The sequence below is a fragment of the Rosa chinensis genome, chromosome 1 (assembly GCF_002994745.2).
Source record: "Rosa chinensis cultivar Old Blush chromosome 1, RchiOBHm-V2, whole genome shotgun sequence".
Lineage (NCBI taxonomy): Eukaryota > Viridiplantae > Streptophyta > Magnoliopsida > Rosales > Rosaceae > Rosa > Rosa chinensis.
The window spans coordinates 31,383,221-31,444,168 of NC_037088.1; the positions used below are offsets into that span (position 1 = coordinate 31,383,221).

At 37.3% G+C, this 60,948-nt stretch overlaps 2 protein-coding genes, 1 long non-coding RNA gene and 3 pseudogenes across 4 annotated transcripts; 1 reads left to right on the plus strand and 5 right to left on the minus strand.

Moving 5' to 3' along the window:
* Positions 1–19,997: 19,997 nt before the first annotated feature.
* On the minus strand, positions 19,998–20,710 carry LOC112177599 (cold and drought-regulated protein CORA-like). The gene is made up of 2 exons (XM_024315883.2): positions 20,527–20,710; positions 19,998–20,416 (listed from the first exon to the last, which is right to left on the minus strand). The coding sequence occupies exons 1-2, from the start codon at positions 20,633–20,635 to the stop codon at positions 20,229–20,231; spliced, it is 297 nt and encodes a 98-aa protein (XP_024171651.1). The 5' UTR covers positions 20,636–20,710; the 3' UTR covers positions 19,998–20,228.
* Positions 20,711–31,839: 11,129 nt separating this feature from the next.
* On the minus strand, positions 31,840–33,523 carry LOC112193482 (annotated as a pseudogene).
* Positions 33,524–40,756: 7,233 nt separating this feature from the next.
* LOC112165068 lies at positions 40,757–42,805 on the minus strand (annotated as a pseudogene).
* On the minus strand, positions 42,620–44,388 carry LOC112193447 (putative UDP-glucose flavonoid 3-O-glucosyltransferase 3). Its single transcript, XM_024333596.2, has one exon. The coding sequence runs from the start codon at positions 44,314–44,316 to the stop codon at positions 42,880–42,882; it is 1,437 nt and encodes a 478-aa protein (XP_024189364.1). The 5' UTR covers positions 44,317–44,388; the 3' UTR covers positions 42,620–42,879.
* A 10,225-nt stretch (positions 44,389–54,613) lies between these two features.
* Positions 54,614–55,684, minus strand: LOC112165071 (annotated as a pseudogene).
* A 798-nt stretch (positions 55,685–56,482) lies between these two features.
* Positions 56,483–59,981, plus strand: LOC112185171. Of its 2 annotated transcripts, XR_005806621.1 has the most exons (3): positions 56,491–56,661; positions 57,687–59,368; positions 59,482–59,981. It is a non-coding gene; the product is annotated as an uncharacterized LOC112185171 (long non-coding RNA). The 2 variants fall into 2 exon arrangements; XR_005806622.1 differs by lacking the exon at positions 59,482–59,981 and having other exon boundaries at positions 56,483–56,672; positions 57,687–58,695.
* Positions 59,982–60,948: the final 967 nt, after the last annotated feature.

Consider the following 60,948-nt stretch of genomic DNA (forward strand, 5'->3'; position numbering starts at 1 on the left):
AGTGCACATATACGGTTTTGTGTAAGGCATATGTGGACTAATTTCACAAAGCTATTTCCTAGAAAAGTAATGAAGGATCAAATGTAGAAGTGTGCCAAGTCTACTACTTTGCCTTACTATCAGAATGACATGGAGGAAATGAAATCCCTTGATACGGATGCTTATGATTGGATGACAAGTACTCCTACTTTAGTTTGCACTTTTCAATTAGGATATGTTTCAATGGTTTTAATTTCTATTTTGTTTTGCAGATGAGGAGAGGCCTCCAAAACACTGGTCTAGAGCTTTCTTTAACACAAGTGTTGTTAGGTCCATAATTACCTAGTAATTATTCCCCTAATCTTGCACTTTCGCTTAACCTTTGTGTTTATTTATATATATTTATTATGTTTTCCTTATCATGCTAGGAAATAATGGAAAAGCTTGGAGATGCCATAAAAACTCAACTTTAGCACATTTTCCTATTCCGGCTAGGAGAAACCGAGCTAGGCAAGGAAGGAGGAGCGGAAGACTAACCAAATGAACTCCAAATGAGTTGAAACTTACCAGTTCCATCATAAACATCCTAAGGATAATTTTTTATGAAGAGTATAAGAGTTAGTTCAGAGTGGAAGGCCTTCAAAAGATCAGTCCAATTTTCTGCACTAGAAGACGAAAACTGTAAAATCAGACCTGTACCGATTCCGGCAGCATTTCCGGCCAAAACACGGTGAATTCAGCTCTAAAATTTTACCATGATGATCTACACTCATGGAATAACATTTGGTATGAAGAAGTCGAGGGCCAATTCCTAACTGTCGGTGGAAATTCAATTGAAGGAAAAATGGAGAAGAAAGTGTGCAAACGGACAAAAAATTGGTCAACGGTGGTCAACGCCGGATTCCGGATATTTCCGGGCCGACCGAGAACATTTGTGGAGGACAGGAAAGAGCTGATTAGGGTTAGAGACTTTAGGTGGGAAGACTTTAGGTCTAGGTTATTTTGAAATTCAAAATTTGAAAGATGACAAGTGGTCTAATTCTTACACCTTACACATTTGTCTCCCATTTATTACCTTGTTCTCCTACACATTGACCCTTCTACCCTTACTTTTTCTTCTTCACCAAAATATCTATGGGCTTTCTAGGTCATTTCTATGTGGAGTCAAAAACTAGATCCACATTTTGTGCTTACAAATTTGTCAATCACATCTAGCCCTTCATTCCTTTTGATCTCCGCCCTTGATTTGGATTGCCTTGGCCTTTAAATAGCCCTTCCTCTCTCCCAAAACCGTGCATCCCCTTGGCTCCCTCATTTTGGAGCATCAAAATCTCTCTTTTCTTTAGTTTTAGGTTAGTTTTTCATACCTTGTACATAGTTCTTTGAGTTTGTGTGAGAAATAGGTGTGTAGGCACTTGGGTTTCACCAAAACCGAAGTTACTACACACTCTAAATCAATCACAACACTTGCTTTCACACATCCAAGCCTTTGTTCTTCTTTGTTCTTGAGTTTTGTGGATGTGTATGGTGTTTTGGTTGTAAAACCGAAAATCCCATACCTTGAAGCAATTCTCTCATCATTTGACATCTTTGAGAGCTAGGTAGAAGGTTGGGTAGTTCTTCTCTTTTTCTTTCCTTCTCTCTTTAATTTGATGTTCATGGCTTGTATTTGTAATAACATGTGTTGTGAGTAGTTGGATTTGAGGTAGGGCCAAACTTATGTGCAAATAATGTAGATTTCCATGTTTTTTGATGTTTATGCATGTGTTGAATCTATGGGCTTCTAAACTTTAATGCTTACTAAATGTGTTCACTATTAGTCACCTAGAAAGCATGTTTAGGAAACTAATGAATCGGAAACTTGAACTTGACCACTTCTTGAATCCGTGAGCATGTGTAGCCTTTAGGTGGTGGCTTAATGATTCTTACGGGAATTGTTAAGTTGCTTGAACTTCTTACTGTAAACTTAATGCATGTGTCGTGAGTTTAATTACCCTAAGGGGGTGTTAGGCTTGCGGTTCATAGCCCAGTTGTGTTTCAATGAAATATAAATGGGACTAAGGTTGTGTAATTTAACTTAGCTTCACCAAAGTTTGTTAAATTGCATGATTAGTTGGTTTCTTGGTAGCTTCACCAAAGCACTAAGGGGGAGTTTGTCAAAGCATGTTATTACATCAAATATGAGTTAGATTTTGTGCATGAGTAAGGTTAGGAGTGATGCCTAAGTCTCTATTCTTCTCATTGATTTAGTCTCTACATTTTTATTTGTTTATTTTATTTTATGCAACTTAATTTACTTCATAAAAATTAAAATCAACCAAACTGTTCACTACAACAATTGTAAATAGCATCCTCATGATTTTTAGCTTCCAAAGGGCTAAGGTTGTGAATTTGTAAAAAGGTAGACTTTGCATGTGTTTTCTAGGTTTATTTTCGCGGTGATCTACTTAGGGTAGAGTTACTCAATCTCTTGGGTACGATACTCTTACTTTTCCCCTTTACTAAAACTTGACCTCCTAATCTTGGGAGTAGGACACATCATTCATAAATTGCATACATTTTCATACTCAATGATGTCGCCAACAAGTTTTTCACAAGTGTCAACTGTGACATTATGGACAATAACTTATGTGAGAGTTTCAATGGTTGGATTGTGGAAGCTAGGAAGAAGCCACTTGTGACCATGTTTGAAGAGATAAGGGTCAAGCTTATGAAGAGGATTCAAATGAGAAAGGAGAAAATGGAAGCTTTCCAAGGAAACATCTGCCCCAAGCCAAGGAAAGTGTTGGAGAAGAATAAGATCAAGGCTACAACAGATTGTATTCCCACTTTCAATGGTGGTGATGAAGCTGAGGTTGAAAATATAGAAGGAAGCAAGAATGTTGTGAACATGAGGCATAGGACATGCAGCTGCAGAACATGGGACTTGACTGGAATCCCATGCAAACATGCAGTTTCTACCATACACTTGAAGAGGCATGACCCAGATGATTATGTGGCAGATTGCTACTTGAAGAAGACCTATTTGGCTATCTACAACAATCTTATAAGGTTTGTTAATAGCATGGATCTGTGGCAAAGAAGCGATGATCCACCAATCCTACCTCTACAATATTCAAGGCAGCCAGGTAGGCCAAAAACAAAGAGAATTAAGGATGCTTCAGAAAAGGCTCCAAGTGGTGATGGTAAGCTTAGAAGGCAGCAAAAATCTCTTAGGTGTGGCAATTGTGGCCAAGTAGGGTACAATATGAAAACATGTCAGAGGCATTTTCCACCAAAGGAAAAGAAGACTGCTGCTGTTTCTAGGAAGAGGAAGGCCAGCAGTGAAGACGGCCAAGGTTCTGAAAATCAGGTAATTTTGAACAAGTTGATTGTTATTTTGAAGTTTGGTACATATCTCTTAATTTGTGTCATTTGATACTGTTTTTGCTTGCTGCAGTCCAAGAAAGGGAAAAAGTGTCATTTGACTACAAATCAGTTGAGGATGAAAGCCAAAGAAAGAACTGAGTATCAAAGGGTAAGAATTCAATCCAAAATAAGGGGGGGAAATGTCATTTTTGAGTTCAGTTTTCACTTTGTTTGATCTTCTTTGGTTGACAATGGCTTATAACTGAAATGTGACTAGAAAAAGCTTGTTGCTGCCAAGGCTGCAAAGTTGGCAGGAAATAGGTCTGCCCACTCAACATCAACATCAAGGCCTTAACAAGCTGCAAGCAGACCTACAACCTCAAGGACGCAACCAACTACAACTGCCCCAAAAAGTTCCAGGCCTCCACAAGCTTCTACATCATCAACCAACAAGGCAGCAACTTCAACAAGGTCATCCCAAAGGATCAGAGAGAGATTAGGTACAGGAGATGGAAACTAGTGGTTCAATAGACCTGCTTTGATTAGATTAATGCAGCAATTGATTGTGGACATCCCTTTTTTTGCAACTATGTGTTTTCTCACTTAGTTCTAGCTCTAATCTTTTGCTAAAATGATTAGAGCTAAATTAATGTCAACCTTGAACTACTGATGAGGGATGTAATTAATGCTCTAATTTTGTTTTTGGTTAATTGGATCTTTTTCATAGCTTGCTGCACAATGCATTATTTTCAATGAAAGTGAATGCTTTTTAGTTAATGGAACGTGTTTTGGTTAGATTACTGCTTGAATGAGGTTGAATGCTTTTCAGTTTATTCTATTTGATGAACTGTGATTCTTATTGCTAGAGTTTCAATATATATGTTGTGTTTGTTGCTGCTGTAGTTGGGATTTAGAATGAAAAATTCACTGACTTTGGAGTTATTTTTGGTGAAGAATGAGGGAAAATGCAGGGGGGGTATATTGGACAATTTACAGCTTACGTGGCATGCAAACTACTGAGTTGGCGTGGCTTCGAGTGCCACATCAGCAAGTTAATGGTCCAAATTAACGGAATGTTAACGGAGCGTACCAAGCATATGGAAATTTTGACGTTAGGGACTTTTCAGATTTATGGAGAAAGTCAGGAACTGAAACGAAAAAATGGTCATAGTACAGGGACTAAACATAATTTAATCCTTACTTATTTATTTACTTTCTTATAGATTTAAATTTCTTTGGACTTTTTTGTCATCCAATGCATGTTATTTGGTTCAAATTAATTGTAGATATTGCCAATGAGGATAAGAAATAATTGAAAATAATTATAGTCAATTTGTTAAAGTCAGTGTGATTGAGATTAATCAAAACAGAAAAAACTAAAGAGGTGTGATTTCAACTTTTTTTTTAAAAAAAAAGAAGTGAAAATTATCAGTTCGATTAGTGGTTTATACTCAAAAATTGAACCGACTCCGTACCTAACTAGATCTCAATTAGGCTAGAGTTTCCTTTCATGTTCTAGGCTATATGGTTGACTCATTTTTATTTCTCTAATTTTGTTACTCAAACCTCATAATCTTCCCCTGGTAGCTTTGTTCATAAAACTAATCGGCTGTCTATTGCCTTGAAAGACTAGAACAGAAAGTGTTTGGTCATTTGTTTTAGAGGGAAAAGAAAAGGAAAAAAAAAAATCCTTGCTAGAATTAGTGGTATCCAAAATTTGAAGATCACTACAGAACTAACACTACAAGACCTACAATGTGTGGTGTGTTAGCATCAATTAATTGAGTTAAAGAGAAAATTTTACAAACAGTACCCGACTATGCAAAACTATCACTTTAGTACCCCAAAGTTTAAAGCCCGACCCAAGAATGGTACATGCCGTTATTAACGGTGTTAAGTCTTGTGACACCTAGCACATTTTGAGGGATATTTTGGTCACTCTGTGTTTTAACCCAGATTTTTTTTTAATTTTTTTTTAATACATTGCAACTTTGTTTCTCTCTCTCAGACTGATAAGAAAGAAATCGAAATTGGGAATCCATTTCAATTTCAATTTCTAAGGTTTGAATTTTCGGTTTCATGGACTGAAGAGAAACGATGTCGTCGATGACCACTAACAAAGCCAGACCGGCGTATGCCCAACAAGCCTTGTAGAGCAATGCAAAGCCGGTGTTCATCAAAGTCAACAATCTCAGGCCCGGATCGGTATCTCAACACCTCCCCCAAACCTAAATCTCCGAGTCCCTCACTGTTCATCTCTCTCTCTCTCTCTTCTTCTCGAGTGCAGAGTCCTTGCACTCGTCAATCTCCTCCGTTATCTGAGAAGAGTTTTCATCAATTTCCCTAAAAACAACAAATTGTGACTTCAAAATTCGCAGCAGAATCAAAATCAAATAGTTTCTTCAGCACCTAATTCAAACTGACCTGATCGACTTGAGCTTGTCCTCCATTTCTGCTTGAACTTGTTGCGAAATCTCTACAGGAATCGTGAGTGAATCAAGTTCGGATCTGATTGTTTAGAATCAAAAAGGATAGTAGAGGTAAGAGAGAAGTGGAACTTACCGTAAAGGAGGGATAAGATCTGAGAGTCAGATTCCGGTGGAGGAGGAGGGAGGAGAGTCAGCTGAGCATTGAACTGAGGCAGTGAGGTAGCCATTTGGTCACTAATATGTGTTTGTGTGATACGAAGCTTTACCAGAATAAAAAAGGACTCTCTCTCTCTCTCACTCTCTGTGCAACAAGGTTTACGAATTTCACAGAGAAATTGATAAAGCCATGAAGGATTTGGTTGTGTATTGTGTTTGTGAAATGTGATTCCATGGATGTTGGGATTTCTTGGGTTATGGTTTGAGTTAGTGGTGGTGGAGGAGGCGGAGGAAGTGGAGGAGTTGGTACCGATGTTGTGATTTGGGTGGAATTCTTGAATTTGGGTTTGACTGAGAGAGAGAGAGAGAGAGAGAGAGAGAGAGAGAGAGAGAGAGAGAGAGAGAGAGAGAGAATTTGGGTTGAAATGACCCAATTACCCTTCATGTATTGCCACGTGTCTAGGCTCTTAACACCGTTATGGACGGCATGTACGGTTCTTGGGTCGGGCTTCAAACTTGGGGTACCAAAGTGATAGTTTTGCATAGTCGGGTACTGATGTTAGGAGTCGGCCTTAGTTCGGGTATTGTTTGTAAAATTTTCTCTTGAGTTAAAAGTATAGGCCAAAAGTCATTACATACATGTATGTACATGGTTGTAGATTTTGAATAGGGAAGATGTTCACACTGTCGGCATGCATCTCTGATCTCTGTAGTCGACTAGTAATTAGAGGGGTTTATGGTATCTGTCTTTTTCATCCGATCTTCTTTGGCTTTTTCGACCAAAGTGAAACAAAGAAGAAGATTTGGACATCGAAGAAGATTACAGTACTGGATAGATAGCCAACCAAAGCATAGTGGCAAACTGGCAGACGTCCTTCACTGCGTCACTTGACGCTCAAGTATGGAAGCGGGGCCTGGATTTTGTTGTACAGATTGGACTGCAGTTGGTATTGGTAATTTGCCTAGCTATATCGTCATCAATGCTCAAATTTGAAGTAATTTTGTTTTATTTAGTGAATTTGAAGTAATTTTCTTCAATACGCGTATAATTGAAAAAAACTTCAGTACGGCTTATTGAAATTGTAGACTCGGTTTTTTCGCGTATTACTGAGTTTGACCTGTTAAAACAAATTTTATACACGTATCCATTTTATACGGAGTAAAAATACTTGAAATTTGAAAAAAATTTAAAGCGCTAGTTAATTAAAACACATATAAAACTTCAGTATGCGTATAATTGAAGAAAAACTTCTTTATAGCGTATTGTAATTCAAGCGCATGATTATATTTTACTTGGGTGCCATATCCTTGTTTTCATGTTTTATCACATATCATAAATGATATAAAATAAAAGCAAGAGTTTAGAGTAGATTATTAGCTATTTTCTTACAAAAATAGTGTTTTATATATCTGTATTTTTGAACCCGTTTTTTCTAGTACTTGCCGAATTATACACGTATAATTCAAACTTATAAATTTGCCGTATCGCATTTTTTTGACCGAATATTTGACCGTATCGTTAGACTAGGTAAACCGAATAATACACGTACGTTTCTTTGCCGAATTATACGCGTCCCGTTTTTTACTAACTAGGAATCCGACTCATTTTATGATGGGTCCTTAACCCAAGACACCAAAATTAGTTAAAATTGTTCCACTTACCCCAACAACAAATTTTTATTCCTACTAACCCAATTTAAAGTAAAATGAAAATTTTAGCCTTAGCCTAATTAATAAATTACATTTATGACACTCTCACCTCTCACCAGCACAATTCTCTCTCTCTCTCTCTCTCTCTCTCTCTCTCTCTCTCTCTCTCTCTCTCTCTCTCTCCCCTGCCCGAACCCTCTCTGATCTCTTTCTGGCAAGGAACATTTCACCGTTGAGCACGTCACCCTCACCGTTCCGGTCACCAACAACCGGTGATCGCAGAAGCTCTGGGCAGGCGATTGCGGGAACTGTGAGCAGGAACCGATAAAGTTTTCGGCGTCGGAGTCACGGGAAAAGGCGCCGGCAACCATAAATGATGGAAGATCGTGGAGAGATCTATAACAAGACTGTGAGAACTTTGGTTTATTCAAATATCAAATAACTCTGTCTCTGTTTCTTCCGATTCTGGTCGGAGCCACGACGCTCGTCGACAGAGATTGTAGAGAAAATGAGAAAGATAGATTTGAGGAAGATAGGTTTGGTCGGTGAAGCTTCTCGGAAGTCGAGATTGGCGTTTGGATTGAAGTCGCCGTACCAGAGGATTAGAGGGTCCGAGTTCGCCTGCAAATCAGTTTTTGGGTGCCCATATCAGTTTCTGAGTGCCCAAATCAGTTTCTTTTTTTTTTTCTTTTTGGTAAAATAAAAGAAAGAAAAAGAAAAAAAAAGGATTTTATTGGGGGCCAATAGACATTTTAAATTGATGTAATCTCTCGTTTTTTTTTCTTTAATCAAAGTTTCATTTGTGTAATTTTAGGAAGATTAGTTCCCATTTCAATAATCGAAACGTCTATTGGGGGGCAATAAACGTCTATTAAGGGGCAATAGATTGGGGATAATAGACCTCTATTGCACCTCTATTGGGGGGCAATAGGCCTCATCATATGGCCCTTGGGCCCTAAGCCCGCCCGGCCCGGCCCAACCCTTTTTTATTTAGGGTAGGGTATGGGTCACCCAAATAAAGCCCGGCCCTACCCTACGCCCCGGCCCGATTGAGCCCGTAAGGGCTAGGCCCGGCCCGGCCCTAACCCGGCCCTAAAATTTATATTTTATTTTTGTTATTTTCTATTACATGTGTTATATGTATAAAAACTATGAAAGTGTAGAAAATTATTTCAATATGCCATATTAGGAAATGAGTCTTTTAAATTGAGCCATATTTTGAGAAGAAAAAAATAATTTTTTTTAAAGAATTAACCGTTAATTCGGCAAAAACGCCGCCGTTTTAATATAATCTTATGGGTATTTTAATATTTACCAATAATTACTGTTAACTAATTAACTGTAATAATTACAAATCTATTATTTCAAATTGGACAATATATTCATGTAATACCAATTTTGAAATAAATCAAGTAATCAACATAACTAAAAATAATCAATTGGTCGAGTTGAAACCTTTTTACCAATGTAATGTTAACTTCTTAATGAGCAAAATGGGGGACGAAATGGAATTTTTTAAAATGAACCGCTGGATGTTGTTTGCATATGAATATATGTTAGTGGTAGAAATTTCAACAATTTCCGCATTCGGTTGGATCTCGATCTACCCGGTCAACTCAATACCCTAAATAGACATAAAACAAATATGCTCTTAACCGGTCCTTGGCAATTCACTGTTTTTGATCTTTCAACTCCCACACTCTCATGGGTAGGGGGTCTACTTATGGATGTCAAAATTCTGCAACGTTTGTCCGCGCATGGTGCCGCTCCCCTTAGGGAAGTTTGCTTGTGCAAAGCGTTGACCGCTCCGTTAGGTGCCTTATTCACGGCGGATCGGCCTAATTTCTTTACACAATACCTATCACTATTGTATAAACATATAAGAATTTTCCGATTGATCGATTTTCATTTCAAAATTTTTGGATCGCACATAATCCTTATATGTCTTGTAATGTAGTTTATTAGGCTTGTTACCCTCCATGAGCAAAATGAGGGACGAAATGGAATTTTTTAAAATGAACCGTTGGATTTTGTTTGCATATGAATATATGTTAGTGGTAGAAATTTCAACAATTTCCGCATTCGGTTGGACCTCGATCTGCCCGGTCAACTCAATACCCTAAATAGAACATAAAACAAATATGCTCTTAACCGGTCCTTGGCAATTCACTTTTTTAGATCTTTCAGCTCCCACACTCTCATGGGTAGGGGGTCTACTTATGGATGTCAAAATTCCGCAACGTTTGTCCGCGCATGGTGCCGCTCCCCTTAGGGAAGTTTGCTTGTGCAAAGCGTTGACCGCTCCGTTAGGTGCCTTATTCACGGCGGATCGGCCTAATTTCTTTAAAAAATACCTATCACTATTGTATAAACATACAAGAATTTTCCGATTGATCGATTTTGATTTCAAAATTTTTGGATCGCACATAATCCTTATATGCCTATTAATGTAGTATAACTAGTTTATTAGGCTTGTTACCCTCCATGAGCAAAATGGGGGACGAAATGGAATTTTTTAAAATGAACCGCTGGATGTTGTTTGCATATGAATATATGTTAGTGGTAGAAATTTCAACAATTTCCACATTCGGTTGGACCTCGATCTACCCGGTCAACTCAATACCCTAAATAGAACATAAAACAAATATGCTCTTAACCGGTCCTTGGCAATTCACTTTTTTCGATCTTTCAGCTCCCACACTCTCATGGGTAGGGGGTCTACTTACGGATGTCAAAATTCCGCAATGTTTGTCCGCGCATGGTGCCGCTCCCCTTAGGGAAGTTTGCTTGTGCAAAGCGTTGACCACTCCGTTAGGTGCCTTATTTATGGCGGATCGGCCTAATTTCTCTACACAATACCTATCACTATTGTATAAACATATAAGAATTTTCCGATTGATCGATTTTCATTTCAAAATTTTTGGATCGCACATAATCCTTATATGTCTTGTAATGTAGTATAACTAGTTTATTAGGCTTGTTACCCTCCATGAGCAAAATGGGGGATGAAATGGAATTTTTTAAAATGAACCTCTGGATGTTGTTTTCATATGAATATATGTTAGTGGTAGAAATTTCAACAATTTCCGCATTCGGTTGGACCTCGATCTACCCGGTCAACTCAATACCCTAAATAGAACATAAAACAAATATGCTCTTAACCGGTCCTTGGCAATTCACTTTTTTCGATCTTTCAGCTCCCACACTCTCATGGGTAGGGGGTCTACTTACGGATGTCAAAATTCCGCAACGTTTGTCCACGCATGGTGCCGCTCCCCTTAGGGAAGTTTGCTTGTGCAAAGCGTTGACCGCTACGTTGGGCGCCTTATTCATGGCAGATCGGCCTAATTTTTTTATACAATACCTAATTACCTATCAATGTTGTATAAACATATGAGAATTTCAGATTGGTTGATTTCCATTTCAGAATTTTTGGATCACATATAATCCTTATATGCCTATTAATGTAATATAACTCGTTTATTAGGCTTGTTATCCTCCATGAGCAAAATGGGGGACGAAATGGAATTTTTTAAAATGCACCGTTGGATGTCGTCCGTATATGGTAGTGGTAAAAATTTCAGTGACTTCCACCTTCGGTTGGGTCTCTATCGACCCGGTCAACTCCATACCCTAAATAAAACCTAACACAAATATGCTCATAACCGAGAATTTGCAATTTTTTTTTTTGATCTATCAGCTCCCACACTCTCATGGGGAGGGGGTCTATCACCTGCTGTCAAAATACGGGGATGTTTGTCCGCAAAAGGTGCCGCTCCCCTTACGGAAGTTTGCTTATACAAAGTGTTGACCGCTCCGTTTGGTGTCTTATTTAATGCAGATCGGCATAATTTTTTTTATACAATACCTACTATTGTTGTATATGCATATGAGCATTGTCATGTTATAAGTTACAAGTGTGTGTGTGTGTGTATTAAATATGTTCAATAAAAAACAATGAGTCTTTTATTACCAATATATACAATTAATTAAGCCATATTTGGAGAAGAAAAAAATAATGTTTTTTTTTTGTTAAACAAAATAAGGCCCTTTTTTGGCCCATTTCGGCCCTATTTGACCCTATTTGAGGGCCGGCCCGACCCGGCCCTAACGGATCGGGTTTTTCGGGCGGGTAAGGGTTAGCATATTTAAGCCCTGGCCCTACCCTACCCGGCCCTAAATTTTGTTGACTTTGACTAGGCCCGGCCCGGCCCATGATGACCCCTAGGGGGCAATAGAGGTTTTCAAAAAAATCTGGTGGGCGGCGACCGGTGACTGGATTCCGGTAGCCAGAATCCTGTGAAGTTAGCTGGAATCCGGCGACCGGTGACAAGAATCAGGCGACCGGTGATGGGCTCCTGCGAAGTCTCCTATGGTTTCTCTCTCTTCCATTTTTTTCATCTCTCTCTCTCTCTAAGTAATAAAGGGGTGAGGGTAAAATGGTATTAAAAAAAAAAAAACCTTAATGGGGTATTAGGGAAGACTTCCTTAGAGTGTTTTGGGTAAGAGGGAATTAAAAAAACTTAATGGGGTAAGTGGGAAAAAAATCTCTAGAAATGGAGTAAACGGAGAAAAACACTTTTATGTTTGGTTATAAATGTACAATAATTTAGGGAAAATGGAGGTCCAGTTAGGGATGGAATCGGTTTGATTTTCAATTTTTGAGTATAAACCATTAATCAAATTGATAAATTTTTTTTTTTAAACAAAATTGAAACCGCACCTCTTCGGTTTCAGTTAATTTCAATCACGCTGACTTTAACAATTGATTACAATTTACAACAATTATTTCTTATCCTAATTAACAATATCTACAATTAATTTCAACCAAATAACAACAAAAAGTCCAGCGAAATTTAAATCTATGAGAAAATAAATAAATAAGTAAAGTAAACTTCATTTACAATAGAGATTGATTAACCTAAAATCATAGAATTTTAAAGTTCTTATAAGCAATAGAAAATTAAAGAAGCATAGGACTCAACATATAGTTAAGACTAGAACATGCTAAAGAATTTCTTTAATTATATTAATTCATCAATATATTTGATATTTGGTAGATTAACAATCACGATTCTCTGCATGAAATTTGTTCATTATTGACGTGACAACATTAGTGTAGAATAGTAATATTTAACTAAATCTTGCACTTTGTTTCATTGTTTAGTCAATTTGAGGCCCCATACTAGCATGCAAGTTCCACGTTCTAATTCTTAACTAAATTGGCAACCGTTCATAAAAAAAAAAAATAAAAAAAAAAAAATTGCAACCAATCAAAGTGTCATAGCCTACTGTTAGCTTTTCACAGACTGCTATAGTTTTTTACACAGTTAGTTAATACGCGTTTAAATATAAAACTTCAATACGTGTATAATTGAAAAAAAACTTCAGTACGGCGTATTGAAATTGTAGACTCAGTTTTTTTCGCGTATTATTGAGTTTGACCTTTTAAAACACGTTTTATACACGTATCCATTTTATACGGAGTAAAAATACTTGAAATTTGAAAAAAACTTAGAGCGCTAGTTAATTAAAACGCATATAAAACTTCAGTATGCGTATAAATGAAGAAAAACTTCTGTATAGCGTATTGTAATTCAAGCGCCTGATTATATTTTACTTGGGTGCCATATCCTTGTTTTCATGTTTTATCACATATCATAAATGATATAAAATAAAAGCAAGAGTTTAGAGTAGATTATTAGCTATTTTCTTACAAAAATAGTGTTTTATATATCCGTATTTTTGAACCCGTTTTTTCTACTACTTGCTGAATTATACACGTATAATTCAAACTTATAAATTTACCGTATCGCGTTTTTTTTTACCGAATATTTGACCGTATCGTTAGACTAGGTAAACCGAATAATACACGTACGTTTCTTTGCCGAATTATACGCATCCCGTTTTTTACTAACTATGGTTTTTTATAGTGAGTGAACGTCTGATCGATGCTCATAATTTTGAATTTCTTTGCTCTATTCACTTAAAAAAAAAAAAAAAATCCTCGAGCACACAATTAATAAGAATTTTTCAATACCAACATATGATTGATGATAGTCAAGTTTTGGTTAAAAATAATATCATCATGGTGGATCCTAGGCAGAAAATCGAAAAAGAAGAAGAAGAAGATAATTGAACTGGAGGAAGTGTGATAAAAATTCAAAACTTTAACTGTACAATCTGCATAGACCAAAAGCTAAAAGAAGTTCTACAAGAACTTTAATTTTTTTATATCTTTATGAATTATGATGCTAAGGACTAATAGAAGAAAGAGCTCGGGATACAATTTTTGCTAAAAGAAATGCAAAAGAAAGAGTGAGTGAGATAAAGAAAGGAGAATACAAAGTGGTCGAGCAAAAGGAAAAAAAAAAATCATACAGGAAAGTGGAAAAGCAAAATTATGAGGAATCGCAAGGTAGTATGGTATGGACTATAGACTACACTAGGAGAGAAAATGCAGCTATGTTACGTTGACGAACATATAAAAGATAAAGTTTGTCACTTGCAGACTTTTCTGCCTAAGCTTAAAAACTTTCTGATCCAGCAAAGTATTCATATCTAATTATATTACCAATATGGATTCATTCACTTTCAAGTTGACTTGAATCAAAAAGAGATCAGTGCCTAATTAATCGATCATATACCTTACAGATAAACTGAGAAAGTTACCTCCTTTGTAGCTCAAGTATATATGTTTCCTTAATCTAACAAAAAATTCCCGCACTTTCACCTACATTACTCTGGTTTTTCTAAACTTTGCAGAGGTGCATGATTGTACAGCTATTTTAAGTAACTAATCATCAGCAAGTCTCATATGTTTCTCAGCGCTTTCCGTTGGTTGTTAATGACTTTATCCCTCATTGCCATTTCGAATTGAAGCTCAGCATTAGCCATTAACCCTATAAGTAATAAAGCATAATTGTTAGGCCAAAAGAAAATCCATAGCATATATTTGAATCCTAGACATTGCTTTTAAAAATGTAGGTTTAGTAAACCAATGCCACTCATAGGAAAACCATTATTTTTCCTTGCATTTGTAACCAAATATATGTATAAACATGTTCACCTATCACCTTGCTTGAGACTTGCAACCTTTTCTATTCAATTGAAAACAATTGCTTCAACTATACCTTGCCAGGTCAAATATAAGCTATTCAGCATTGCTTTAGTATGGACTCACCAATAGCCTGTGTTGGCTAAGAATGCGCATGTTTTGTTGCCATTGTTACTAATGGCCTCCTGAAGTTGGAGTTGATATCTATGCTTCTCATTTGCTTCAATTTCCTGCAAAAGATGATGTTGGTAATGAGATCAAAAGCCAACAAATGTTGTAATGTTGTTGTTGTAATGTTTATGAGTCTTGGTACGAACAGAGATACAACTCAGTGGGGGAATAAGTATAGTACTTACACATCGGAGCCCTTGCTGTGTCTATTCATAGCAGGAGCCCTTTAATCTTCTACCTTGCTCCCAGTTTTACAGGTTAAGAACCTCTGTACATGAGAGTAAAATGATAAAGATGATGCTCCATGTTGCTGATGAGATGACAACACATGAGATTAAGTGGCAATATAATGATCTGGAACTGACAAAGGTTGTATTATGCATTTGCATTGCGAATCTTTCTATCCATGCTTTAGTTGCATTTCTTACAAATCGGGAGCTGTACCCGCAATAGCACCAGGTTTTTTTATTTTTTTATTTTATTTTATTTTTATTTATTATTTTATCTGTTGGCTTTGCCTATCCAAAGCATAGATGTTGGGATGTAGAAGTAATTTCATATCATAAGAAGTGGTTACAATCTAAAATCTGAAACTTATTTTGTAACTGTTCGGAACAACTTTTATCCTTTATATCCACCAGCAGAAAGCATTCCAGAATCACTAAACATCTCATTGATCCAGACATTCTCATCCTACCCTCTCAGTATGGTTTTGTATATTATTTACGGGAAATTGAATGCAAGTGTATGCCGGTGCAATGTCTTCCAAGATTGATATCCCTGTCGGCTTTTGTATATTATTTACAGGAAATTGAATGCAAGTTTTTAGATTTTCAGTCTCTAAGAAAATTGTAGTGAATTTTATACTGATGCTTTCAATTGTGATTTTGCAGGTCAGTCTGTCTGTTCTTAAAGGAAACAGCTTCTTTGTTGTTTGAACGAATTAGGATTTTGGGGAGTTGCTATGCATCATCATAGGAAGTTGTTAAATACCTATCTATAAATATTTTTTTTTTGAATGAAGGGCTGGTGCGGCTGCCCTCACGCCTTAATTAATGAAACTGTCGAATACACGGGGGGACATTAAGCCTAAACCCCTGATTACAATAAGCATCTAGAGTATGTCCCGAAATGATATCAGGAATCTCTACATAATACATGTATTCAAAGAAGCACCAACTAGCAAAGAGTGCTCTACTGGCTACTCGATTTGCTTTGACATAGCGGTGACATAACGGAAAGATAACTCGATATGTAACACGATTACAACGTAGCATAATTGCCAGCTTTAGCACAGCTTTCCTACTATGTTGCCGCCGGAGAGACCCGGCGACACTTAGTCTCACCCTACCACTAGGCGGTAGCGACCATTTGACGAAGCAAGGAACTCGCCGCCTACCTAGAGCAGACAAGGCACTTAGAGTGCACACACAGACACAAAGCCCGACTAGCCCTACACAATAATTGTAGGGACTTATTGCTCGCAAATAGCGCAAACAAACTAAATAGTATAAATAAAAAACAACAGTAAATGAAATAAAACCTAATGGACCTAGGGTGAAGCCCCAGGCCCAAGGACAGCCAGGCCAAGAACAGGCCCACAAGACCAAGGCCCGAAGTGCCCAAGCCCTGACCCCAGCCCAAGATAGCCCTTGCACAGGGAGGCCGGCCACCACCATCAGACCACCATGCCCGCCACTCCGTTGCCTATCTCGGACCCCGACATCATCGCCGACAAGGAACTGGCAGAGATCCTTCCTCACCACCACACTCACCACCAACATCCCACACCTCGTGAGCACCCTTCCAGAAAGGAGATCGACACCACTCCCTCCGTCGCCGTCCCCAATCACACCGCCGCCCGCCCGAGGAAAAATCCTAGCCAACGCCGCCGTCGAGCCACCTAGGACAAGGTTCGGAATCACACAGCAACCAACCACCAGTGGATCTGCAACAAGATCCGAACGGATCCAATCACACATCCAGAACCCGGATCGGATTCGCATCACAGCCACAAATCCGGCCACCACCGTCAGCTGCCAAGCCCCGATCTGTGCAGAAACCACCTGTAACTGAAAGTTAGGACAATGGGAGTCTCTCAAGCCCCCTCTCCAATCACCGGAAACACCAAACTCCCGTCCGGCCGCACTCGACGCACGCCGGCGAGGCCAGAAGCCAACGCCAACGACGACAGGCAGCCGGACAGGCACAGTCAACCTCGGCTTTTTTCTCTCAATTAAAAACCCTACCCAACTCTTTCTATCTATAAATATTTAGTTGTGGAGACCTATGTTTTAATCATTCAATACATATCTATAAACCCCCCACCGCTTTCCTTACAGGTTTTTAGTTAAGAAGATACATGGAAAAAGGTTTCTTACTACAATTTGAGAAATGGTGGAAACGTTTTATAAAATTATGCAATTCAAGCTTATAAAATTATATTGATAAACTGAAACCGCAGCGTGCGATTGAAGAGATACAACAATCTATTATACAAAAGAAAATCTCAATCTCAATCTCAATCAAAATCAAAATCAATTGTGCTCAAAATTTTGATGCTTTATTGATAAGTTTGACAAACCCAATTCAATAGAGAAAGGAGGGTTAAGTGGTAGATTTCACAGTATTGTTGTGCTTCTAGACCAGGTAGATTTCAAATATACCACTGAACCATCTCAACAACATGAATGATATCATTCTATCTCAATAATTCAAAAGACAAAAATTCATCTTCTTTACCTCTCTGTACCTCGACATTCCTTACTCAAAACCAAGGTATCAAAGCCACAATTTCAGATCTCTGACCACAAAAACCCAGAAACCTATGTCAGGTAAGCCCCAATAAACAAATTCAAGGGATCTCGACAAAAAAAATAACATATATAGCCAACAAAGCTTGACTACCTACATGGGTTTTCTCTTTGTGGGTCGAATGTGCCTCTGAAATCTGAATCTAAGCAGAGATTGAAAGCAAATTCCATATCAAATGTGCTTCTTGGAGACAAACAGAGTTCGGATAACAAAGACCAAAATTCAAATCAAATAGAGTTTGCAAAAAGAATTTACCTCGAAGATTTGATTTGCAAGCGTTGACCTGAAGACATGAACAGGAAATACAAACTAAAACATAAAACACACAAAACAACCGAGCATCAAACCACAAAACCCAGAAGAAACTATGAATTACAAACCCAAAAAAGCCAGGTACTCAACCAATTACCCAGATTCCTTTCTTCTTCCCATCCCCCTCTTGTCCTTCTCTCTCAGACAGAGAAATTGAGAAGAGGAATAAAGAGTGGAAGGTCATATATACCTGGGAAGGCGAGGACTCTTGCATGAGGTGGAGGAGGTTGGAAGTGGATAGTACGGCCTGAGAAATCTGATCGGAGACCATGCCTTTTGCCGTATTATCTCTGCTGCTGCTGCTGCTTCTTCCGCCGGAGGTTGAGCTCCAAAATCAATAACAATCTCAGCAACGCCTGCACCACCCAAACCCAAAATAAGTGGCATGCAAAGCTTCAGAATGAGTTTGAAGAAATTCTCTGAAAAACAAAAAGATGTACTGTACCTGGGCAAAACCAATGTCTATTGAGGGAACAACCTCTCTGTCTCTCTTTCACTCCCTACCAATTTCTACTCATTTCTGCTTCTATCCGCTTCTGTCTGTTTGTGTGGAGCCACAAAACCCAAAAGCGAAAGATGAAAAAAGAAAAAAAAAAAAAACAAAGAAACAAAATACCCAGATTCGTGTTCTTCTTCAAATCAAAACCCAAGAACCGATATTCACCCTGTTCGCGCTCTTCCCGTCCATATCGAAGAGAGACTGTCTGTTTTCCGGGAGTAAACACGTAGACAAGACAAAACCACTCGGTGCCACAGCTAGTAAACACCTGTCGGGTAATCAGGTGAAATTCCAGAGACGCAGGGTCATAATGGTCATCCCACTGTTCATCATCTCGGCTCGAGCGGCACTGTTCATAAGCCGATGAACAGTTCCTTGAGAAATAGTATATAGTAAATTATGGACAATTATATAGTGTTTGAGCACCCATGATCCCCTGGTCAGCTACTGATCATGAATCATTTGGTCAGTCACTGTCCGATTGAAATCGGATGGCTGACAGATTTCATCACTTATCTGTCAGCCGTCCGATTAAAATCGGACAATGATTGACCAAATGATCCATGGTCAGTAGCTGACCGGGGGAACAAGACTCAGTGTTTGAGAGCTTATAATAGAAACTAAAGCTTATAATAATCAACCCTATCTAATATTTATATAACTTTTATATGCTTTTGGTTAAGTTTTTTTTTTTAATTTTTAAATTTTTTTTTTTTAATTTTTCTTAAGTACTAACCAAAAAAGTTTTACAAGCATCGGTTTGGGTTTGTTTTGATTAACCTTTGTAAATCAATTCAATTTGGTTCGCTTCAGTGCGGTTTCTCATTCCAATTATTAAATTTGAATGTCTCACTAAAAATACTCATGTACTATAAAGAAAAACCTTTACAACAACATATAATAGAAATTAAAAATAAAAAGTAGGGAGTGCATTTAAGAGAAAACCTCTCTGTCTCTCTCTCTCTCTACACTATATATGTCTCGTAAATCATGACCATTCTTTGTGAGATCATCCACAGTAATGTTAGTTTTAGATATAAGTGATAATGTTTTATAAGCTCTAATGAATTTCAACTTCTAGGCATACTTATTTCCGTTGTTGGTCGAGGGGAGGGAGTAGGCTTTGGGAGTTAATTTGTGGAAAAAAAAAAAAAAAAAAACTTTCTTGTCAGATTGCATGCAATAGCTATACGAGGAAGAACGGTCAAATTTCAACGGTTAAATTTAGAGATCCTGTCATCGACCAGAAAAGTTTGTTTTGATGTAACGATTGTTATTATGTCTTGAGCTTATCTGGATCGATCTAAAATACTCTGCAAATTATGCACACTAAACCCTAAGCTACTCTTCAACTATAGACTTTCGTCATTCAAATATTGCACTGTAAAGTACAGTTTTCTGTATACAAATTGGTGCTTTCATCAAGAACTTTATAAAACTACATTAACCTTTGAGCTGGCAGGCATTATATATTCTCTTTAAATTGTTATTAGGTGCACTCTCAATTTATTTATTTATTTATTTTTCCCACACTCTCTGATTTGGAGTTTGTAATATATATTTATTGAGGTAGTCAAGCATGAATTCAGCTAATTTAAGTGGAACATATATAGATTGTTCATAACATGAAGATACGAGGATCATATTACAAAGATATGATCGATTGAGAGTTTGATGAACTGCTCAACCAATACATATTATTTATTCGAAACAAGCTACTACTGCTTCCATATTAATAGACTTGCATCAGGTACGTACGCCTGCAATAGTGCAATATACACACAACTGCATGCATACAAAGGGTCATCATCATCTAGTTCTCAGTTTCAGTCTCAACAGCATGAGGTCCATGTCCTCCATGTCCTCCGCCTCCACCATGTCCATATCCTCCTCCTCCATGTCCTCCATGTCCGTATCCTCCGCCTCCATGTCCTCCATGTCCATATCCTCCGCCTCCATGTCCATATCCTCCGCCGTGGTAACCGTCAGTGTTGGCTTTTTCTACACTCGAAAAAATCTATACGTTAGAAAGGGATGGAAAAGAAATATAATACAAGTTCAATTATAACATGTAATTCGAAACTGGTTGATTAAGAAAGTGAGAAACTCACGAGTAGTAGTGGTAGCCTCAGCTAGGTCACGATGAGCCGAGACCTCAGCAGAGATAAGGAGAACAGCAAAGGCAAGGGCGACAAGAAGAAAAGTCTTTGAGAATGCCATCTCGATCTCTCTTGATTGCTCAGAGTTTGAAGGAAGGTATGCAAGAGGTGATTGATTTCTGAGTGAAGTTCTTGAAGCTTGGCCCTCCCTATTTATAGACTTCTTGGCCTGGAAGAGTGATCGAGTACGTGGGAGAAGAGTGATCAATTTGTGAGACCCACAGTCTCCTTCTTTTTCTTTTTCTTTTTCTGTTTTGAGAAGAAAGTATAAACTAGTTTTTTTGAAAGAAAATGTATAAACTTACTATTTGAGTAGGTTTTGTTGATAAGGTTAATAGGAGTAGGTTTCAATTAAGTAAGAATTTGAGTCCACATAGTCAATATACGTGTTAGTTACTCCATCTGAAGTCCTAATCGAATAAGATTTCAAGGGATGTGGAAAACTGAGTGAAGTTTCAGGTATTCTCTTTCTTAGTATCAGTGTCCAGAGTGAATATGAAAGATCTTTTACTATAAAGTATAAACCATCCATTTTTCATATTAGGCCATCAAATTATACATAAATATATATATATATATATGAAATTATATTCCTTAATATGTGAATTGACGATTGAAAAGTGGTCAAAATTTAAAAATTCGTTTCTTAAGTTAAGTTAAAGACCTCCTTAGCATAGAACTATAGAAGGCATGTATGTGTGTGTGTACTATTATTAAGAGAAGAAATTTTGTTAGCCAAAATTGAAAATTTTAACAGATTTAACCCTGAAATATTAAAAAACTTTAAGAATAAATTAAATTACAAGAATAAATAGGACAATTATAAAATATATTTTTATTAGAAAATTGAAAAGAAATGATTCTACAACCTCACTTTTCTCTCATACTATTTTCTTTCTGCAATAACTACCACTGAATCTATTTTTAACAATGAAAATTTTTTCGGACACATGCAGAGCATGTGATCGCATATATTAACTGATAAAATAGATAAAATATAATAAGTTGAGGGATTAAAATAACATCGAATTTACAAAAAAAATGGCATCACATGTTACTTCTCAACCCTATAATTGTGGCTACGTACATAACAAAATATCATTTTTACCGTCCATACTTAATGGTTGGAAAGAAGAGGTAGTATATAAGAGGACAATATAGCCGCATTTAGTCGTTTGAAGTGGCGAGCACTTCACATTGTTATGTTGACAAACTTTGTGCGCATGTCACGCAAGGCCAGATACAAAAACATGTGGAATGTTCAAAATTCGAAAATAAAATCTATCGTATGAAACTATGGATCATGTGCAATACACGTCCCTCCTTACGTCACTAAGTCATTAAATATGGGAAGGTATACCCCGTTGATGATAATATAGAGCACACGGGATTCTTTTAATTGGACATAATTGGATTTGCATTAGTTGAAACTATGACCACGTGCATCTACGTAATCACTCCCACTGTAGGGTACGTAGGTACTATATATTTAGAATTTGTAATTTTTCACTCACGTCATTTTCATACTATGGGACATTTGTAAATTCACTCAACTCCATATGTCAAAAGAAAATTAAAAAGAAAAGAAAAGACCTTATTCATGATTATATATGGCTATGTACTGCCCGTGTTTATAGACAACATGTTTGAAGATCATAGAAAGATTGTAGAAGCTGTTGCTTAGGCTCTTTCTGAAGCTTTTGAAAAGGTTTTTTGTTTTTTATTTTATTTTTAATTATCACAATCATGAAAGAAGCAAACTTCAGTTGCTGATTGTTTAGCTAAAATAAACCTTTATAGTAAGAAATGACATAAAATTAATACTAGACTGATTTGACTAAGTGGACTCTAGACTCCTACTCATCAAGGTCCAAAACTTGCCCTAAGGACTCCCCCAACACCACCACCACCACCCCCCCCCCCCCCCCCCCCCCCAATCGCATCGGTCCTCACCCTTGATAAGAGAAACTCGGTCATAATCATTCAAAACCACCATTGCCTGAATTCGCCACTTTCAACTAAGTAATAGCCACTTCAATGTTGGAAGTACAGAAAAAGCAGTCACCCTGCTCTTGAATCTGGATCCAAGCTTATTTGAGTCGCTACGTTTTAGAGAAAATTGTTCATCACCACGGAATTCTCTCTAAAGCATATATAAATTAACATTAATTCACTTGCACATTCTTTAAACAAATTTTGTTAAATTTGGCCCAAAAGCGTGCATCGGCTCTTTCGTGAGGATCTTCGGACAGCAAGGGGTTCTCTTTCCATGTATCTTCAATGTATTCAAGGATCACTAATGATTCAGCAACTGATTTTCCATTGTGCACAAGCACTGAAACCTAGTGATGAGAGAAAAAATGATGAAATTTAATTGAAAGTGAGGATTTCATAATTCCTAAAAGCCAATTCCCTCGTTTGGTATTATCAGATTGGAAATTTTAAATTTCTCTATGAAAAAAAAATGAAGGAATTCATTATTTAAATTTCCTACTTCAATTTCCACCAAAGTAGGTGTCATTTACGAATTCTTTGGCAGTATTCAATTTTTATTTCCAAAACAAGGTTTTTTTTTCTATTTTATTTTTTATTTATTTTAAACTTTTTAAATTTATTACACATTTCAAATCCTAAATAAATACAACCAAACAATAGAAATTGCAATTAATAGAATTTTAGATTGACCGAGTTAAAGATTCCATCATTTATAAATTCCTATAGATTTTATAATTTTCTCATCCAAATGCACCCGAAGATTAGGCTATTAGCATAACTCAGATATCTAGAGTAAATGATATATGTAGACATCTAATATGAACTAGCCCCTTAACATGTGCTCCGCACATGTCAATTGGTTTTTATTTTTATTTTTTTAAATTAAAAAAAGTTACGGCAGTTTCTCTTGATTTTGAGGAAGTTTCTCCTTTTTTAATGGGAGGTATTGCAATATTTTGAAATATGATATAGACAATTGACTATCTTATTCTCATATAGAAATAATTTATTTATTAATATCTATATTATGTAAGGGCATATATGGTAGTTTAAAAATTTAACCATCTCTAAAGAATTGGCTTAATATACTGTAGTCGACTTTATGATCACAAAGAACTGACAATCACAAAGAGTTTCATATCCATGATGGTTTGATCATTTGATTGTCCAAGCTCCAAACTCCAAACTCCAAAGCAGTGGATTTGTGGCATGTGGTTTATAACTTCATGCTTGCTCTATCTTTTATCTGGTCTTATCTTTTAATAGACTGAATTAAAGGAATCCCACATCGAGAGCCCTGAGAGTTTGCAGGCTCTTTAAGTCTTTATTGTGTCGATTGGCACATGTGCTTGTCCCATCTAAACCGGAAGATGATCTGCACAAATCGAGAAATGGTCATTTTTTTTCTTTTGCCCTCCTTTCTTTCAATGGACTTTGATGGTTTAAAATATATTTGCAACTTGCAACATTTGAGAAGAAATACATGTAAAAAAATTTCTGGCTCTTGGTATTTTTAGATTATCTCTTACACTGGTAGTTGGTTGGGAAGAGCTCTAGCTGGGTTCATATGGCATTCCATATTAGTGTGGCGTAATTGGTTTAAAGTCTCGAAAGACTGCATTTGAGTTTATATCTTTTAGATCAGAAAAACTCAAGATATGGCTCTATTAATTATGTTAAGAGTACTCACTTGAATCGTGGTTGTTTTAAGGATTTGTGAAGGCAGCCTAGTGGAACAAAATATGATACCATAGCGGCAAAGAAATTAGGAAATCCTGCAGACATGCATATGTTATCTGAATCCCATTAAGCTTTAATTCCATTACAACTACATATAGTTCGAAATGCACATGTAGCTGCTACTTCAAACCAAGACTAGCTGGAAGGCAAACAAGTTACATCCTTTAGAAAACCTAGCTACAAAAGTAGTTCAGATTACAGTCTTTCAAGGAAAACAAAGACTACCGAGCTAACTGTCATGAAACAAGCCACTTTAAGCTTAGACTTTCTTTGTTGCATAGTGAAGTGGGGCGAATGCACCAGAATTTGTTCTATTGTGCTGCCTTTACTGTACTAGTTGACATGGTGCCTCAAGTTCTTCATATGAGGCCCTTTCACTCTTTCAGCTGCTCCCATTTTGGTAACCTTCACAGTTCGGAGTCCTGAGGATTCGGTCTCTAAGATCATATCAAGCAAAGCCGCAACAAGAAAGCACGTACTCTAAATCAGACACTATTCTCAAACACCTCGATCTGAATTCTGCAGAAAAGTGAAAAGCAACAATGGACGTGATTTGTTTTTCAAGTCCAGTGGAAATGACTACTTGACTCCCCATTTTCATACGTGAACAACTTAGAAACTTTCAGCAATGATTGCAAAATTATCAGAATATCGGAGTATGTGATCTTCATTGATTTGAACCATTGTCTTAATACTATATTAATATCACATATGAGGGGTTTCAAAAAGAAGGAACCTATCTGTGAAAGGTAGAGTTAAGACAAAAAACAAGCAGCTTGAACTAGTTGGAGAAGATTGAGATCAATCACATTACCCATTGTTTTGGCATGATTTTGTAATAAGCAATGTATGCCATGCTTGATTATTCCTCTTTGCATATTGCCCCGAGTTTGAGATCGATTTTCTTCTCTAACCAGTTCGAATTACACATGAATGTTTCTCCCCTTTCTAGGCACCTGAGTTGGTAGATTCTATTTAGAGTATGATTCTGAAATAGCATTGACTGATTGTAAGAGCTGCCGGTAAAACTTTTTTGCTTTTAGCTAAAACACAATTTGTTTGATGCTCAATGGTACTCAGAGTTGATTGCACATATAGTTATGTAAGGCATTCGAGGTTGTAACTTAGATGCCATATGAGAGAACCAAATGCGTATAATCACTTGTTTACCATTTTGTGTGTTTTGGAGTTTCTAATGAGTTCACTCTCACGGATAGCCTGAAATTTGGTGACAAGTTTGTCTCTAGGAGGCCAGTTCTCTTTGATTATAGGAACATCTGCAAAAGTTTTTTGCCATTGGGATAACAATGGGAACTCATCTTCTGCTATCAGCTTTATGTTAGCTACCTCTTCAGACACGTGTCATGGTGTGCAAGCCATCTGAGCGCAATATCTGCAAATCCAATTTGCTCTCGCCCAAAGAATTTCTTTCCCTTTAGCTCTTCTTCCAAATACTTCAAGTTCTCCTTTGCTTTCACAATAGCTTCCTCTTGCTCTTTCCCTTCACTGCATAAGGCATCCACAATGTGTGGAAAAACCTTCATGTGCAACCACAAACATAATTACATAGTGAACTGAATTGAATTCTTTATCGAACTATATCGTCTATATCGATCATGAAACTTCATAGGAACCTACTGTTCAAAAAAATTAATAGTTGATTACACTAAGAAACTTGAGCTTGTCATCACCAAATTTGGCCCAAAATCATGCAGCGGCTCTATCGCGAGGATCTTCGGGCAGCAAAGGGTTTTGTTTCCATGTTTCCTCAATGTATTCAAGGATCACTAAAGATTCAGCAATTGATTTTCCATAGTGCACAAGCACTGGAACCCTCTTATATGTAAATGGGGTTGTATTGAAGAAGCTAGTAAAGGGCTTTTGTTTGAGAAATCTTCAAAGATGGTATCATATGGGACATCTTTGAGCTTCACTGCCGAAACTATCCAGAGCAAAAGTGCTTGAACATGTCCTAATTAAAGAGCTTCACTTTTGCCATTTTAGTTGGAATAAGCTGGAATAAGCTGTGATGGATTAGGCCTTTTATGCAGAAATTCCAGTATTCAACTTTACTGGTGTGTCCTTATATTTTACTGTATATATTTATTATTCTAACCTTCTCTGTTGGGATCTGACTTGGCCCCTGAGACGTATTTTTCTTGCTCACGAAAGAAGTGATGAAAGTAAAAGATCGTTAACGTCTCATAGCCTAACTAAACAAGAAGTAGCTGTAGCTTTTTCAAGTTTTAAGTAACTCAAGACAGTATACTAATTTTAATTTTAGAGGGGAAGGAAAAAGAAACCACAATGATTTGGTATATGGGAAAAAGATGGGGTGAAATTGAGTTGGGAGAAAATTGTTTGAGCCCAAAAGTGATTTTGGCAATATCCCTTTAGGGCATTGAATAGGAAACAAGCCCGCTTGGGTTTGGGTTATAGCTTCACCCATTCCGAGATCCATAAGGAAAACGAGCCCTTATTAGAATCAAGTAGCAGAGATTGAATAAGAAACTTCAATCAATAATCCTTCTATGGCAAGGAACAGTCGAAACCCTAGGGTATAAATACCAGGTTCAAGGACAAGGAACCAACAACTCTCAATCAATCAATAGTAATCCTCTCCGGAGCAAACCTACCTTCAACCTAGTTGAAAACCAGCGAAGCAAGGGTAACGTCCTCACAACCCAGCGAAGCTAAAGTCACGCTTTAGCAAACCCCGTGCTTTCTCCTACTTCCCGGTGATTGCTCTGCTTAATCTACAATATTAAGTATCGACTCGGTGACGCAAGAGATCACAATACAAGCCCTTATCCGTAAGGCAAGAAGTCTTTTTCCAAAAGGCATAGAAAAGAACCTTGTGACGAGGTTGGTGCTCTCCTTGTCCACAGTGTTTGAGAAGAAGTCAAGTCAAGGGACTCCCCGACGACTGCACCCCACTGTGCTGGCACGCCTGCGCACTCAAAAGAGACTGTTTGCTACCCGAACTAGTTTTGGAGCCAAACAAAAATGAAAGGAGCAAGGTATGAAATTAAAAGTTTCGGATTGTCAGGTAAGGTATGATGGAACTAGGACTATGCTTTTGTTCTCTTTTTGGAAATTTGGATGTGTAGGTGTCTATGTAAGGGTGTACATGACGAAGCATGTCATTGGAATAACATCAGATAGAGATGACATACAGCTTCTCATGCGTAGTCACATTAGGTGATATCTCAATAGTGTAAAAATTATAGATGGGATTTTCAATTTTGTTTATGAAGTATGTCATCTCATACACCTATGATCCATTCGTAAGCATTCTGTAAATGAAGTATGTTGGCATTTCTAAAGTTGGAAATTTGGATGTGAAGGTGTCTATGTAAGGGTGTACATGACGAAGCATGTCATTGGAATAACATCAGATAAAGATGACATACAGCTTCTCATGCATAGTCACATTAGGTGATATCTCAATAGTGTAAAAATTATAGATGGGATTTTCAATTTTGTTTATGAAGTATGTCATCTCATACACCTATGATCCATTCATAAGCATTCTGTAAATAAAATTGGTATTTATTCATCGACAATTCATTAATGAATAATTTTCAAACGTATAAAACTAAATACATTCCTATGAAATCAATATACCTAAAATATAGGTCTAGAAATATCGAATACTTATATACCTATATTATAGGATGAAAAATATTAGAACAAAAATCTAAACATGTAATACATATTTATATACCTACATTATAGGTATTTAAAGATGTAAAGTAGAGATTTGGTCTACCTATACATACAAAAGAACAAAAATCCAAACATAAAAATACCGAATACTTATATACCTACATTATAGGTATTTAAAGATGTATAGTAGAGATTTGATCTACCTATACATACGAAACACAAAAAAATAATAATAATAATAATCTTAAAATATATTACCAATCTAATCGGAAGGTATAATTATGTACATATAGAACCTTACCTAATTAAAATATTAAAAAATATGAAAGAAAAAGTGGGTGATAATAAAAGAACCTTAGATATAGACTAAAATGTCTAATCAAATTCTAGGACAAAGATTGACTAACATCATAACCGATTCTATATCAAAGGTAAGCAAAAACATGTTACCAAATCTATAATAAAGGTAGCTACGAATTGAAGAAGTCACGTTAATAAGACATAAAAAAATAACTAATTAAGAAGGGAGAAGACGCACAAAAAATATAGGTATGCGAGGAGATAAAGAAACGGAAAAAATGAGAAGTATGTGTTTGATAGAAGATAGCCATGGAAGGAGAGAAAAAAAAGAGATGATTAGGTAAAAAAAAAAAATGAAAAGTTGGGATTGTTATGTGCTTAGACCAATATATAAGGAGTTGATAAAAGTTAATGTACAAGTAATTAAGTTTGATTAAAAATAGTAATTTTAGGAAACATTATTAAAAAAAAAATTAAATTTAGTATTTCATGAAATCCTGTTTGACCTTCTTTAATTATATTAATTATGAAGACAATCTATGACAATTTGTTTACAAAAGGGTACAATAGGAATGCAAAAGTACGCAGTTAATTGGATAAAACAGAAAAAGAAATAAATCTTATGTGGCAGGTGAGTCATATGACCGCAATTAACAAAAAATATTTGTGTGGATTGCATCCAATACAGAGTGTGAATTTTGGACTTAAATCAAGTTAACTCTAAAAATAATAGAGAGGTTCATCTCATTCTCTATATTTATTAGTCAGATAGTTAAAAGGTAAAATGAAGAGCCATTTAGAAGTCTTGTGCAGCTGCTAAAATTGATTAAAAGCTAAACATACTCTCTAAAATAACTAAGGAACCAAGATAGAAAATCTACTAAAGATGCTTTTAGCACTCCAACATAAATGCCCAGATGAAAGGGTTTTCAAAAATTTCTCTTCTTTATGTCCAGTGGCGCATCCAGTGACACTGTCGTTGAATGGGACATGTTGGCCTTTTGGGTTCATTGGCTGTGTCTTGGACAAGAGGATCGGAGGTGATGGGAGGGGAGATCAAGGAGGTTGGTATGTTGTGGTTCTGTCCTTGCTGGCTGAGTTTGGGATCATAGTGGATTGGTACTGCAGCTGGACCAACATGGTTGCAGGGTTAGAGGTTTGGAGCAGTGTCGCTGGGCTGGAGGAGGACTGGAGGAGATGAGGTCGTGGCAACGGCGTTTGGCTGGGGTCAGACTAACCCGATCTTGGTTGGATCCTGTGTTGCAATATGAGTTTGGTACGTTGGAATGATTGGTGACTCTCCACTGCGCGACGGGGAAGATGAAAGGATAATCATGGTGGTCCAGCGGAAGTGGTGGGGCGGTGCAGTGGGTGGCCCGTTGGCCGTGGCCGTAATGAGGTTGGGTCAGGCTTTGCTAGTGGCTTGTGATCTTCTGTTCTCTAGGGTCGGTGCTTGGGCTTGGGCCCTACCTGGGTTATGTTTTTTTATTATTTTTGTTTGTAGTTTTATTTATTATTTTTCTCTCGCCTTCAGCGTGCAATAAGTCCATGCATTTATTTTGTATGGCTAGTCCTGTGTGTGTACTCTAGGTGCCTTGTTTGGACTACTGAGGCGGCAATCCATTTTGGTTAAATGGTTGCAACCTCCTAGTGGCAGGATGAAACTTAGTGCTGTCGGATTTACTTTTCAGCGGCAACATAGTAGGAAAACTATGATATTAGTAACTGTGCTTAGTTGTGATCGAGTTACTTTTCCGGTATGTCAAAGCAAATAGAGTAGTCAGTACTCAGTACAACACTCTTTGCTAGTTGGTGCATGATTGAAAACATTAATTTTGTAGAGAATCCTTATATGAATTCAGGACATACTCTAGATGTTTATTGTAATCGGGGGTTTAGGCTCAATATCTGCCCTTGTATTCAACAGTTTCATTAATCAAGTTTTTATATACTCTAAAACATTTTTTTTTTTAACAGAAAGACGACCAGTTATATTAAATGAAATTGAAGAGTATACATAGGGCGATGTCAAATATCAAAAATAAAATGATGAAATAAAACAAGATGCACAAATGCATCTACAATGAAAATTAAAGACATGACAAAATGCGAAAAGCATTGAATAGTGCACTACATATATCATTTGAACATTGTAAATTGTACTTATAACCATAAAACTTTGAGTGAGTCTCTATGTTTTGCTGTTTTGAACTTGAAGATTAGAGGCACACAGATTTGATAAAAAAAATATAAAAAATAAAAATCACTAAAACAGTTAAAAGTCTTGAAACCCCCACGCAGTACCATAACTTATCTGAACTGCGAGATAATATTTTCCATTCTCTTGTGCATGAATTCTGGATCTAAGATTAAGTAACACCATGACTTGCACACAGATTTAAATTGTGACAAGCACTTGACAAGTATTTCAGTGGTTATCTCGAACGATGAGTGACACACTAAGACATGATTGATTCTCCACTCTTTTTCTCTTTTGAAACAATATAGCAACTAATATATGCAGCGAAATTTTGACAATCTATCTTCCTTGGCAGCCTTAAACCCTAATATTGGTGTCATTGGAGGGCAGAAGCCCCAGAAGGTAGAATTTTTTTTTCTAACTTTTTTTTTCCGAAAAACAAAAGGAATGAACTACTAACCAAAACCTCTAAAACAACCAGCATCTATTTCAACCAAGAATGTAGTCTTTGCTCAAAGCCCTATGTCAAAGGAGGCTCAAAGTGAAAAAGGTTTTGATACAAAAGTGATTATAATGACCACTCGTTCCTACTTGCCTTACAACAAGCAAGTTTGTGAAACCCTATTTCTCGACTTGTTATGGTTTGTGATCCAATGCTATTTTTTTTATAGAGATATATTGTTTAATTTTGTCAATACTAGAATGAAAAGCTTTAAATTTCTTTATTTTCTTCATTTGCAAATTAATTACATGTTACAACTATGATTATAACTAGAAAAGGCAACTGCGCGATGCCGTGGGAATTGGATTTGTTAGTTGTTAACAATTTTTTATGTAGTGCTTAGTTGTTAAACAATTCTTTTTGTAATTCTGATAAAAAATGCAATAGATCATAGTTACATAAGTTTGAGAAATACAATTTTAGATTATAGCTTAAGCAGATTATGGCCGATTCATAAACAAAGTCTCTATAGTACAAGTTTTAATAAGCTGCTTGAACAGATTACACATTTGCGAGAACTACAATTACAAAAATATGATTAATGAAACTCTTCCATTTTTAATATTAAAAAAAAAAAAAAAACCAACTTTAGGTATCATTTGTAGAAATTTACAAATATAAAACAGAATTGTTCTCCTATAAAAAAATATAATATAAAAAAAAACTGAAAAGATATGGCAAAATTGAAAAAAAAAAAAAAAGACAGATTGTAATTTTAGTTAAAAGTTGGGGGCAAAACCGTCATTCAACTGTTACATGAACAGTAAAGAATAGTGATAAACAGTGGATCTGCTAGGAGGCAGAAGGGAGGAAGATAGAGGAAAAAAAGGACAGTGGCAGAGTCGTAAAAAAATTCAAATGAGGGCAAAATTCTCTTTTTCTCACGAATGAACTGTCATTAATGGCAGCTTCGTATTTTTCTATAAATGAAAGGGCAAAATCAACTGTTCACTGTGCTTAGCACAGTGTAACAGTGCATTCATGCTTTATATATGTATAATTTTTAGGATCAAAAGTTAAAAAATTATCTGATCAATAAAGTGACCTAATGAAGAGTACGATGACCCACCCGATAAAGCTTTCTTGCTCTTTTCACTCGTCTCTTTTACCGTATTCCTTATATCACTATCCTGCTCCATCACTTGCCTTATCCCCTTCTCTATGACTTGTGCACTCAAAACCACTCGACCATCTTTCCAAATTCCAATAGTTCATGTCAACTTCCACGGCCAATCCCAATTCCCTCACCAGCCCAAAGGCATTCAACTGTTGTTCTGCATACATTGGCCACGTGGCAATTGGTACACCATACCATAGACTCTCAAGCGTAGAGTTCCATCCACAATGGGACACAAACCCTCTGATCGAAGGGTGGGCCAAGATATCAATTTACGGGGCCCAACCTATAATTTTTCAGATCCCAGCCGTTCGATCAAGAAATCCTTCAGGCAAGACTGCCTTGGCATCTCCGTAATCACCTGGGAAAGCTATCTTACCCTTTGGTGGGGGCTGACGTAGGGACCACAAGAACCGATATCCACTCTACTCCAACGCACACGCTATCTCTTTCACCTGATCCTCAGCAAAACTTCCCATGCTCCCGAAGCACAGGAACACTACAGATAAGGGAGGCTGATCCTCAAGCCACTCCAAGATATTAGACTTTGGTTGGTCATCATCATTTTTCACGTTCAGTAAGGGCCCCACCGGGTACGCTGGCGAGATTTTACCATCGGAAAGAGATTGCAAAGCATGCGATTCCAACTCCAAGAACGTGTTTACCAAAATACCCTTGGTTTCTCTAAACCTTCTTGCATGATTGAGGAATGCATTGGCACCCTCCTTGTCTAGAAGAGCACCAGTCAAAACTCCATGAGGCAGCGGATTGATAAAACTCGGCAGAGACAGATCGGCTACTGACTCCAAGAACTCAGAAACGTCCTTGTTTTCCTCATCACAAATGGCTTGGAGGTGTAGCAAGAACCCAAGAGACGTTGCTTTGGACGTGAAGAAGACGTAAGTAGGAACCCCAAATTCATTGGCCAGGTCGATCATGGTGGTGCAGAACATGTCAATGACAAACCCGGCAAGTCGGGGCTTGGACTCTGACCGAGACTCGGTGAGCTGGGTGACCACGTCTGTAACGTTTAGTTTCTGATTTTCGACAAATATTTTGAAGAAGGCGTCGGGTCCCATTCCTTGTGTGTCTATGTCCAGCTTTGGGAGGCTGATGAACTTGATGCGCTGTGAGATTGATGAGTAGTCGTCTTCTTGAGTACCTTGGGGGTTGGAGTCGTCAAAGGGAAACTTCATCATGAGAATTGTGATGAAAATTTGGTCATCTCGAGCAACGAGGAGCTTTGCAATCTCGACGGTTGATACGAGGTGGCCAACACCTGGGGCAGGGATGAAGACCAACTCTCTAGGTTCCTTCATTTTGGTAAGGGAGTGAATATGTTTTTTTTTTTTTTATTGAAAAGATGGAGTGAATATAGTGCTAGATAAAGGATATATAAATATTGTAACCCAAGCAAGCATGCTTAGTTGATTGAGACCGTCAGTCTTTTACGTATGACTAATGATTCTTGGAATTCTTTATTAGTAGCTCTCAAATTCAAGTGAGGTCACGGCTCTGCTGGCATTGGAAAGGAACAGTCTCAATGTCTCTAGTTTTTATTATATAAAAGTTCTCGCGAGTTGAACATGACTGGAAAGACTTGGAGACCAAGGAAAAGGACTATATCAAAACAAACTTATCTGTAGGGAACTGATGAGGAAAGCAATGTTGGATAAACAATAAATTATAAACATTCTTATCAAAAAGAAAAAATAAACTACTATTTCATATGGATTACTACAACATACCATGAAGATGAAGTTTGATGTTGACCAAGCTAATGGTTGAAGAGCTGAACAAACAACGATGCACATGATTTCTGTCATCATGACTCACGACTATTAATTAAGGGCACGATATAATTTAATTCAAGAATTAATCAGCAAATTATTCTTACTCTATATCAAGTTTGAGGTTTTTGTTAACTAAGAGTTGAGACTGTCCATCTGAAGGTGAGACTAAGGATGGGGCAATGTCTAGGACAGGCCTGGTTATTATAAAATTATCGGTGATCTTCACTCCATTTCCCGCGGGTCTCCCCTAATAGTCTCCATCTCCATTGGGAATGTATTAGGTTCTCACTCATCCTGATCAGACTTCAATGAATGAAAGGATATTCATATTATCTCTTTTCCACAACATGATAGTTAGCAAGTGCCAAAACGAAATAATAGGGTGTGAAACCTGTTTTTTTTTTTTTAATCATGTGAAACATTAGTTACTAATAGTTGTAGAGGAAGAAAAAAGAAAATAGCAGCAGCAACTATATATTACCATAAATCAAATTTAAGACGAGTGATCAGAATATGCTAGCTGCTGTCACCAATTCCAGATACAAATAGGAGATTTTTGTCTATATTTCTCGAGTTGTTGCCAGGTTTATGTGAGATCATACCTATTGCATAGCAATAGATATGAACTAGCTATTATATGCTATATGCATCAGTTAATGTAAATGAGCTATTTTGAATTCAAATGTAAATACATTAACCAATATATATCAACTTTTTAAGTAATCGAATTAAGTGTATATATTAGAATATCTGTTAAAGAATTTTAAATTCAAATGTGCGGTTATCCACACAAATCTATTAGGAAGTTATTTTGACAATTCCTTGATGGAAGGAACTGCCATGTAACTGCTGTGTTCAACAGCTTTATAAATGAAGTGAAATTTGTATTTGATCCCTGCTAGAACATAAAAATGCTCTCATTGAGTTTGTCCCATCAAGCAATAAAGAGAGGTACGGTCTGTATCTAGGAGAAGATCAAATAGATAACGGCAGCAGATCACCAATGGATAATGGCATCAATCCACCAAGTTATTTTTATGATTTAATTTCATAACAATTATCTAACATTTGAGATAGTATACTTGAGTTATAAGTTTATGTTTCATATTGAATCTAACAATTGGTATCAGAGCAACTATGCTCAGATTTCGATCGATGTTTATTGTAATGAAAATTCATATATATCCTGGGACTGGATGATGATATGTTGTTGTTCATATAAATAAATCTGCATATCAATTAAATACAAAGCGATAATAAATTTTACTGCTGTTATTTATATAAACTGAGTATTGTTTTTATTGAATTATATATTGATTATTTGTTATATGTATACGCTGCATATTTCATGTAGATTCATATTGCTGCCAAAGTAGCCATGATTACACTGATATATGCAATAGGCTAAATGAAATTTTCTTTTGAATGTGTTCTGCATATGTATTCAATGCTATCAAAATAGTTGTAATGTATATCTATGAACATACATTCATAGAAGAAAATATGAAGAAAACTTGAAAGTTTAAATTACAATCTAACTTCCGAAGTGGTCGTTGGATATCAAGATTAGACTTTCTGGTTTAACATATGTATGATAATGAACATTCATAAATATATCATTAGAGACAAGTGTATCACAAATGATACCAGCATCTTGAACATGATATATGTTTATTTATTTATCTATATGTGATTCATTTGAAATGTTTATTCTATATGAATTAACATTTGGGATATGCATATAATTCTAGTATATATATAATCAAATTGGAATATATGTTGAATGACTGATTTAGATTAATTTCATTCCAGCCATGCATTTTCTAATGAGCATTAATCAAATTAACACAATGGAGAAAATGACAAGCTTGATTCAAAATCAATAAGTTCATATTTTATTGGTTATTAGAGAAGTCAAAAGGATTCAAATTTTACTGCTGTTCAAGAATCAACAGGATTTTTGAGACACATAGAGCAACCATCTATTATGAAATGTATGATCAGAATGAAGATGTGAATGTGAGGACTAGTATTGTTCAAATGTATAACAACATGGAAGATTGATTCATTTTTCCAGAATTTATGCCACCTGAAACACGGATGATTAGTGAATCACTCATACTAGCAGCACAAGGTGAAGCATTCATACCAGCAGCACAAGTTGAAAATCAATCTCAAGCAGTCAATTTTGGAAATCAAAATGATGCAAATGATGACAATCATAACAATGAAGATGCAGAAATTCCAGCAGCAGATCGAAGCACATGAAGTCTTAAGGAGATCAGAAAGATCAAGAAAATTTACAATATCCAGTGATTATCATCTATATTTGACTGCAATTGAGTTTGATTTGGGGGAAGAAAATGATCCTGTTACATTGAAAGAAGCTGTGTAATCTAATAATAGGCACAAATGTAAGTTAGCAATGGAAGATGAACTTCAAAGCATGTCACAGAATGGAGCTTGGACATTAGTAGATAAAACTAAGGTTTTAAATATTGGTATCTTCATATCTATCGGTACTTTGAAAAAAGAAGATATCGGAAATATCGGGGATAGAGGAGAAAAAATATTGTTTTTGAAAAAAGTCAATTTATTAGAAATTTAGAATTACATATAAATACATATGAACGTCAACTTCATCTACATCCAAAAAGAGACTCTAGGGGGTTGAAAAGTTGCTCGCTGGTCTACGAAAATGCAATAATCAGACCAAGATATATGAGCCATATAGTGCGAATTGTAGTGATGAACATGATAGTTATAGATCTCTTTAGAGTTGCCGACTGTTTCCCCTATAAGGGGATAATAAGAATGAACCCAACTGGATGATTGATAATATATTTCTCCATATTAATTATATCCATAACCATCATAACCAAATTGATTGTTGCCTTCATAAGATTCATTTGAGATCTCACTGCGCTCTGTGCCTAAACTGATAGAGTCAAAACTTAAGACAATTGAAGAAACATCAGATGGGGTACTTTGATCATCAGTTGCACCTCTAGTCCTCCTCCCATATCGAATCTTCTCTTAAGCACCATGACCAGCTGTTCTCACTCCGTGGTCTTCATCTTGGGTGGTATGATCAAAATTTCATTCACAGCTAAATTGGTTTAATCCTCAATCCATAGAACATTGTCCATATCTATATCTTTCACCTCCACCACCTGTTCCGCTACCACCCTCTCCACCATCATTAGAACTATCTGGAGTTGCTGTACCACTCCACGCATCATCACTATCTGAATTATCTTCTAGGTTTTTAACAACTTCTTCAGATAAGACTCTATTTACATTGATTCCAACATTAGTTGCAGTTTCTACAACTTGTGGAAGATGTCTTCCAGCTTCATCATCGAGGTGTGTAGGCATAATCCAATCATGAAGTGGATCAATGCCATAATCAAGCGGCTCGCTTGCAACATGAAGTAGATCTATAGAGTTGTTTTCATTGACCACGTTATTCTTTGCCTGTCTATCTCACAGCCGCAGCTTCATGTTGTAGTAGCAGTATACAAGATTTTCCATTATTCAACATACAGAGTTACAAACATAGTCATAGAGACACAGACTACACAGTACCAAATCTCTCTTCACACAGATTTACATTTAAAGAATTACTTCTCACCCAAAATTGCCTTGAGGATATTTCTCCTCACCTAGATTAGCCTTGAGGGGATTTTTTTTTCCTCACCTAGATTCACCTTGAGGGGATTTTCTACTCACCAAGATTCACCTTAAGGGGATTTCTCCTCACTCAAATTTGCCTTGAGGAGATCTCTCTTCACACAATTTTCATTTAGAGAATTACTGAGTTTTTTTTTTAATTTTTATATCAAATTTTACAAATATTTCTTCACTTTATCGGGGATATATCGCAAATATCTAATATATCGGGGATATTTGACGATGTTGGGGAAATTTCGCAGAAATGGTAAAAGATAAGATATTAACCCCCCAAGATATATCGGTCAGTCGAAAAAAGGAGATATCGGGGGATATATCAGAAATATCACAGAGATATAAAACCTTGGATAAAACTGCTGATTTGAAACCAGTTGGCTGTAAATTCAAGATTGAAAGATACAAAGGTAGGCTTGTGGCAAAAGGATACAATCAGAAGGAGGGTATAGATTACAATGAGACTTTTTCACCAGTCTCAACTAAATATGCCTTCAGAGTTATAATGGCTTTTATTGCAGATTACAATCTAGAATTGCATCAGATGGATGTTAAGACCGCATTTTTAAATGGAGGCCTGCAAGAAAATATCTACATGCTTCAACCAGAAAGGTTTATTGAGGATGAAAAGAAAATCTGCAAACTCAACAAGTTCATCTATGGACTCAAGTAGGCATCCAGACAATGGTACTTAAAATTTGCTGCTGTGATTTCAGATTTTGACTTTGAAGAAAATAAAATAGATGAGTGTATGTACTACAACGTTAGTGGGAGTCATTTCATATTTCTAATTTTATATGTGGATGATATCTAATTAGCCAGTAGCAATATTGGTTTGCTGAAAGACACAGATGAATTTTTGATGAAGAACTTTGACATGAATGATATGGGGGAAGCTCACTATGTACTTGGAATATAAATCAGCATAAACAGAAATCAAAGCATGCTAGGATTATCACAAAAGAATTACATAGATAAGATGCTGCTGAGATTTTGGTCTATAAAAATGTGGATCAGGAAATACTCCTGTTTCTAAAGGTGATAAGCTGCACAAAGGGCAATGTCCTCAAAATGTTCTAGAGAGAAAAACCATGGAGAATGTACCTTATGCTAGATTGGTTGGAAGTCTCATGTATGCACAGGTTTGTACCAGGCCAGATATAAGTTTTGTTGTCAATATGTTGTCCAGATATATATCAATCAAATGCTGGACATGAACATTGGGTTGCTGGAAAGAAAGTTTTGAGATATTTGAAATCTACCAGAGATCACATGCTGGTATACAAAAGGATTGAAGATCAAGAATTGAAAGTGGAATGTTATACAGATGCTTCATACAAACAGGACTTGGATGACTTGAAATCAACATCTGGATATATTTTCATGTTTGCTGGTGGAGCCATTTCCTGGAAGACTAATAAGCAATCATTAACTGCTACTTCAACCTTTCAAACAGAATACATTGCAATATATGAAGCTAATGCACATGCCTTGTGGTTAAGAAATTTTATTTCAAGAATGACAGTTGTGGATTCAATTGAAAGGCCATTGACCATTTACTGTGACAATGCAGTTGCTGTGTTCTTTTCAATGAACAACAAAATGACTTCTGGATCTAGAAACATTGATGTTAAGTATTTCTTTGTGCGAGAAAGTGTGAGGGACAATGAAGTAGAGGTGACCAAGATAGGTACAAAAGAGCAACTTGCAGATCCATTGACCAAAGCATTGCCGAATTCTGTGTTCATGAAACATGTGGAAAAAAATGGGAGTTTTAGGCAGTATCGACGGTTATTACTAAGTTACTAGTATCTATTGAAACTATTTAGTAATGCATTGTTATTAATCATCTCAGTCATTATCAAGTTCATTCATACAATTTTGAATGAAATTGTTTTATTCAAATATAGCACTGCATAATTTAGCGTGTATATACATTCAGATGTTGCTGATTTCACATAAGCAAATATGCAATTTGAATAACTCCATCAGGATCACCAATGCTTGTGAAAGTCGATTACTACATAACAAGCATGATCACGCTTGAGGTAATCCATGTAATTTTGATTACTACGATGTGATTATAAAAGACTGATAACTTGCTAATTTGTCATTCTCTTATATGATCTAGCTTAGTAAATCTTAATTGACAGGGTTTTGTAAAACAGATAGTATTTTTGAATTCAAGTGCACAATAAAGAAATAGGTTATTTACATGGTATACATCATATAATATCTAGTTCAGTGGGAGATTGTGAGATCATACCTATTGCATAGCAATAGATATGAACTAGCTATTATATGCTGTATGTTGTATGTATCAGTTAATGTAAATGAGCCATTTTAAATTCAAAAGTAAATACATTAACTAATATATATAAACTTTTTAAGTAATTGAATTAAGTTTATATATTGGAATATCTGTTAAAGAATTTCAAATTCAAATGTGTGATTATCCAGACAAATCTATTAGGAAGTTATTTTGACAGTTCCTTGATGGAAGGAACTGCCATGTAACTGCTGTGTTCAACAGCTTTATAAATAGAGTGGAATTTGTATTTGATCCCAACTAGAACATAAAAACGCTCTCATTGAGTTTGTCCCATCAAGCAATAAAGAGAGATACGGTGTGTATCTAGGAGAAGATCAAATAGATAACGGCAGCAGATCACTAATGGATAATGGCAGCAATCCACCAAGTTATTTTTATGATTTTATTTCATAACATTGATCTAACATTTGAGATAGTATACTTGAGTTATAAGTTTATGTTTCATATTGAATCTAACAGTTTATTCTTATTGAGGTTGGAAATCCATCTGGACTAACCCCAATGAGCCGCACTATTGTCATTCTTATCTAGAGCGAGTCGTTTTGAAAGTAAACAACAATCTCTCCAAGGAAAAAAAAATAGAATTTAGGTTTTTTTAAGGACGGCTCTTTGTTGCCTTTATTTTTTATTCTTCGAGGAAAGTTACCACCATCATCTACAAGCACCTTATCAATATCCAAAGTTAGGCAAGAAGATCTAAATAAAACAAATGACAAGATTATCAAAGATGTATTCTTATAGACTCGATGAAGACATTAGACATGTACAAACCTAAGATAGAAATTTATAATACAGTAATATTAATGATAAGAAAATATGTTTATACCAAGTCGGTGCAAAAATTTTCTACTGAATAAATTATGTTGTATTATTTCATTTATTCAACTCTAAATTCATCAACAGTCATAGTAAGCAAACTTGTTCAACAAATCTACCTAGTATGTCTGAACACTTTCAACACCCCACATATATGAACATGAATTTTAAATCTGATCAATAAAATGTCCCAAGGAAGAGTATGACGACCCACCATCCATGCATCAAAGCTTTCTTGCCATTATCACTCATTTCTTTCACTCTCTTTCTTATATCACGGTCAAGTTTTGTTCATCACCTTTCTTATTCCTCTCTCTATCTCCTTCGCGCTCAGAAGAACTGCACTATCGCTCCTGTAGCTCGTATCAATTTCCATCGCCAATTCCAATTCCTTCACCAGCTGAAACGCGTTAAGTTATTGCTCCGCGTACAATGGCCACGTGGCAACCGGCACACCATGCCAAAGACTCTCAAGCGTGGAATTCCACCCACAGTGGGATACAAATCCTCCAACAGATGGATAAGCCAAGACGGCAACTTGCGGGCCCCAACCTATGACCATTCCAATCCCAATTGTTCAATCGAGGAACCCTTTGGGCATGACTCCTGTGTGGTTAGCGTAGTCACTTGGAAAAGCAATTCTTCTTGTGGGTGGAGGCAGGCGTAAGGACCACAAGAACCTATGGCCCGCATGCTCCAGGGCGTGGGCGATCTCTTTCACCTGGTCCTTGCGCACCAAAGCTTCCCATGCTTCCAAAGCACAAGAACACTACAGACAATAGAGGCTGATCATCTAGCCATTTCAAGATATCATACTTCCGCTTGGCCTCATCGGAATCCACACGACTTTCATTAGTGTTAAGGTTAAGTAAGGGTCCTACCGGATATACGGGAGGGATCTCGGCATCAGATGAAAGCGCATGAAGGGCATGCGATTCTAGGTCTCGCTGAGTCTTGGACTTGCAGAGTTTTGTGATGGCATCTTTAACATGGGGTTTCTGACTTTCAACGAATTACCGATCAAGCTATTGCGGACACTGCCTTCCGTATGGTCCATATTGACATGTGGGAGGTTTATGAACTTGATACGCTGTGATATGGGAGAAGAAGAGTCTTCAAATAACTCAACATAAGCATCAGTGCCTTTGGAAATAGCCGAAAACTTCATGATGAGGACAGTGATCAAGAGTTGGTTGTCAAGAGACAGGAGGAACTTTGCAACCTCAAGTGGAAACTAGGTGGCCTATACCGGAGGATGGGATGAACACGAGCCCTGCAGGCTAGGTTTCTCCATTTTTGGAAGATTGAGATTCTTCTGAGCTAACTAACATGTTTCAGGACTAGGTACTTAAATGTATGATTATCTTTCTTGGGAAACAATGTATGAGTGATGTCATTGCTTTGCTCACTTGCTAAAGTCTATTTCTAAGTGACTTATGTCATTGAACACAATAAATTAACTCATCTGTCATAAGTAAAATGAAGTTTCGTAAGTCATTGTTTTAAAATCGAGGTTGAAAGATTGCAGACAATGCTATTTAACTTCACATGATTTGACTTATCTTTGTTGAAGATATGTTTATTTTAGAAAATAATCAGTTTCATTCATTGTTATATCATGGCTAGTTTTGATTAGTCTCCTCGTATTTTTGAGTCTATATTGATAAAAATTAATGTCCAAGTATATTGATAAATACCCCTACGGCTATATTGGTATGTAAGAGAACAAATGCTAAACATATGGTCCTGACATCAATATAGATCTAATTACTTTGGTTTTGTGAGATGCGTCTAAAAATGGAATCCTATTAGTTTCAGTTTCTAGCTAGACGCATCCACTTGACAAAAATAAAAGCTGAACGAATAATCAATAAAGTGCAAGACAATTTCTCCATGTCAAAAGGAAAAGAACAAGCTATATATTTATTTCACTAAGCTAATTCTATGTAAGATAAAATCAAAAACAGTACAACATGCAGTTTCTCCAAACGGAAAAGAACTATATAGTCATTTCACCATGCTCCTATATAAGGAAATAACATAAGAATCAAACACTCTCAAAGTCATGCATGATGGCCATATGGTATGACACACTGAATGGAGTTTATCATCATAGACAATATCAAAGATTTCCCCCAAATGCGGTCATAAACTTTAAATTTGATCAATGAAGTGTCCCAACGCAGCATATGAGGACCCCCCATCCATCAAAGCTTTCTTGCTACTATCACTCATCTGTTTCACCCTCTTCCTTACATCACTATCAAGCTCCATTAGCTCCTTTATTCCACCCTCAATCTTCTCTGCAGTCACAACAACTGGACCTTCCTTCCTATAACTCATATCAATTTCCACGGCTATCCCTAGTTCCGTAACTAGCTGAAATGCATTTGCTTGTTGCTCGGCATACAAGGGCCACGTGGCAATCGGCACTCCAAACCACAAGCTCTCCAGAGTGGAATTCCACCCACAGTGAGAGACGAAACCTCCGACTGCCGGGTGGGCTAATATGGCAACTTGTGGCGCCCACCCTATAACTTTTCCGACCCCAGCCGTTCGATCAAGAAACCCTTCAGGTAACACCCCGGTGTGATCGGCATAGTCGCTGGGCATTCCAATCTGTCCCTTTGGTGGAGGCTGACGTAGGGACCACAAGAACCGAAACCCTGCATGCTCCAATCCGCGGGCAATCTCTTTCACCTGGTCTTCACTGAAGCTTCCCATACTCCCGAAGCACAGAAACACTACAGACGACGGAGGCTGATCATCGAGCCATTTCAAGATATCAGACTTTTGCTTCGACTGCTTCGAATCCACTTGGTCATTGTTGTCATCGTTCTTCACGTTTAGTATGGGTCCCGCCGGATACACCGGAGGGATCTTACCATCCGAACTGAGAGAAAGAAGGGCATGCGACTCCAGTTCTGTGAATGTATTTATCAAAATACCCTTGACATCTCTAAACCTTTTGGCCAAGTTGAGGAACCTGTTGCCGGTCTCCTTTTCGAAAAGGATACTAGGTAAGATTCTAGCAGCTGGCAAGGGGTTGGAGTAACTCGGGACCACCAAATCAGCAGTTGAGTCCTTGAATTCAATGCAGTCCTTGTTGTGATCATCACGAAGTGCTTGAAGGTGGAACAAGAGCCCAAGCATGGAGGCGGGGGATGTGAAAAACATGTAGGTAGGAACCCCTAATTCGTTGGCTACGTCGATCATAGAGGTACAAAACATGTCGATGACAAACCCGGCGAGTCGATTCTTGGTCTCGGACTCGATGAGTTTGGCGACAACATCTTTAACGTTGGTTTGCTGATTGTCAATGAAGTTCAAGAAGTTGATGGTGCTATTACCTTGTGTCTCAATATTCTGCTGTGGGAGGTTGATGAACTTGATCCGATGTGATATGGAAGAGTCCGCGAAGGACTCAACGTAGGCATCGGTGCCGTCTGTGCTGAACGGGAACTTTATGATGAGGATGGTGATGAAGAGTTGATCATCTCGAGACAGGAGGAGCTTTGCGACCTCCACCGTAGCCACGAGGTGGCCAATGCCTGGGGATGGGATGAACACTAGCTCTGCCGATTGCTTCATTTAGGAGATTGAGATGCAAATAGTTCTCAGAAGAAGGTCTAAATTGTCTGGAAGGTATTGCAATGAAAAGCTCAGCTAACAGAGACATGTATTTATAAGCACGTGCATGCATGTGGTTGGCTGGTGCTTTAGATATCAGTCAAACTTCTTGGTTTTTTTTTGTTACAACCAGTCAAACTTCTTTATTTGTGTTCCAAGATTTAGGTGATGTCATGCCTTTGCTGTCATTGGCCAAATGCTGTTTCTCAGTGTCTGAACCTTTCAATTTCGAATTGAATTGAAAAATCTTGTACGGGGACCATAAAGACTTGGAAACCAAGTCAAAATCATGCAGTTTATGCGAAACTTCATGAAAGACACATAGCTTGTTATATGAAAATAAACCAATCCCGAGCTTAGTTGGTAGAGAGGGAATTACATCCTACTTAATTGGGATATCAAATATCTAGTTTTTTTTTTAAAAAAAAAATCTTCAAATCTCGGCCAGATTTAGGGAAAAAAAAATTACCTTATTACAAAATTGAGACCTTGTAAATGTGTTTATGTATAAAGGTTTTGGTCTTTGTAATTAAAATAATTATTCTATACCGAATTACCACGTGGCATTGCTATGTGATGGTCCGAGCCATATAAGTCAAATACATTAACCAGGACCATCACGTGACCATGGTCTAGGGCCATAATTTTTCTTGTAATTAATCCTTATCAATAATTAATTTCAATTTTGATCCACACATTACTTTATCATAATGTAAAAGTAGGTTTATCACACGTAAAAACCTCTCAGTCACACATCATTCTCATTATCTAATAGACTAATATAAATTATCCACGTGTATAATTTGAAAATTTGCCACATATGCAGGGACTTGTGAGAATGAGGAGTGTTTAATCGTGCATTAGAAATATTTGTTTATAAGAGTTAAACTCTATGATCATTACCAATTAGTTTTAGTAGTAACTAAGCTTTAGTTTATAATTTATTAATTTATTAATTAGGTGGGAGATATTTAGGTTATTTTTCCACTTACGAAAGAGGGATGTGGAAGCCAAGCACTTAAAGCACCATATTTAATGTTTATTTTGGTCTCCCGTCAAAGTACGTTGATGAATTGAATATGAACTATGATGCAGATGATTAGTCTGTCTCATACACATTGAATAAAATTATTAGCAAATTAAGTCATTCTCATTCACTGAATTTTAGGTCTACACTTCTACATTTAAAGTCGGCAACAAAATTTATCAAAAATTATCCGCAACAAAGAAAGAGTTGTTTGTTTATTAAAAAAAAAAAAAAAAGATCATAAAGAAAAAAAGCGTTGTTTGTAGCCCTAGTTAAAATTCAATGGTGTACGTGAGTTGAGAAGTTAATGAAGAGTTCGTCAAAAAATGAATGGATATTGTTTCGAAAGAAAAGGAAGGAAATAAATGAAAAGTACAATGGTAGCTAAAATTCAATGGTGTGAGCTAGAGAAGTGAATGAAGGGTACATCAAGAAATGAATGGATATTGTTTCGAAAGAAAATGAAGAAAATAAACAGTACAATGGTAGCTAAATATTCTAAAGTCGTTGAAGAGCAACATGAGCTGGATATACTAAAATAGTCGACCAGGTAAAAAAACAATATCAAAATTAACTTATCTGTAGAGAACTGATGAAGAAAGCAATGTTTGATAAACAATAAATTGTTAACAATCTTATCAAAAAGAAAAAATAGTAGAATAATCTACTATTTTATATGGATTACTACAACGTACCAAGAAGATGAAGTTTGATATTGACCAAGCTAATGGTTGAAGAGCTGGACAAACAACGATGCACATGATTTTTGTCATCATTGCTAAAAATCAAGGTCATGATGATGAAAGTTTGAAGGTAAAGCAACAAAGGCAAAAATTGAAAACCTAACTAGAGGTTGAAGACAAAGAAACATAGAGAAAAGTAAGAGGCAACCGGTATTGAAATTCTTTGGTAATTGTACGATGGTTGCAACTGATTATAGTAAAAGTGATTATCCCTATTTATACTACTTAGCAAATGTATGCACCGTTGACCTTGACTTTCTTGACTTTGACTCTTCTATACTTTTAACAATCATGACTCACGATTATTAATTAAGGGCACGATATAATTTAATTAATGTTAAAGGAAAAACATATTGTGTGCCTTCGTCAAAGCAACTGACGGAGAGGGAATCAAGGAATCAGTGATTACCATCAATCAGCACAATTATAGATCAATCAGCATTCAATGTATTTAATGTAATTAATATTTCCATTGTAATTCTATCCCTATATAAAGGGACTATGAAATGAAATGAGTAGACCAATTCCAATTGTCATTTTACTTTAACACGTTATCAGCACACTCAGAGGCAATAGCCAAAGATAGAAAAAAATCCTAATTTTCTAGTTTTCTTTCTATCAAAAAGAAAAAAACCCTAGAAGAAAACAATATTTTCTTCTTTTTCTGCCGCCACCAACAACCAAAAAAAAAAAAAATCGGCCTTCGTCAACCCCACAGCAGTACACCACCAGCCTCCCTTGCTAGCACAGCAGGCTACCACCCGCCTGAGTGCCCCCCCGGCACGCCTAGCCTACGTCACCGGCCTCCATCTCGATATGGCGACAGCAACATCCCCGCCTCCACCCATCGCTACTGTAGCAACCCAGCCGGCAAACCCGCCCCTGCCCACCCAACCCGCCTGCGTCGATCCCAGCACCAATCCCTGCAGCACCAGACTTCGGTGACCAGACCTGCACCTGTTCCTCACACTCCGACCAGTAGGTTTTTTCGACCCAGACCAGATGATCTCCTGTCCATTTCCTACCCAAACTCGTCGAAGAACGACGAACGAGATTCCAACGACTCAAAAGCAATAGCCACTGTACCCAGACCTCCGACGATCAGATTTGCTGAACAAGTCCCGGACCAACCTGCTTCGATGACCCAGATTGAGGCACTACACCCACTTGCAAACCAAACGGAGAAAGCAGAAGAGCAGAAGGAGGAAGACGCGAAAGAGAGAAAAAAAAAACAAAAAAGAGCTGACCCGGCCCAAAGAAAAGAGCCGGCCCAATTGTCCAAAAAAAAAAAGGAAGCTGGCCTGAGGCCCGAAAAAAAAAAAGAAACAGGTCCTGCGGCCCAGGAAAAAAAAAAAAAAAAAAACAAGGCGCTGTGGCCCATTGCTAAAAAGAGAGAGGAAGCGGCCCAGTCTTTCTAAAGTCCAAAAACATCGCTACGCACGCGTGCGCTAGGATTGTTTTATTTTCTCGAAATCAAGTATGTTTTCTTTATTTTATTTTTTTTAACCAAGCATGTGAATTTGATTTATCTTTTCTATTTTTAAGCATGCTTTAGATTTTATTATATATGCTTTTATTATAAAATTTTCGAGCATGCTTAGTTAGATTATATTAATCATTAAGCATGCTTTGTCATTTATGCTTTATATAATTACCTTTAAGCATGATTATATATTTTATTTTTGAGCATGCCATATATATCTATATATATTGTTATATATTATTTATGAAATTTTGAGCATGTTTTTATTTTATTTACGCTTATATAAATTATGTCTACACATGCTTTGTATTATACTATTGTTTACATTTTATTTTATGCATGATATATTCTTGCTATTATTATATAATTTGCTATGATTATGTGTAGTATATAATTTGTTGTATATTTATGAAATTTGAGCATGTCATGTACTTTATTTCTTATATATGCTATGTTTAACTGTGCTATGCTTATTTTTAGAATGCAATATACAAAAATTGCGTTTTGCCATGATAATGAAAATTCATGCGCATTATACACACACACTTACTGTGATAAAGTATTTTCACATAGCATCGAAGAAAAAAATGTTACCATTACGAATCTTGGTCTTGAAATCTAATTCATAATTTTGGAAAATAATTCACGTGGATGTCTTTATGACTGCGTAATTTATATCTTCCCTCTTCTTTTATGTAGATGGCTGATCCAACTCGACCTGAGTTTGACATTTTAGACTCAGAAAGACTTGAGTACCACCGTTGGGTTTCCGATATAGAAACTGCCTTTGTGGCAAAAGACTACACCGCCACCATTACCAACCCTAAAGATGATGAACTATCTAATAAGGTGAAAGCAGATGCCTTAATGTTTCTGAGGCGACATATTGATCCTAGCCTACGCTGGGAGTACCTTCAGTTGAAGACACCCAAAGAATTGTGGGATGCCCTTAAGGGACGTTTTGGGAACATTCACGATACTTTGCTCCCAGAACTGGCCGTTAAGTGGAATGGAATCCGCTTCCTTGATTATAAAAAGGTCATTGACTTCAATAAGGATATGTTGCGCTTAAAGGCACGTCTCAATTTATGTGGAAGGGAAATCACAGAAGATGATATGATCTACAAGACTCTTACCACCTTTCCTACTTCAGCTTTTATACTAGCGAACCAGTATCAGTTGGAGTATGACAACAAAAGAATCATAACCTTCAATAAGTTGATAAGCCTACTGCAAGTGGCTGAGAGACATAATGAGATTCTCTTGAATAACAATGCCAGGCCCACTAGGACAAAGAAAATTTCCGAGGCTAATTATGGAAAAATGAAAGGTGAAAAGAACTCCAATGCAAATGGGTTTAGACGTGTTGATCCCTACCCACGTGGCAACCATGCACCACGTGGAAAAGGACATAGGGATCATGGAAACAAGATGCAAAAGGAAAGAGTTGACAATGAACCATGCTATAGGTGTGGATTCATTGGGCATTGGCACAAGAACTGCCAAGAAAACAACAGAGTAGCAGCCAATTACAAGAGGTATAGAGAGTCTAAAGAACAAGAGGCTCACTATATGGAAGAAGGAGGTCATGACCTAGACATCAACCTTACAATTGCAGACTTCAATGGCAAAGAGGAACTTGCTAAGTCAATGGATGCTCTCAATCTTGACTGATCTGCTTTATTTATTTTCCAAAAACAGTTATGAAGGCATAATGCCTCATTTTTAATTAGACTATTACTTGGTCTTAAAGTTTATTTCAATAATGGTTTGATGAATTAGAACAAGACCTTGATTTGATTATCGTTGGCTCATTAATAAATTTTGAATTTTATTCTCAAGCACTGAATTTATTCAAATTTATTTACTACACATATTTACATGGTTCGAAATTGCAATATAAAGATGTAAAGCAACACATCTAGAGAAAAAATTATTATTAGAATGAAAAGATTATCATTCTACTAAAATAGAAATACTCTAAAGAATCTGAGATATATTTAAAGTCAAAGACGCTCTGTATGCACCAAGAGCTAATCGAACCTTGTTAAGTTTCAAAGATATTCGTGCCAACGGTTATCATGTAAAAACACACTGTGAGAATGGAACTGAATACATTTATATTACCTCTAATGAATGTGGAAGGAAACGCATTTTAGAGAAACTTATGAGTCAATCTAGTGGACTGTACCTCACTACGATTCGGATCATTGAATCCTATACTGTCACCAATAGTGAAATGTGGGACACTGACTCATACAGGCTTTGGCATGACAGCCTAGGGCACCCCGGTCGTGACATGATGATCCGTATTTTAACGAACTCATATGGACATCCCTTCTTTCGAGTGAAAAATAAAATGGGACAAAAATCCTTCACACTGCACAGTGTCGGTCCTAGTACTGCTCAAATGCAGTCATTGCCTTCTGAAGTACCAGAAGCACTACCACTCTCCCATTATGCCTCATTGACTATTTCAAAGGCACATCACTCTTTTTGCAAAGCCTGCTCTTTAGCAAAAACAGGATCGAGACCTTCCTATGTTAAAGATATAAAATAAAACATTCCATTCTTACAAAGGATACAAGGAGATATCTGTGGACCTATCCATCTAGAATGCGGACCATTTTAAGTACTTTATGGTTCTGGTGGATACTTCGACACACTGGTCACATGTCGCTTTATTGTCCACAAGAAATGCTGCAAAACTCCTAGCACAGATTATACGTTTAAGGGCTCACCACCCTGATAACCCTATCAAGTCTATAGGGCTTGATAACGCTGGAGAGTTTACATAAAAAGAATTTGATGAATATTGCATGCCTATTGGGATTGATGTAGAGCATCCTGTACCCCATGTGCATACACAAAACGGTCTCGCAGAAGCCACCATCAAAAGGCTACAGATGGTGGCTAGGGCATTGGTTATGCTCACCAACCTGCCTATATTTGCATGGGGTTATGCAATATTGCACGCAGCTTTACTTATTCATTTCAGACCCACAACTAGCCAACCATTTTCTGCGTACCGGTTGGTAACTGGATATGAGCTTGACATTTCACACTTACGCATATTTGGTTGAGTAGTATATGTGCCTATTGCGCCCCCACAGCGCACCAAAATGGGTCCTCAGAGATGATTAAGTATTTATGTTGGATACGAATTTCCAACAATTATCCTCTATTTGGAACCCTTGACAGGCGATCTCTTTACCGCTAAATTTGCGGACTGTCACTTTGATGAGACAGTCTTCCCGTCGTTAGGGGGAGATAGGAAAAAAGATTTTCCAAGGGAACGACAGGAATTGTCGTGGTTTGTCCCCACTCTGTCTCATTTTGATCCCCGCACTTCACAAAGTGAAAGTGAAGTGAAAAGAATAATCGATCTTCAGAACGTAGCAGATTCGATGCCTGATGCGTTTACTGATATCGCAAAAGTGACGAGATCACATATACCAGCTGCAAATGTGCCTGCAAGGTTAGATGTCCCCAACAAGAGGCACGGTGCCGCAGATAGAGGCACTGCAACCGCACTTAGTGGAGGTGTGGTTGAGACCGTGGCTCCCCAAGGAAGAGGGGGAGGTCACTTGGTTTGATTGACACTCACCTAAGGAAGAAGAGGGCGAGTAAGGCACAAACCAATCATCAATGTATAGAATCCCTCTCATGAGATTGTCTTTGATTATAGTTATGTCCATGAATCAATACTGGAGGACGCTCCGATGTTAAAAATGATTCCAGAGAACAAAGAAATCTCAGAGGATTATGAGAGTGCGTATGAGTTGATAGAAAGATCTTCCATACACATTGATGATATATACTGTTGCTCAAGGAATCATAGAGCACGATGATATCGAACCACGCTCTGTTGCAAAATGTCAACAAAGAGCAGATTGGCCTAAATGGAAAGAAGCAATCCAGGCAGAATTAGATTCTCTGACAAAGAGACAGGTATTTGGTCCGGTAGTGCTAACCCCACCAAGTGTAAAGCCTGTAGGGCATAAATGGACCTTTGTCAGAAAGCGTAATGAGAAGAATGAAGTCCTAAGGTACAAGGCTCGCCTTGTGGCGCAAGGTTTCTCACAACGCCCTGAAATTGACTACGAGGAGACATTCTCTCTCAAAATGGACATTATAACGTTCCGCTACTTAGTTAGCTTAGTAGTTTCCAAAGGACTAGAAATGCAGCTCATAGATGTGGTTACTGCATATCTCTATGGGGATCTAGATTCAGAGATATATATGAAAGTGCCTAATGGCCTTACATTACCCAAGTCAAGTGACTCTAAACCACGGAATGCGTTTGCAATTAGGTTGAAATGCTCACTTTACGGATTGAAACAATCCGGGCGGATGTGGTATACCCGTCTAAGTGACTACTTGATTGGGAAGGGATATAAGAACGATGAATTATGCCCCTGTGTATTCATAAAGAAAACAAGTTCCGGATTTTCAATTGTAGCAGCATATGTCGATGATATGAACATAATAGGTACTCTTGATGAAATAAGAGAAACCGCGGGCTACTTGAAATCCGAATTTGAGATGAAGGATCTTGGGAAAACTTGATTCTGTCTAGGCCTTGAACTAGAACACCGAGTTTGTGGAATACTAATCCACCAGTCTCCATATGTCCAAAAGTCAGGCAATTTAACATGGACAAAGCGCATCCTGCTAGCACTCCCATGATCGGTCAAAGTTTGGATACAAGGAAAGATCCATTTCGTCCAAAGAAAGATGACCAAGAGGTGTTGGGAGCTGAAATTCCCTATCTAAGTGCAATATACGCATTATTGTACTTAGCCCAATGTACTCGACCAGACATTGCATTCTCAGTGAACTTGTTAGCTAGATTTAGCTCAGCGCCAACGTAGCGTCACTGGAATGGTATCAAGAACATTTTCTGATACCTAAAAGAAACCATTGACTTTGGGACTGTTCTTTCCCTACAGAGAGACAAGTGGGACCGCATATGGAACTGCAATCCCTAAAGGAAATGTTGACGGCGAAAGCGCCACTCCCTACACTAAAACGCCAAATGACGTTTTGGTCGATTTTGCTGATACTGGGTACGTCTCTGACCCACATAAAGATCGTTCCCAAACTGGTTATGTATTTACCAATGGAAACACGGCGATATCTTGGAGATCAACCAAGCAAACCCTTGTGGCTACCTCTTCGAACCACTCAGAGATCATTGCTGTACATGAGGCGGTTCGTGAGTGTGTATGGTTAAGAACTATCATTGCACATATTCGAGAGATTAGTGGTTTGAGTTCTACCACTGAAGAGCCTACTTGCATTTATGAACACAATGCAGCTTGCATCGAACAGATGAAGTTAGGTTATATTAAGGGTGATAACACAAAACACATATCGCCAAAGTTGTTCTATAATCAGCAACAATAGGCTCTCCTCAAGATTCAAGTGAATCAAGTAAGGTCTGAGGAGAATGTGACAGATTTGTTCACCAAATTATTGCCTAAGGCCACATTTGAGAAACATGTGAAAAACATAGGAATGCGAAGTCGTTCCAAACTCCCTTGATTAATGCAAGTATCAGGGGGAGGTGTAGACGTCAGGGGGAGTCTAACACACACATGTCAGCCTCAAATGTAGAAGGTGCGTTGTGCTCTTTTCCTTCGACCAAGGTGTATTTTTGTCCCACAGGGTTTTTATTGTTACTTGGCAAGGTTTTTAGTGAGGCAACGACTCATGCACCATTTCGTCTTTGACTTGGCACAAGGGGGAGTGTTAAAAGAAAAACATATTGTGTGTCTTCGTCAAAGCAACTGACGGAGAAGGAATCAAGGAATCAGTGATTACCATCAATCAGCACAATTATAGATCAATCAGCATTCAATTTATTTAATGTAATTAATATTTCCGTTGTAATTCTATCCCTATATAAAGGGACTATGAAATGAAATGAGTAAACCAATTCCAATTGTCATTTTACTTTAACAATTAAAGAATTAATCTGCAAATTATTCTTACTCTATATCAAGTTTGAGGATTTTGTTAATTGAGAGTTGAGACTGTCGATCTGAAAATGAGACCAAGGATGGGGCAATGTCCATGGCAGGCCTGGTTATTGTAAAATCATCGGTGATCTTCACTCCATTTCCCGCGGGTCTCCCCTAATATTCTCCATCTCCATTGGGAATGTATTAGGATCTCAAACTCATCCTGATCCAATAAGAAGACTTCAATGAATGAAAGGATAATCATATTATCTCTTTTCCACAACGTGATGGTTAGCAAGTGCCAAAACGAAATAATAGGGTGTGAAACCTTTTTTTTTTTTTTTTTTTTAATCGTGTGAAACATAAGTTACTAATAGCTCTAGCGGAAAAAAAAAATAGCAACAGCAACTATATATTACCATAAATCAAATTTAAGACGAGTGATTAGAATATGCTAGCTGCTGTCACCAATTCCATATACAAATAGGAGATTTTTGTCTATATTTCTAGAGTTGTCGCCAAATTTATTCTTATTGAGGATCCATCCGGACTAATCCCAATGAGCTGCATTACTGTCATTCTTATCTAGAGCGAGTCGTTTTGAAAGTACACAATAATTTCTCCAAAGAAAAAAAAATTGAATTTAGGTTGTTTTAAGGACGGCTCTTTGTTGCCTTTATTTTTTCATCTCCGAGGAAAGTTACCACCACCATCTACATGCACCTTATCAATATCCAGAGTCGTGTAAGAAGATCTAAATAAAACAAATGACAAGATTATCAAAGATGTATTCTTATAGACTCGATGAAAGCATTAGACATGTACCAACCTAAAATAGGAACTTATAATACAGTAATATTAATGATATGAAAATATGTTCAAACCAAGTCGGTGCAAAAATTTTCTATTGAATAAACTATGTCTTACTATTTCATTTATTTAACTCTAAATGCATCAACAGTCATAGTAAGCAAACTTGTTCAACAAATCTACCCAGTATGTCTGAACACTTTCTGCACCCCACATATGAACATGAATTTTAAATCTGATCAATAAAATGTCTCAAGGAAGAGTATGATGACCCACCATCCATCAAAGCTTTCTTGACCTTATCACTCATTTCTTTCACTCTCTTTCTTATATCACTGTCAAGTTTCATCACCTCTCTTATTCCTCTCTCTATCTCCTTCGCACTCACAAGAACTGGACTATCGCTCCTGTAGCTCATATCAATTTCCACCGCCAATTCCAAGTCCTTCACCAGCTAAAACGCTTTAAGTTGTTGCTCCACGTACAATGGTCAAGGGGCAACCGGCACACCGTGCCTAAGACTCTCAAGCGTGGAATTCCAGCCACAATGGAATACAAATCCTCCCACAAATGGGTGAGCTGAGACGGCAACTTGTGGGGCCCAACCTATGACGTTTCCAATCCCAAATGTTTGATCGAGGAACCCTTTAGGCAAGACTTCTATGTGGTCATCGTAGTCACTTGGAAAAGTAATTCTTCCTATGGGTGAAGGAATTCTTCCTATGGGTGGAGGCCGGCGTAAGGACCATAAGAATCTATGCGTCGCGTGGTCTTGGGCGTGGGCGTTCTCTTTCACCTGGTCCTTGTCAAAGCTTCCCATGCTTCCAAAGCACAAGAACACTACAGTCAATGGAGGCTAATCATCTAGCCATTTCAAGATATCATACTTCTGCTTGGCCTCATCGGAATCCACACGACTTTCATCACTGTTTGGGGTCCTACGGAATATACGGGAGGGATCTCGGCATCAGATGAATGAGCATGAGGGGCATGCGATTCTAGGTTTGTGAACGTGTTCACTAAAATACCCTTGGTATCTCTAAACTTTTTTATTATGTTGAGAAATGATTCCGCTTCCTCCTTCACGAATACCCTGCCAGGTAGGACTTTAGCAGCTGGCAAGGGATTGACAAAGCTCGGGATGAGCAACTCAGCGTCAGAGTCTTTGAACTTGATGCAGACCTTGCCGTCTTGATGGCGCAGCACTGTTGAGCAAAATAGTAAATAAATGTACTCAACACAATCTCACTCTATTTCATTAACGGAAATAGAGTTTTTATTATGTTAAGTTCGGACCCATTTGAGATAAAAAGTATCCCTTAATTACAATCCATCCCTTGCTTCAAGAAAAGACCCTTTGATTCCAAATATGAAGACAAAAATCGAATGGAGAGGAGTGTGTTCGTTTGTTTTTGCAGCTGCAGCCCGAGAGTTTATCAGGCTGCCTACGTACCCAAGAAGGGATCAAGCCACTCGTAGTTCAGATTTTGGGAAGGTTTGGATGCTTGGATGGGTAAATGACCCACCAAAGAAATTTGGTCAAGTGTTTGGGTGTTAAGGTTATTTGGAGTTGGGAACTTGAATGACTTTTGTGGTCACATGGATCTGGTGAATTTGGTCTACAAAAAAACAGGGATTCGGTGAAGGTCGCGGTTGCATCTAGATTTATATCCAGACTGCCTACATACCCTGTGAAATGATCAAACCATTGTAGTTCAACTTAGAAATTTTCGGTTTTGTACCAAATTTTTATTCAACGGATATGCATTTTTGGACCCGTCGAAAGAATATTTTTTGGTGAACACCCGATTTTAGTAAAGTGTCCACTGATTTAACTTGGACACCCGAATGTGCTGAGCTTCGTATTGAAGTGGGCTTTGTGTCGCCTTCCCTTCCTTTCTTTTGAAGAAGAATTTATCGGGTCTGAACTTTTGCCAAGCTGTGCTACGGGCTTTCGAAAGTGGGCTGTGCACTACTCTAAATTTTGCTGGTAGGAGATTATGAGCCCAACCCGTGGATGCAGACCTGGACACCCATGACTTAATTTCATCTCTGCACCCAGCAAATCTGTTCGACAAAATGGACTCCCAAAAAACCATCTGGTATACGTCTTCCTTGATTTGGATGACTCGATAAGCTTGAACTCTTTGGCGTGGACATCAGCTGAGATAGAGGTTGAGTTGGAGATGGAGATTACTTCAGTCAGCTTGATTCGGAGATGACCCTGTATAGATAAAAGGGGTTATCCTCTTGATTCTGCACTTCACTCATTCAGAGGTGCGTATTAGGTAACAACTCATTCTTTGATTCAGAGAAGAAATTTTCTAACAATTGATCTTGATTTGGTCTACGTATTTCTTGCTTCTCTCCTGAACACCTGGTGAGCTGGGATTGCAGTTTGTGCTTCTCTCCCGAACACATTGCAATTTTATCGTCTTGTAGCTGACAATCCGACCTGCCCCCATGACATTCAATTATGAAAGTTGATTTATGTTTGCCTGCAACACCATTGCTTGGTCCCCTTATTTTATACCAAAATTCAAAGCTCAAGTTTCAACCACTTTTAACACCACCGCTTGTCTTTCTTTACTTTTTGCCAAGATTTGATTATTAGGTGCTACAAAACGCAGAGTTCATTTCATGCCACACAACGAGCACTAGAGGAAACTTGTAGCCTTTGAATATTGTTTTCTTTTCTTCTTTTATTTGACAAAGAAACACGTAGCTAGACTTTGCTTCTTAGTCTCTGACCCTTTGCATTCAAAAGAAGCTTGCTCCACATTTGTTTAATTGGATGTTTTGAAAAATTTTATCTTTAGTTCAAAGATACAGCAGCAGCATGGTTTGACAATTATGCTTGATTGCAAATTGATTTTTGTCTTGATGTGTGTTAATCACTTCATCAATTTCCCACCGCCAGGTAACATGAATTTATCACTCTGGCATGGCCTCTTGCATTATTAAACCACTGCTCCCATGATCAAAGCTTTATTATACTTGCATTGTTTCTTGGTCCTTGTTGCCTGACTTTTATTCAAAGCAAGCATGTGGCAAACATTTCTTGCTCGGCTTCATTATATATATTTTGTGCTACTTTAATGCACCTGGGGACAAATTTGCAGCAACACATACTCTGATAATTATTGCTCCAAGGAGTGTAAAGCTTTTGTCTCTGTCATTTCATGAATGTCATCTTCTTCTTTTTTATACGGGGAACAATAATCAAGTGTCTATGATCAATTATTCTTTCCGTCATTCTTTTCAAGTTTTTGACAGAGCCATCATATATATACATGCTGCAGGTGCAAATGAAGGTAGGAATTTTGACAACGCCATCTCACCGCTAGGAATTGGTGGAAAGTGAGTCCAGATTTCTCACATAGAAATGAGGAGACTTCTGCTTCACGGCTTGGTCCCAGTTTTCTGGTTGCTTTCCTTCTTGCCTGCAGGTTGCTGGAAGCACTCCAAGAGAACATCAAGGGTGAGCTTTCTTCTCCAGACACCAATTTTATGTTTTGTATGGTTGATGTCCAGGCTGATCTGTTCTTTGCGGGGCTTATTTTGCAACTGGTGCAAGGCCATTTGTTCAGTTGCGGTGGAAAGGAAGGCAGGAGGTAGAAGGCTTTTGGTGGGGACTGTTGTTGAATTTCAGAGCAAATGATACTCCGTTTGCTGCTGCAAAGCGCTTGTTGGTACTCAACAAGGCTTAAAAAGAAATTCCACCAGATTGGTCATAGTCATACACTCGTTGATACACCTGTATCGTAAACGAGATTGCGCCCGCTCTGGGGACCTCCACAGCTCCATGGTGACACAAGTAAAAGAGACACTGCAAAAAGAAAGAAATAGCACTTGTAGGTCAGAGAGGCTTCAACCTTTTCGTCGTCTGCTTGTCGTCTCCTCCTTCGAACAAAGTCGCTAAACACTTCATCTCTTCTCTGCAGCAGGGCTTTGCCTTTCTCTTGATGTGTATTCTGTATCCTTAACTTTGTGCTTGCTTTTATAGAGTGTCTTGGAGATAAGATTGAGTCTTGATTTTGAATTCGAATAATCTTATCTCGAGATAGCTGGTTGTGCATGGCAATGAGTTTGTTAAAATCAATTTGAGCCAAGCCCACAGAATCTGTATAAATTTGGATATCATGACTTGAATTTGAATTTGAATGTTTTGATGTGCTACCATATCACCTCCCAGCTTTACACGGATAATGTCTACCGTGTTCAAACTTTTGACAAGGCATTTACTTTGACTATTGTTTGTTACCATTTGAATTTGATGGTTATCTTGGAAGCTACTCCAATAGAAAATCATGGCTTGTTTTATTTTTTATTTTTTAAACAAGCACTTGGAGGTGGAACATTAGGCCGAGGCGCCGGCACTGGAGGTGAAGAACACGTAGCTAGGGTTTTCAATTTGATTTTTTCGTTTTAAATTTTTTTGAATTTGATCCCAACATTTGTTCAATTCAATCCATAAGCGAAGCTTCCGTGATATCCAAGCTTAGTATCTGAAAGTTTGATTTGTCAAATTTGAATTTGTTCGGTTCTGGACTTTCATATGTATGTGTTATTTGGTCAATTTGGATTTGTATATCAGTTTGATATGATTCTTTCCCTTTAAATTTACATGTTACAGAGGTGTTAGGAAAGATTTGATGGAGTGGCAGGAACATACATGCCACTTTGGTTCACACTACTGAGAAGGTCAATTTCTGCTTCTCTCTGTTCAATTTTGATTGAATGCGTCAAATAACTAGATATTCCATTCGATATGTTGCTAAGCTACTTAATTAAGATTCTAGGTTCTGGAAAATAGTAAAAGAAGGTGAAATCCACTGTAAAATTGTTAGCCGGGTCTTCATACCACAACACATTTCAAAGATGTGTTGTGGATGTGTAATTTCTCTTATCATTCGTCACAGTCCAGGCTTCAGCTTCTCTTGAAACAAGCACATTTCTCTATCATTCGTCATATTTCAACCTGGTGAGCTTAATATATGCACTTATCTGTTATTATTTGTATCACATGGGACTCTTGGTTATATATGTATCTTTGGATATATAATTGAATCATTTTTTTACCATTATGTATTCTAGGGATGCATGTCCAATGGAAGTCAATATTGGAGGGGACAAGGAAACATCAATTGAGCATCAGGCATTGTCTTCCCCTACCCTTCAGATACATCAGTGATTAGTTGAGCATGATCTAGTAGAGTTATAGCATAGACCAAACCTAGGAGGGTACTAAAGAGGTTAAACACTTTAGAGACATGAGAATGATGCATCAGATGGTTTTCTTGAGAGATTAATGTTTGAGTGTGATATAGGTGATCATGACTGTCAGGCGCTTAAGAGGTTACAAACAGCACCAGTTCGAGACATGTTCTTAAAGCATTGAAAGAAGGCATGAGGGTACTGAAGGCTGCCAGTTCGAAGACCTTCCTGTTTGGTTATGATACTCTTCTTCCTCTGATGCTGGAAGAGTCCCTATGAAGTACATTTTAGAAAGATTGCAAGCACCCTTCTGTGTATGAAATTGGGATATTAGGCTTCAAAGTTTTATGATTCAATTATATATCCAAAGATACATTATGTTTTGAATGATAATTCTAAGAGTCCCAAAGATATGTATCCAAAGATACATTACGTAATTTATGATTCAAAAGAAAATGATAATTCTACGAAACATAAGGTTTTGTTCTGCTACCTAAAGATTTCACTCTCACGGCAATAAATTACGTTTTGAATTTAAATTTCTTTTTTTGGTCCAATTTTTGAATTGAATGTCTGCTTAAAAGGTTTCGAACAATATTCCAAATGCATCATCAATCTCAGCATTCATCGCCCAAAAATCATACATTGTCAAGTAAGTTGCAACAACTTTCATCTGTATGCCTATATTTGTCACAAGTTACCAGCAACTATGCATCAGACCCTAAACATTTTTTTATATGTTGGCATCATTTTCATGATTAGGAGCTGTAAATGAAGCAGCTAGATATTTGTGGATTCAAGTTATATTTTGGAGCTGCAAATGAAGCAGCTAGATCTAGAGCTGGTAATAAGAAAGAACTAAAGCCTTGGAGAAGCCAGCACCACAAGCTCCTGTTGCTTCGGCACTGCCACCACTAGGGCTGGGATTTAGAACCGTAAAACCGACAAAACCGCACCGAACCGGACCGAAAAACTCAATTCGATTGGGTTCTCCAATATATTTACTTAAGTTTTAGCGACCACGTTTTTTGCGAGAAATTTATTTTCCTCAGTAAATGTCACTTTTTACGAGCAATATGTTGATTCCTCACTAAATGTCATTAGGTTTTCTGCGAGAAACATAATTTCCTCACTATACACCACTTTCTACGACGAATATTTCAGTTCATCACTAAAGGTGATCACAATTTGGTCTCCTAAATCATCATGTTATTGGCGAGGAAATAGGAGACTTCAGTGAGGAATTTTTTCATCGCTAAAAAGACATTCAACGAGAAAATAACGATTTCGTCGTTATTAGTTTGGCGGAAAATTATGTAAAACCGGCCAAGTTCAACGACGACAAAA

Excerpts from the sequence above, each read along its gene's own strand:
- LOC112177599 (XM_024315883.2), bottom strand. The coding sequence starts at position 20,635 with ATGGCATTCTCAAAGACTTTTCTTCTTGTCGCCCTTGCCTTTGCTGTT. Across the intron at positions 20,417-20,526 it reads TGAGGCTACCACTACTACTC|AAAAAGCCAACACTGACGGT; the intron begins GTGAGTTTCTCA and ends TTTCGAGTGTAG.
- LOC112193447 (XM_024333596.2), bottom strand. The coding sequence starts at position 44,316 with ATGAAGCAATCGGCAGAGCTAGTGTTCATCCCATCCCCAGGCATTGGC.